Source organism: Apodemus sylvaticus, chromosome 2 (genome assembly GCF_947179515.1).
Source record: "Apodemus sylvaticus chromosome 2, mApoSyl1.1, whole genome shotgun sequence".
Taxonomy (NCBI): Eukaryota; Metazoa; Chordata; class Mammalia; order Rodentia; family Muridae; genus Apodemus; species Apodemus sylvaticus.
In genome coordinates, this window is record NC_067473.1 from 101,867,183 (window position 1) to 101,937,858 (window position 70,676).

General features: G+C 52.4%; 1 protein-coding gene across 2 annotated transcripts; it reads right to left on the reverse strand.

Annotated features, from left to right (window-relative positions):
• Window positions 1-18,302: 18,302 nt before the first annotated feature.
• Atoh8 (atonal bHLH transcription factor 8) lies at window positions 18,303-50,472 on the reverse strand. Of its 2 annotated transcripts, none has more exons than XM_052173912.1 (3): window positions 48,512-50,472; window positions 37,571-37,812; window positions 18,303-19,284 (listed from the first exon to the last, which is right to left on the reverse strand). In XM_052173912.1, the coding sequence occupies exons 1-3, from the start codon at window positions 49,280-49,282 to the stop codon at window positions 19,245-19,247; spliced, it is 1,053 nt and encodes a 350-aa protein (XP_052029872.1). In that variant the 5' UTR covers window positions 49,283-50,472; the 3' UTR covers window positions 18,303-19,244. The 2 variants fall into 2 exon arrangements, with proteins under 2 accessions (XP_052029872.1, XP_052029873.1); XM_052173913.1 differs by having other exon boundaries at window positions 37,621-37,812; window positions 48,512-50,130.
• Window positions 50,473-70,676: the final 20,204 nt, after the last annotated feature.

The following is a 70,676-nucleotide window of genomic DNA, read 5'->3' on the forward strand; positions in this document are numbered from 1 at the left end:
GCAGGAGACCCTCTAATTCCAGCACGAGCAACTTACCAGAAAGGCACTGAGATGCCTTGGGAGATGTCAGCCTTTGCCTGTGACTAAACACAGCCTCTTGGCAGGTCCTCATCATGGGGGACAATTAAGGGGGGAGGGAAAGAAAGGAGGGGCTGTCAGAGGAGCCACCCACATTCACTGATTGGGCCTGCTGGAGGTACCTGCCCCACCCCCCTCTCCAAGCAGGTCCCTCCTCCTGAGTTTGGAGGTAGGGATGGGGCACAGGGTGAGTGATGACCCCTGTGTCTCCCTGTCACTGTGCAAGCTGGCTTGGGTCCCTCCTCTGTTCTCCCACCTGGCATCCAGAGGGAATATTGTAACTGATCACCCAGGCTTTCCACCCGAGAAAACCCATTCTCGTACATGGCAGACACTGTTGTGTAAAAGACTGGGCCAGGGATGCAGCCATCCAGACGAGAAGCTAGGACAATGAGGATAACCTTGTCCTGGACCAGAGGGGTCGAGCTCAACAAGATGGGAGGGAAGATGTGGGGGAGGGAAGAGCCTTGGGAACTAGGAGGAGAAGGAGCCTGTTCAGAGAGGGTGGTGGGACAGGTACCCCCCAGCAGGCCCAGCTGTGGACATTTTGGGGCACTTGACAGGGATGAGGCTGTGGCAGTGGGGCAGGACTCGGGCGTGGGAGCTATGTGTCAGATCAGCAGCCCTGACCACTGCCCCTCTCCATTTACAGTTTCCCGGTGCCCAAACACATCTGGACTGTGAAGAAAGACTGCACAGGCGCAATTGTTTGATGGATGGCTCCCATTGATGGGTGGTGTTGGGTGAGTCTTGGGGATCCTAGTTTCTCTATACTGCTGTTAACAGATTCTCTCACCAGGCTGCTGTGAGGATTAACTGAGCTGTAAGCGGCTTTTGACACCATATTGGCTCGTAATGGTCAGTTCCTTATAAATAGCACCTCCTTTTAGTGAGCACTTGTTACACCCAGACTCCAGCCAGCTATTTCCCTACCTAGCTCATCTCAAACCTTCCCAGGAAACTCCCAAGTGGCTTGCCATTAAAAACAAACAAACAAACAAAACAAAATACAAAACCCTTTTATTTATTCTGTGTCAGTTTCACACACATATACCGTGTGTCTTGATCATGGCCCTGCCCACTCCCTGCCTCCCATGTTCATGTCCTCTTAATTCTTCTGTTATCAGCATTGTCCCCATCATCATCATCGTGGACCCACTGAGTTCAGTTAGTGCTGGGTGATGGCATACTGACAGGTCTGTTGTCTTGGTCTTGTGCTGGTAACCCCAACGGAACTGCAGTGAATTCCCAAGCATAGAGTCCTGTCCTGTCCAGAAGTCAGCAGTTGACAGCCTTCCTCCCCATCCTCAGACCCCCACAGGCTCCCTTCTTCGTCTGTAATGTTCTCTGAGCCTTGCGGGAGGAGGTTGACGTGATGGTCTTATTTAGGGACTGAGCCCTCAATAACCACTTAGCATCAGCACTTTGACTAATTCTAAGTGTCTGTATTAATTGTTACCCAGGGCAGAAGCTTCTCTGGCCAATGTTGAGAGTGGCTCTAATCTGTGGATACAAATATAAATATTTGGCTTAACATTTTGTCCCAGTGTTACAGATGGGCAGGTAGAGGCCCTTGCCCACAGTCACAGAGGGGCAAGGTGGTGAGTGGATTATTTCCTTCCCAGGTTCCAAGGACCCACTGGGAAACTGGGAAATGCAAGTCTCTGGCTGATGGCCCTGGAGGTTTGGAACAGGACGTGCAGGGATCAGGGCTCCCCATCCCAATCCGCTGGCTCATCAGCTCTGCTGACCCTCCCCTCACCCACATCCAGAGTCCTGGTTCTCTAGTTAGAAGCTGGGGTGGGGGAAGGAGCGCTTACACACAGCGCAAATGTGTCCCTCGCTGCCTGGATTCTCCTGGAACGCGGGCGCGCACAGACAGAAGTTGTGTACACAGGATTTTAGTATTTCCTCTCCGGCTCCAGCCCCAATTTGAGGGCCTGTAAAAGCTTGAACGGCGTCCAGTGCGGCGTGGTTTGCCTAAGCCAGGCTCCCGGCGCTGAGTCAAAGCCCACACAGGGACCAGGGCGCCTGGAGTGGGGTGGGGGGACCAAGCAAGGAGGGGCGGATGGCGGGAGGGAAGCTGCTGGGGGGATGGAAGCACGGAGAAAGGCGCCAGCTGCGGGGGCAAGGGGACGCGGGCGGGCGGGCGGGCGGGGAGGGGACTCCAGAGCGCCCACACGCAAACCGCCCAGCCTGCCAGGAGCTGGCTGATCTGGCTCAAAGCAAACCTCAGGGGCTGGGGCGCACTCCTGGGGAGAGGCGAAGGCGTAATTCCGTGACCCCTTTCCTCCCTCGGAGCCCGGGAAGCGTTCCCGTGCTCACTGGGACTGTATTGGAGGCTGGGGAGAGACAGCTCCTTGGAGCCAGGAGGCGGGTACTGAAGGCTCATCGGGCCTCTGACTTTTAAGCTCCTCAGCCCCCAGCTTGGAAACTCCTTATCCTTGAGCTGTGCGTGGTTTCCCAGCTCACTCACTCTGAGTGCTCTCCTCTGTAAACCCCGGAGGTGTGTCTCCCCCCATCTCGGCAGCTCTAGTTCCAGCATAAGGATGTGTGAGACAGGAGAGAGACACAGAAAAAAATGAATGGGTCTTGGGAAAGGTAAAGTTCTTCACCCCGGGACCCAGCCAGCGTGCGATGCCTGCTGACTGAGTCCAGAAACTGCAACCCTGTTGATAAGCCGAAGCTGTCCACAGAGGTTGGACTTGTCTTCTTGAATCCGTAGCAAACAGGAGTGTTCAAAGCACACATGATGAACACTTTGGGTAGTGGGTTGTGGCCTTAAAGTTACCAGGACCAGCATTCTTTTCCTCTCTAAATCTAAACATGCCTTATAAAACCTTACCTTGCAGATTCATTCGCAATCTCTTAAGACATGTAAGGAAACCATTCACTTATTAAACTTAATCTTTTTAATGGGCAGTGGTGTAGAATGTCAGAGGGATGAAACAGAGTCTTCTGTACTCCAAGGTCGCTAGGCACTCTCTGTGTAACTCCTAATCCTCCTGCCTGCACCTCCCAAGTGTTGCGATTACAGGGGGGCATGTGTCACCACACCCATCTTAAACTTTACTTAAGTTTTAAACTTTGCTTAATCTTTAAGGCTTGTGATAATTACATCCTTTGAACGGCATAATTTAGAAAACCACAGGATCATGCAAAATGCCACTGTGCTGGTACAGTAGTGTGAGTTCCTCTTGAAAATCTGCCCCCAAAAGTTGTAGGTGTGGACTCTCTTTTCCTAGTGGTCATTCAGTCTCCCCCACTCTCCGTCTCTGTCTCCCCTTCCCCTCCTATGCCCTTCTGCCTCTCCTCCTGTCTGTCTCCTCCTCCCCTACTCAGTGCTTAATGTTTTACCTCTTAACTCTACGTAATAACTCTGAATCACTCTGACTTGTCTTGAAGCACTTTTCTGGGGTGCAAGCAGGGACACCCCTCCTGCCTCCCCCACCCCCACTTAACTCATCACAGATCCTCAGGGTTGGAGGAGTGCTTCAGGCTGTTGGTGTTGGTGGTAAGCCAGGGCTGAGGGCAAGGGGTACCTGCTGCTGAGGGAGGGAAGGCTTGGCCCTTCTTGACTGGGTACGACAGGGCATTGCGGGAGCTCTGCATACACCATGCACCATACCTTCATGCTGCTGACACTCCAAACACTGTAGCCTGTGTACCCAGCCCAGGTCAGGCAGGGCCTGCCCCCACCCCCACCCCCACCCCCAGCAGAGGGGCTCTACATCTGCTCTGCTTCTTTGAAGTCCAGAAACTCTGAAAACCAAGGAGGTTTGCACATGTGTATGTGTGCATGTGTGCATGTGTGCATGTGTGCAGACATGTAATGTTGGGACAGAATCTGCTAAAGAGAGCTCACTGGTGATTTCAAGCGGCCCAGTTCAGTCGTAGTCCTACTGCCTGGGAACCTGCGCTGTGAACACTGGTTCTGACACCTCTGACATCAGGGCTGTCCCCAGGCAGGGATGAAACACGCCATCTCCTCACAATACATCACAGGACTTCTCTAGCTCTCCTTAGCAAAACCAAACTTTAAAACTTCTTGGTCCCAAAGGTTCCCGGTAGGAAGCTGTGAACAGGCAAAACTTATCCATGATTCTCGCGGCTCTGCTGGTGCTCTGCAGTCCCTGGTGGCCCTCAGCTCATGTGTGGAGACAGCCATGTTGGGAGCATGATGCGGGACTGAGGTGGTGCCTCCACACATGGATGGCTACGTACTAAACGGTCCTTAAAGCACACTCCTCTGGTGGGAAGCGGGCTGAAGGGGTTTTTGTTGCTATTGCCATATTTTTGAAATAATTAGAAATGCACAGGAAAGTACGACGTAATGTCCGGGGATGTCCCCAGCGTTTCCACTCCTGTCTGCCAACGCTGCTCTCAATGCTCTGTCATTGCTGCGTGTCCTAGCTCGATTTCTATTGCTGTGAGAAAGCCCGTGGCCAACGTGGGCAGGAAAGGGCTTATTTGGCTTAGAGTTCCCACTCGCAGCCTGTCACTGAGGGAAGTGAAGGCTAGACCACAAGGCAGGAACTGTAGCGGAGGCCATGGGGAAACACTGCCTACTAATTTGCTTCTCATGCCTTGTTCAATCTGTTTCCTGTATTACCCAGAACCAACTTCCCACAGGTGGCACTGCCCACAGCGGGCTGGGCCCTCCCACATCAATCACTAATCAAGAAAGTGACCCACAGACTTGCCTACAGGCAACTCGACAGGCGTTTTTCTCAATTGAGATTCCTTTTTCCCATGTGAACTGACCTTGTCAAGATAGCAATACATACATAGTAAGTAAGTAAGTAAATAAATAAGTAAATAAACAAAACTAACCAGCATACCATGGTACAGTATCAAAACTAGAAATGGACATTCTTACAATCTCGAGTGTATCTTTTTTTTTTAATATTTTATTTCCTATATTCTTTGTTTACATTCCAAATGATTTCCCCTTTCCTGGATACCCCCTCCCCATATGTCCCATAAACCTTCTTCTCTCCATCCATTCTCCAATCACCTCCCTCCTTTTTCTCTGTCCTTATATTCCCCTCCAATGCTAGATCGATCCTTTCCAGGATCAGGACCCTCTCCACACTTCTTCATGGGAGTCATTTGTTATGCAATTTGTGCGTTGGGTATCCAGGGCTTCTGGGCTAATTATATCCACTTATCAGAGATTGCATTCCATGTGTATTTTTTTGTGATTGGGTTACCTCACTTAGGATGATATTTTCCAGATCAAACCATTTGCTAAAAATTTGAGTGTATCTTGATTTTACAAGATATATATGCCTGTTCACCTCATTCTGTCTCTGTCCCTCTTTGTCTCTGTCTGTGTGTGCTCTTCATTTTCTGTCTCTGTCTGTCTATCTCTGTGTCTTTCTGTCTGTCTGTCTATCTCTGTGTCTGTCTGTCTGTCTGTCTGTCTCTCTCTCTCTGTGTATGTATGTGTGTGTAATTTTTTTTATATGTTCTCACTATGTAGTCCTGGCTGGCCTGGACTTGCTTGCTTAGGCTGACTTCAAACCTCAGAATCCTCCCAAGTACTATGATATAACTAGCTCTTAGCAATTCTAAAATATGTATAGGTTTGTCTTTGACCCCCTCCCCTTTTAACAGGGCCTTTTGCAGATTGTTTTCCATCTTTAGAATTGTGTGTATTCATGCGTGTGTTGACAAAGAGGAGGAAGGAAGGAGGGAGTGGGCAGGGGAGTCAGGTCACCATCACCAACTGGACCAGTCTCCCTCCAGGTTGGCAGTGGGATTCAGGAGCATGGGGTGATGCCCTGCTGTGTCTCCATGCCAAAAATGCAAGCTGACTTGGGTTCCTATTTGATTCTCTTCACTGGGATAGCTGGAGGCATACTGTCACCATTCACCCAGACTGTCCACCAGTACAAATCCACTTCCCTGAGTGGCAAGTACAGCATATCCCAGGAGAGTCCCTCTAATGCTAGACCAAGGAACATTGTGCTGGGAACTGTAGATATCAGCTGGAGGATCCAGAAAATAGGGTTCAGGAAAGAGGGAAGGCAATTCCAGGTCTCAAGTCTCATTGCTTTGACAAAACACAATGACTAAGGCAACTTATAAAACAAAGCATTTAATTTGGGGGCTCAAGGTTCTAGAAGATCAGAGTCCATGACCTGGTCACAGCAGAGAGCATGGCAGCAGGCAGGCAGGCTCAGTTGCTGGAGCAGCAGCTGAGGGTTTATATCTGATCTACAAGCAGGGGGCAGAAAGGGAGAGCCAAGAGGGAATACCACGGGCTTTTGAAACCTCAAGGCCACCGAGTATCACGCCTCCTTCAACACGGCCGTGCAGCCTAATCCTTCCCAAACAGTTCCAGCAGCTGCAGACCAAGCATCCACACATGTGAGCCTGCGGCAGCCGCAGCCACGCTCATTCAGTCTACTAGGAGCCTTCTAGCTCGCTTTCTACTGCTGTAAGAAAGACCATGACCAAGACAATTTGGGAAGGGGAGGGTTTTATTGTTCTTGTTTTGGGTTGTTTTTTTTCACCTCATAGATTATAGTCCATCTCGGAGGGAAGTCAGGGCAGGAAGGCAGAGGCAGGATCTGAAGCTGAAGTCATGACGGATCCCTGCTCACTGGCTTTCTCACCGTGGCTTGCTCAACCTGCTTTCTTACACCATCCAGGACCACCTGCCTAGGGGACTGCTCCCCACCCCCATCCATCTTTAATCAGAAAATGTCCTACAGGCTTGCTCACAGGCTAATATGATAGAGGCATTTTCTCAATTGAGGTTTTGCCTCCCAGATAACTCAGGGTGGTAGTTTGAATGATAAAGGCTTCCATAGTCTCATATATTTGAAGGCTTGGTCCCCAGGTGGTGGAACTGTTTGGAAAGAATTAGAAGTCATGGTCTTGTTGGAGAAGATGTGTCACTTTGAGATTTCAAAAGCCCCACACCAAGAAGTCCAGCCTCTCTCTCTCTCTCTCTCTCTCTCTCTCTCTCTCTCTCTCTCTCCCTCCCTCCCTCCCTCCCTCCCTCTCCTCTCCTCTCCTTCTCTCCCTCTCCCTCTCCCTCTCCCTCTGTCTGCCTGTGGATCAGAGCTCTCAGCTACTGTCCAGCTACAGTGCCATGCCTGTCTGTTTCCTACCATGAGGATCTTGTTCTAACCCTCTAAAACTATAAACAAGCCCCAAATCTTCCATAAGAGTTGTCTTGGCCATGGTCTTTTCACAGTAATAAAATAGTAACTAAGACACTCTAACTTGTATCCAGTTGAAACAAACAAACAAACAAAAACCCTACCAGGATAATGAGCATTTCTGAAACTGCTCCTTGGCAGAATGCTTAGGAAACTTCAGTCCTTGATGAAAATCCACTGACACACATCAGCTGTGCTAAGCAACAACCCACTGTGGAGAATGTGTGTCTCTGGATAAAATTTGGTTGTTATGAGAGAAACCCAAAGCTTCCCAAATTTTATTCCCATCAGAGCACACAGAGATGATGACAGCAATTGTACAGCTTACTGAGTTTGCTGGCTAGTTTCTATGTCAACTTGACACAAGCTAAGGTCATGCGGGCAGAAGGAATCTTAATTGAGAAAAGTCCTTCATAGGGTTGGCCCAGTAGGCATGTCAGTAGGGCATCTTCTTGAGCTGTGAAGTATGTGGGAGAGCCGAGATCACTGTGAGTGGTGCCATCTCTGGGACAGTGGTCCCGGGTGGTATAACAAGATGTGAGCTGTCAGTAAGCAGCAGTCCTCCACAGCCTCAGCCTCTGCTCCCGCCTTGAGTCCCTTCCCTGACTACCCTGGATGATGAACTATAAGCTATAAAATGAAGTTAGCCCATTCCTTCCCAAGTTGCTTTGGTCACAGTGTTTGATTACAGCAATAGAAGTGCTAACTAAGACACTGGAGTAAAGAACACACTATTAGAGTTGCTTAAAAACAAAAACAAAGAAAAACTCTATAATAGAAGGCTATTTCTGACAGTCTGGGAAGCTTAGGAGTCCCATTGAGAGCTGGAATGTAGTGCAGGGGTAGAGTACTTGGTTAGCATCCAGGAATCCCTGGGTTCAATCCCTAGTATCTTGAGAACAAAATGATGCCAGCATTATCAGGAGGAGGATGAGAAGGAGTAAATACAGGAAGAAGAAGAAGAAGAAGAAGAAGAAGAAGAAGAAGAAGAAGAAGAAGAAGAAGAAGAAGAAGAAGAAGAAGAAGAAGAAGAAGAAGAAGAAAGAGGAAGAAGAGGAAGAAGAGAAAGAAGAAGAAAGAGGAAGAAGAGGAAGAAGAGGAGGAAGAGGAGGAAGAGGAAGAAGAAGAAGAGGAAGAGGAAGAAGAAGGTTCTCCTCTCATCATCTAATCACATCATGTCAGTTTTAACACACAAATGTGGGAGAGACACAAACACAGACAAAAATATCTATAGTAAGCTGCTTGAGTGTAGACAACTAGCTCAGGGCTGAGGATATAGCTTCACACATCTGTAGCACACCAGAGAGGCTCAGCATTGGCTTTGAAGTGCTGCCTTAATTAATATGGAGGCTTACTTACCTTTCGTATAGAAATCTGACCTATTATTCTGCCCTGCTCTATGATGTCATCCAGGGTCCAGACCCCATCCGTGTTGTTGCTCCTCCATCCCCAGCATAATATCCTCATCTTTAAGAGGCAAGATGGCCCGCTGCAGCAACCATCCATCCAGAGGTCTAAGAGAAGGAATGGGCCACCTAGTCCTCCCAGAACATACACAGTTGTCCCATCAGATAAAACATTAGCAAAATGTACTTGTTAAAAACAATAAGCACTCTGTTTCTGTAGGTCAGGGATTTGGAAGCATCCAGGATGACAGTCTTTAGAACGCTTGGCTGGGATGTGAGGTTTACTTCTAAAGTGGCTTACTCAGGCCGAAAACCTCAATCCCTTGTACACGGGCCAGGCAATGAGACTGCTTCAGAGAGTTCATGACTTTCCACGTGGCTCTTTCCAGGTGATGGTAAGCTGCCACCATCATGATGCTATTCAACCTGCAGTTTTTATCCAACCATACTCTATGAGTAATCCCAAAACTACGGAGAGTCAGAAGTGTTTTTATCTCCGTGGTAGTCTGAATGAGAACGGCCCCCATAGGCTCTTCTGCTTGAGTGCTTGGTTCCTAGTGAATCAGGTGTAAGTTCTTAGCTACTGCTCAGCGCCATGCCTGCCTGCCTGCCTGCTGCCACGTTCCCCACCACGATGGTCATGGACTCTCCCTCTGAAACTGTAAGCAAGCCCTGAATCAAATGCTTCCTTTTATAAGTTACCTTGGCCATGGTGTCTTCCCACAGCTAGAACAGTGACTAAGACTGTCCTGGAGGGTAAGCCATACTCTACCTGACTCCTCGTCTACCTTCCCCCTTCCCCACCCTTCCAGCACAGCTGTATGTTTGCTTCTTCTGAGGCAACAGGTACAATCATGTCTCCTTTTCCCTCATATAGAACAGACTTTTAGCCAGGCCTGCACCATGCAATAGATAACTGTCCTAGATTCATTTCTGTGTCTATGAACCTGTCATCTCCAAGACATGCCAAGAGCAAGGGAGTCGGGAGGGCCAGGGCCATGACCTGGTTAGACAACACAGTAGCGAGGTATGAAATTACAGCTGGGAGCTGGAGAGATGGCTCAGAGGTTACGAGCACTTGCTGCTCTCTCAGAGAACTAGAGTTCAGTTCATAACAGCCATGTGAGGTGGCTCTCAGCCATCTGTGACTCCAGCTCTGGGGAATCTAACGTCTTCTTCTGGCCTCTGTGGGCAACTCTCCCCTCATCACATATATATATATAAAAGATAAGAATAAATTAAAAAGAAAGAAGAAATTGCTGCTGGGACCAGAGTTGGGGAGGGGCCATACTAGGACCATGAGAACTGAAGTAGAGGCTGGAGTATCGGCCAAAAAGCAGGGTGAGCCTGGTGGTCCCCAGGGGCACCGGGAAAGGCTTAATCTCTAAGGTCTGGGGGATAGGGAGTTTCCAGAAAGTTTCTCAGCCTCAGCGATGAAATCTAATGAAGATGTTGACTATATTCTCCTACTGGCCTGGGTGTAGTGTATTCAGTTGAGTATTTACTTACCATATGTGAATCTCTGAATTAGATTCTAAATATCAAATAAAGCACCAAACCCAGTACCCAGAAGGTTAAGACAGATCAGAAATTCAAGGTCAACTTTAGCTATATAGCAAGTTCAAGGTCAGCCTGGGATAGGAGAGACTCAGTCTCAAAAAAAAAAAAGAGGAAGTGATTGATTAGTGATGCCTGCCAGGGTATGGGAGGATGATGTGGTAGGTGAACAGCGCATAATGTCTGGAACCCTTCCTTTTTCCACAAATGATTCACCTTCATCTCCTCTTCCCCCACTTGGATGCCCCATATAGAAGAAAAACTTATCCCCAACTCCACCCTTCTCATTTTGGCTGACCCACTGCTAGACAATACACCAGGAGATTTTGTAAAGCAGTTGTAATCAAAAGGTCGGTCCGAACTGTAAATGCTTTTTCCACTTGGCAAGACAGCACACGGCTTTCCTATGATTGTTTCTTAATGTGATTTTTTTAAAGCAACACAATCCTATAATAGAGAACTAATAAAGAAGAAGAAAGCACGTTAGGGACGGAGAAGCAGCTCACTTGGTAGAATGAAGCCCTGGGTTTGATGGTTAGTCCCCATAAATGAGGTGTGATGGCACATGCCTGCACCTCAGGCTGGTGCTCAGGAAGCAGAGGTTGAGAGTTCAAGGCCATCCTTGGCTGCAAGGTAAGAACATGCTGAGCTATGTGAGAGCGTCGCGGAAACTAAAGTAAAACTTGGAAACACGTTGATTCCAAAGTCCATCAGGGAATGTGACAGGCAGTAGAAAATCAGGGGCATTCTCCTACTAGAACAAGAGTTCTGGAACTTTCCTTAAGTGTCAGAATTATCTATCATCTCATTTTAAAAGTCACCCCTCCCCTTCAAAGAGGCAGGCAAAAGCTATGACAGAAACAGAAGTTTAAGTGTTCGGTAAGCACAAGAGAATGTTCTATTACTCAGAAAAAGAAGAGTTGAAGCAACAAGGTGTTGCTCCCTTTCTCTGGAAGACTGGCAAAACTCCAAGTGTGATAAGGTCTAGATCCGGTGGGGGGAGGGGCATACATGGCTACAACCTCTTGGGAGACTCATCTGGGGCTGCTGCTGAACATTTAGCATGTTCTGTACCGACAATCACAGACCCACCCCACATCCATGTAAAACACGGGAACACGAAGACACGGGCACTTTCCTGAAGCATGCATTCATTGGTTCAGTGGCCATTCGTTCGTTAGGACGACGAGCCACGCACATTTGGATGCTAGGAAGACAGCAGAGAACAAAACAGTCACGAATCCTGACTCCAGACAAGGTTACCCAGTAGGAGGAGACAGCAGTGAATCATGGGAGTGGATGGGGGCAGGACTTAAGTGTGTGACAGAAAGCCTCCTGCAGAAAACTGTGTTAGGTACTTTTCTTGCTGCTATGAGAAAAGTAACTTAAGGGTCATAGTTTTAGCTCCAGCATCAACTTGATACTTATCTAGGGTCGCCAGGAAAGAGAAACTCAAATTAAAAAAAAAAAATGGCCTATGGGCATTTTTTGATTGCTAATTGTTATAGGATGGCCACGCGGGTATTACTATTCATAGATAGGTGGGGCTAGGCTGTGTAAGGAAGAAGGCTGATTGTGGCCCTGAAGCAAACCAGTAACCGGGGTTCTTAATGGTCTCCTGACCTGGCTTCTCTCCATGATGGATTGTTCCCTTTAATATGAAAGAAGCCATTTCTTCCCCAAGTTGCTCAAAAATCGGAGAGATATGGAGGCAGCTTCTCAGCCCACGTTCCAGCATCCCAGCCTCTGGGATCGGTGCTGCCACAGTCAAGGTGGAGCTTCTTCCGCAGTTAACCCTCCCAGGAGATGCTCTCAGAACCACACCCAGAGATGTGTCTCCTGTGTGACTCTAAAATCCATCTGGTTGACAAGATTCAACATCACAATAAGCACTTAATCAGAGATTAGTAGACGTGGGCACTAGCCAGTGGGACATCTGAGGCTGTCCTGTTAGGGCTTCTGTGGCTGGGATAACACACTATGACCATAAGCAACTTGAGGAGGAAAGAGTATATGCCAGATGGTAATTTCTGAGTCACACTCCATTGCTGAGGGATGTAAGAACCTGGAGGCAGGAGCCCATACAGAAGACATGGAGGATTGAGAAGACATGGAGGACTGCTGCTTGTTGCCCGTGACTCCCTCATCCTGCTCTCTTTTAGCTCCCGGTTCTCCAGCCCAGGTGTGTCATTGATCACAGTGAGTTGAGCTCTCCCACACCAATAATCAATCAAGAAAATGCACTGCAGACTTACCTACAGGCCAATCTGATGGACTTTCTCCATTGAGATTCCCTCTTCCATGACAAGTGACCATAAAATGACCAGCACAGAGCATCCGGACAGTAAGGACAGCTAAGCAAGAGCTTGAGGCAGGAGCTCAGCTGATAGAGCACTTGCCTAGCATGCACGAACACCACCTCTGTCAGGTCCTCGGCACCATGTAAACCAGGTGTGGTAGGAAAAGCCTGTAATCCTAGCACTTGGCAGGTAGAGGAAAGAGAACCAGAAACTCAAGGTCATCCTTGGATGTATATACAGAGTTCAGGGCCAGCCTGGGTTACAGGAGACTTTATCTTAAAACACACACACACACACACACACACACACACACACAGAAGGTGGGGTGATATTAGCATAGGATAAGTTCTGGGAGCAAATTGTCCAGAGCCTTGGGGGGTGGAGTCACAGTCAAGACTTTGCATGTAACCAGGCGGTGTCTGGGACGGGATGCAGAGCCAAGTTAAGGGAGGCTTTGGGGAGGAAATGTCTGATGAGGACTAAGGACTGTGCCCTGATCACCACCATCACACATCTGAGCATCAGAAGGCTGGGAGGCAGCAGATCTACAGAAGGACTTCCATCACAGTGGGCGGGCACAGTGGTCTTCCCTCCAGGAGGGAAGCCGAGAGGGCTCTGAGAGCAGGAGGGCAGCAGGTGACAGCCTTGAGCAGCTGCACACTGGCAGCTGTCTCTCTGGAACAATGGGATGCCCTGTGCTCCTCCCTTGCTTTCCAGAGGCCTCTCACCCAGGGCCAGGACAAAGCAGGTCCCTTTGTTAACTAAGTCCCCACCGAGGCTAACCAGTGCTCACTGACCAGGGCTCCAGCCTAGGGCGCAGCAAAGCAACTAGTCTAAGCACTGGCTCCTGGGAGCACGACTTGGAAGAGGAAGAAGGTCCCCCTGACTTAAGGGTGGGGCCGGAGGAAGGACATGGGCCTGGGAGGGGCTGGGGAGAGGCCAGGCCAGATGAGGCCAGCGTTGAGTGGAAAAGCAGACGGAGCAAAATGCCTCTTCCTTCCTTGCTGGGGTGCCTGGCAGGACAAGCATTAACTTGTGAGCTTAGGGTGAGGAGTCGGCAGATGCTACCTAGTGAGATAGATGAAGTAAGACTTTATCATTCTGTTTCCCCGAGGGAGAAACTGAGGCTCAGACAGGGGTCTAATTTACCCAGGGTCACCCAAACCACCAGGCTTCGGACACCCATGACATTCCGCAGTTGCTGACATCTACACACTTAGGGGCCTAGGCTGGGAGAGTGAGGCAGGACCCAGACAAGGTAAAAATGGTTCCAGATGGAGGAAGCGGGAAAGATGGCCTGGTCCTGCGGAGGGAGAGTGAGCACCTGGGGAGGGAAGCGCTGTGGTGAGAACAGGAGGAGCTGGAGTTAGGGGAGAAGCCTGGAGATCAGCCTCTGGCCCTGGGAAGAATGCGCTCCTCCCCTCCCCCACCCCCAGCCCCGGTCTCACCCCCTGAACAGCTTTGGGCTGAAGAAGAAGAACAATACTTCCTGTGTTTCCCTTTGCCGTGTTGAGCTGGTTTCCAGGAGTTCCTTCATTTCATGTCTAGAATATAACATACTCCATCCTTGGCCATGTTCCTCTGCAGAACAGCCAAGGCCAGGGGTGAGGTGTGCAGGATGCTATGGGCTCACCGGTGCCTCAGCCCCTGCCAGGGCAGAGCGCAGGGGGTAACTTTCGAGCACCGAGTCCCTCCCCACGCTGTGCGGAGAAAAGCCAGGTGCAGCCCAGTCTGCCCAGTCCCTCTGGCTGAGTCAGAAAGAGCCACACGAGTCAGTGGGCTGTGAAGGAGGAGAGGGTCTAGGAAGGCCAAGAGGGTGTGAAGGCCGAGGTCTTGCCCTGAACTCAAAGATCTGCCTGAATATGTCTCCTGTACTGGGATTAAAGGCATGTACCACCACTGCCTTAACAAGACTTCTTTTTCTCTCCTTCCACCAGGTGCAACTCAGGGATGGAGCCCAGGTCAGACTTGACCTGCTGGCCTGGGGGGCGCTCTTGGTTTTTGTTTTAACATCTCTGGATAGCCTCCCTGCCCCTCCCCTCCCTCCCTCCCTCCCTCCCTCCTTCCCTCCCTCTCTTCCTTCCTCCTCCTCTCTGTCTCTCTGTCTCTCTGTCTCTGTCTCTCTGTCTCTCTCTGTCTCTCTGTCTCTCTGTCTGTCTGTCTGTCTGTCTTTATCTTCTTCCTCTTCCCTCCTCCTCCTCTTCTTCTCTGCCCAAAAGCTAATCTCACAGGAGCAGACCAGGCTGCCTCTTGAGAAGTGGTGGCCTTTGACACCACGGCTTACCAGTTATGTGGGGAGTTTTAATCTGAGTCCAGAACAAGAAAAAGACATTTAAAAATCTGGATGGGACATCAATTAGCTTGGGGGAGGGGTGGGGCAGAGGTCATGAAGTCGCTGCCTGCTTGGGCTCGAGAGTCACCGGGGTCTGACTAGGATGAAGCCAGCCCCTCAGGATCCTGGAAGGACCTAGATTAGTCTCATGGCACTGGAGCCTTGTCTGGATGTCTTCTTATTTTCTAGAGGGCCATGGTGTCTTCCAAGGGACACTTATCCCTTTAGTCTCCATGTGTGCTCCCACAAAGGGCGAGGTGCCAACAGGGACAGTTCCTAGCACAGCTGTAGTAGTAGAACCCCGCAGGAGCTGCAAACTCCTGGCCAGATGCTTCCTTCCTACGGCTCTCGGCTCCTGGGTCTTGCCCCACAGGCCAAGGAAGGTAACCCTGAAAGATCACTCCAGAGCTGAGCTGCGGGGACCAGCAGCACCAGTGTCCCGCACGCAAGGCAAGTGCTCCACCCACTGAGCGGCATCCGCAGCCTCACAGTGGAATTTGTTTGTGAAAAGATTATCTGCTTCTATAAGCTTGGGGAGTGCTCTAACCACAGAGTCAAAGGTCTCTCCTGCCGGACTTTCAGAGCCTTAGCGAAGGGCTGTGATCCCAGGCGATTTGACCATTGAGTCCTATAGTCTTAAAAGGCCTACAGTGCTGCTTGCCAAATGCAGTATCTTGGCTTTATCCTACACCTGAACAGGCACTGAGATTTTTGAGAACCCGTACTCTTGACTTTTATCTTGAAAATGAGGAGCAGCATTATTATTCTGGGTGTTCAAAAGGAAACATGGAGATGCCTGCGTTTGGTGACCGGAGGTATCTCATGTGTGTCTCCTGAAACCCGGGCTCGCTCTAACTCACTACCCAGCCAAGGACGGCCCTGGACTTCTGCTCCGCCTTCCTCCCACACTGCGGAGATGGGATTATGAGCAGGAGCTCCCTCATCAGGGTTACGTGTTGCTGGGGTCTAACCCAGGCGTCATGCGTGCCGGACTAACACTCCAGCAGCTCAGCTCCCTCCAGACCCTTACTCCTCTATTACTGTTTCTAGAAAAGTATGTGTGGGGGCTTTAGAGGACTGGAATTTGGGCCCCAGCACCCATAAAATGTTGGGCGTGGTCTGGCAGGCCTTGAACACCAGCACTGAGTGGAGCAGACAGGAAGACATTAGGACTGAAAGTTCCAGGGATCATTGGGAGGCCTTGCAGTAAAGAAACAGAGCAGACAGTGGTATAGAACATGCAACACTCTCCTCAGGGCTCCCCATATACCTGCACACACATATATACTGTGTACACATATATATACACATGCACATACATGTACATATGTATTGTGCACACAAACATATACACACATGTACTTGAATGCACTGCTCCCAGTCTGTGCACATACATACACACACACACACACATGTGGTGCACATTCTATGCCTGTGTGTGTATGTAAGGGGAATTTTCTGGGAACTTCTGGTTGTAAGGCTGGAAATGCAATCCCAGAAGATGAAAGCATACTTACTGTCTGTGGGCCAGATGGCTTTGAAGATGGTTTAAGGCATGGTCTTGGCTGGTCCTGCATGCTGGGGAGGGGTATTCTTTGCCCTGTGCTTTCCTTCCCTCTGTCGTCCATCTGCTACCTCTGAACCAGTCCTTGGATACAGGGTACCCGGGGGTGAGAATGTTGTTGATCCTGAGAGAGCCTCAATCCTCCTGGAGGCAGGGGACTAGCCATGATAGCCACCCTCCTACCTCATGGCCCATCCATTTGTCAGCATACATTATAGTTCTGATGTTTTGGGTCTGGAACACCAGAATAAAGGAAAAGACACAATTTCAGCAGCAGCTGTAAGACAACCTAGGGTGAGTCAGAGCCCAGAAACGCGTCGTCAGGGGAATTACAGCTACTGGGAATACAATGAGAAAAGCTGCAAGGCAATGCTCTGCTCTGCTCCCGGTCTCTAAACTTTACCACAAACAGCAAAAACCAGCCGCTCTCCACATTGCTGCCTTGTATGGGTCCTGTTTCAGAAACACGGGTAGAGAAGGACTTGGCCAGGAGAGGAAGCTGAAGAAGAGGCCACAGGAAAGCTGATCCAAGAGACCAAGGCAGAGATTTCGGGATGTCGGTCCCCTGAGAATTGTCAGGGATCTGGGATTTGAGTGGGCTGTGCCTGCTTCCCTAGGACACAGGGTGGGGTGATGTTTTTATTTATATGTGAAAGGAGACTTGTATCCCGTGATAGAAGGGTGTGCACCTAGGTCATCCTGCTGCTTGAGTCCAACCGCTCAGCCCCAGGGTCTGGCTCAAGAGGACTAGAATTCCCAGAGGAGCCAGAGGCCCGGCGGCAGACGGTGTACAGAGTCAGAACTGAAAGGAACTGTTTCCAGTGTCGCAAGCACAGGGCTCCAGAAAAGGACCTTGTTCCGTGGGAAACCACAGAAAAAGAGACGGGTGTAATTGAGGAGGGAGGACTTTTAGTCTTGGGCTGAGACTCGGCACCCCAGCCAGAATGGGAGCCGTAGCCTGGGTAGAGGGTATAGACTTCAGAGATGTCGGAATAGCCTACAACATGCCTGCCCCTTTCCCCTTCTCCTCTTACAGGTTTATTTTCTTTTAAACTATGTCCTGTGTGTGGGTACGCGCGTGTGAGTCTGGATGCCCACAGAGGCCCCGGATTCCCTGGTTTTGAAGTTCCAGGCTCTTGTGAGTTGCCCAGTGGGATACTGAGAAGCTAACTTGGGTCCTCTGCAAGAAGGGCAAGTGCTCCCAATCAGTCATCTCTCCAAGCCCAGCAGGCCTGTCCTAACCTAAGCATTGCACCCTGTCTGTGGTCAGGACAACAGCCAAGTGCTTGTGATGTTCTCTTCTGCGGCTCCTAGGTGGCCCGAGCCATGGCTGTTACTCAGTGTCTGGTCCTCGAGCGGACTGTGACAAAGGGAGGCCCACTATCAGGACACCTCGGGTGCACATTACCCTCCCCCCATGCCTTCCCTAACACCCCAACAGTTCTTCCCTATTTCTTAGTGTATTTTCTTCGCCTCTCCCATCTCTATCCTAGAATGACCCACAAAATAAAGGAAAGTAACAAGGCCACCCAAAAACACTGTGCTGGGACTGGAAAGGACTTGAAGAGCTCAGGCTTGGAGCCAGGCCATCCTGATTCAAGGACTGTCTCTGCCGATGACTGACCCTGTCTCCTGGAAAATGACATTAATAGTGATCATGGTCTCACAAAACTTGTGGTGGGGGCTGAGTGAGGGGCGAAGCAGAGAGAGCTTCTCCCGTGACTGGGCCAGCCAGCCAGCCAGCCAGAGCACAGTCCAGCCAGAGGCCGTGGTGGGGATCCCTCACTAACAGAGTCTGAAGGACTCCCTCCTCTTCCTTCACAATCCCCAACTAATGACTGCCCAATGTCCCGCTCACCCCCAGTCGAGTCCATTCAACACACACGAGTCCTTTATATGTTGCAGCTTTTACTTCAATTTGAAGCAGATGGTTGCACACAGATGTGAACAGCTTTGGCCTCGGGAGCACAAGGAGCAGACCTTGGCTTTGAGCGTGCCCCTTCCCCCTCCCACACAGGCCCATTCCCTTGGCCCCCTCCTCCCTACGTCCTCCCGCCTGGCCTGTCCATGGGCAGCCGCCCTCCAGCAGAGTGCTAGCTTATGTGCTAGCCTGAACCTGGCCACTGGTGAGGAGCACCTGGTGGGACAGGATGTGGGAGCAAAGACCCTCAGGAAGATTTCCTTGGGGCATGTCCTTGGTGGGGTGTGGGGCAAATAGCTTCTTCAGTCTCCCCCTTTCCTCCTCTCTCAGGAGGCTTGGGGTCCAAGAAGAAGCCAGGACCCAAAGGATATTGGGAACAAGAGCCAGAGGCCTGGGCAGAGAATGGGAGGAGCCAGGGTTGCCCCCCCTCCTTCTGCCACCAGCCTGCTCGTCATGGCTCTAGGAAGCTCGTCTCGAAGACAACCAGCTGCTCAGGGCCCAGCACAGACAGAGCAGGCTTGGAGGGTTAAGTGCTTCTGAAAGTCACCAAATGCCCAGTCCTTGCATGAGTTCCTGGCTGAAGCACTAATCCATCTTTGGCTTGAGGTGGATTTGGTTGGGCAGCAATGGGGTGGTTTTGTGCCGTTGGGGCTTCATCCATAGTTTTCTTGGACAATCTCTGTAGAATCTTTGGCAATAGCCTGCCCCACCAGACAGAAGGCAAAATCTGAAGTAACCCTGGATGGCAGGAGACTGAAAGGGAGGCCGGCGGCCCTTGTCCTGGTCCTAAGTGGCCCTGAGAGATGGTTCATGGGCTGAGTAGCTGGTAGCATCTTTTAGAAGACAAGGAATGAGGCTGGTTGTCTACTGGTGATCTCAGCTTTCTCCTCAGGCCTGACAAGGAGAGAGACTCACAGTGGTGTCCACGGTCTAGCCTGTAGCAGGTCACTCCTGAAAAAAAAAGTAACAGCATTATCCCTGTTCATCCTGAAGTTGGATGCTAACACTCACAGGACATTCTCTCAATTGTCATGGCCTCCCACAATGGGACATTAGATTTATATTGCCCCGGCAATGTTTCATTCAAACCATAGGGCCAGATTTAGGCCCAAGACTAGCAATCCCCATAGAATACACTGTCTCTTTGTCCCCACTGAATTCTGAGGCCTTGAGGATGCCAAACACTTTTAACCCCAGGGACACTTGGTGATGATGTCATGAACCCCAGAATCACAACCCGGGGATATCAGAGTCAGCCCCCTGCTATGGGTGCTGGAATAGGGGAACAGCAGGGCTTCCCTGCAGGTTGGTTGGTTTCCATGGGAATAAATGTCTGTCCATCACTTTTACCATCTCAGTGCCCTGTTCAGACAAGAGCGTGTCATCACAAGTCCTGAGGCCTACAATAGCTGTGCCCTGTCACTCACCAACTGGGACCCCCTGACACAGTGACATCTTAGGTGCCCACCTCTGACAGATGACTCAGATGAAGGAAGTCTTTATTTTCTAAGCAGAAATCAGAATGGACCTGTAGAATCCTCACCCAGAAAACAACAGAATTCTGTGTTTCTGAACATCACAAGGTAGGGACACAGAGGGCCTGGAGTCCTACTGTTTTGCCTTCACTGAGGCACCTGTGGCATATTGAGGACCGTGAGTTAGTGGGTCAGGCCATCTCTAAGTCCCAAGCTTCCAAGAAGGGATGGGTGAGGAGGGCAAGCCAAGGACACACTGGGGAACCAGCCCTAGAGGATGGGGGTGGTCAGCGTGAGTGCAGAGACTCAGGAGGGACCCATGAATCCATGCAAAAAGTACTCCGAGACCTTGGTACAGCACCCCTCTTGGCTCTGCAAGACTCCTGAGCAAGCAGTTCCCGCTGATGCTAAAGCAAACCAGCTTTCAGACCCCGCCGACCTGCCAGGGCCCTTCTCACATTCCAAGGCTGGACCACTGCAGGCAAAGCAGGGAGCTAGTGCTTCACCCCGGCAACGTCAGGAGTTGAACCCAGATCAGCCCTGCTTCTTCCACTGACAGAAGCTGCTCCCGCTGAAGCCTGGCTTCGAACAGCAAGCGGCAAGGAGGCAAACCACGAGGCTGGAGGGCTGCTAACCACAGACCTTTGGATGTCTTGCCTCAGAGGCCCCAGGACACTGGCAGGAACATAGCCAAGATGTGGTCCAAGATCCAAAATAAGAGGTGGGAGCCAGGGTGGATACAGGGTCCAAGCAGGGTGAGCGAGCCGCACCATGGGGAGGAAGGCTGTGCCGCTAATAGTGGCTGAGCAGGGGGAAAGGAAAAGTGAGCGGCCAGCCGGCAGGGTCTTGATGTGGTAAATCCCAGGCTTACATTCTCCTGGCCCATTGTGCATGGCTGGCCCCCACAGAGATCTGCTTTGTGTTACTGAGTCTGAGAAGAAGGATTTTAAGAGGCAGAAGGAAAGCCCATGAGGACGGCCCAGGGTCTGTGGTCCACAGCACAGTTTACAGCCACGTCATCCCGCTGGCTGCATGGGCGGGCCCTGCTGTGGCTGGGGCTGGAGCTCCTTCCTCATCCAGTTTGACTATGGTCTGGAGAAGGAGTGGAAGGCTGGGACCATTCTCCTAGCCCACACTGTGAAGGTGGCCAGGGCAGTCTGGCTCTAGCTACAAACCCGGCTGGTTCTCAGACAGAGCTCGAGACTGATGCCCAGCTCCGGGTGTCCCCCAGACCAGCAAAGGAAGCTGAAGCTAGCTTTAGTGTCCAGCTGGGTTCTTCCTCTGGACCAATCAGCTGTGGCAGGGGGCAAGGAAGCAACCACAATCGCATATCGTTGCTTCTGGCACTTCCGGCATGCCGGGTGTGAGCGCTATGATCTGGTCAGTATGGCCGAATGGGTAAGATCATCATCACAAACAGAAGTCACCCTTCCACCTGTCTCCTCACCTGGGGTCACAACGCCAGCCCCACGGGGGTGAGGGGGTGGGGGGAGGGGGGTGGGGGATGGGGGGGCAGTGAATGACTCTGTTCACTGCTGCAGCCCAGCGCCCAGCATAACTCCAGCTGCCCTCTGTATAGACAGGGCGCAACCCATGAGTCCCAGGCCTCAGCTCACTGCAGCTCTCTCGTGCCACAGGCCGGCCCTCCACTCTCAGATGGAACTGGGGAACTGTGGAACTGTGGAACTGTGGCTGCCCGTTAGAGATGTTTCCCCCTGTAACCTTGAGCAACCTCAGCCGGTGGCTTGTCCCTTCGCTTGCTTCTCCCTGTCCCCTCTGCTGACCGTGCATCTCTGCCCTTAAGTCCTTTCCTCTCTTCTCCTATGTCATGCAGGGTAGTTGGACCACTTTGGGGACATTAAAAATTGACTAAGCCAGGGAGATGGCACAAAGATAAAAGGTGCTTGCCACCAGACCTGGTGACCAACCTAAGTCTGACCCTGAAACTACATGGTGGAAAGAATAGTGACGTTCACAGGTTGTCCTCTGACCTTCCCTTATGTGCCATTGCACACACGCGTGCATATGTGTGCACATGCATGCACACAAAATAAATAACACGTGCATATGTGTGCGTGCATGCACGCACACAAAATAAATAATTCCTATGTGTGAACATTTTGCCTGCATGCATGTTTGTGCACCGTATCCAGGCCTGGTGCTTACAGAGGCCAGAAGGAGGCACCATGTCACCTGGAACTGGAGTTGTAGACTGTTGTGAGTCACCATGTGGTGCTGACGCTAACCCAGGTCCTCTGTGGGAGATCCCGGTGCTCTTAACCACCCAGCTATCTCTCCCAGCTCCATCTCCCTCCTAAGTTCAAAAAAACTCATCGTCCACCTGCTATGTGTACTTTAACCTATGTAACCTTCCCCCCACTACTATTTCCTAATTGTCCATTTTTCTACATTTAGCAATCTGGATAGTCTTCAACAGGTGTGAAAAGAGACCCAGTGAGTTTGCAATGTGGACAGGGATCTTTTTTCTTTAATTGTTATATTCCAAAAAGAGCAGGCAGCTTTCAAGCATCTTTTAAAAACTGAAGTACAATAGAAAAGCAGAGAGGGGAGAGAATCCTACGAGAGCACGCTGGCGTTGTCCTTTAGCCTCCCATGTTGGCCGCCGCTGCTGCAGTCAGGTGAACTGCCAAGCTCTCCAACTAAGCCTCGCTTTCCTCATTTAAAGATGTTATTTGTTTGTGTGGGGGAGCAGGAGGTGCACCACAGGGCCCATGTGTCAGCCAGAAGACAACTTGCAGAAGCTGGTTTTCTCCTTCCTCCTAGAGTGGAACCCCAGGCCTAAGGCTTGGAAGCAACCCACCTCAGGATGCTGAGCTGTCTCCTGTCCCCCCATCTCCTCTATCTTTAGTGTGCGTGGGTGTGTACACACAGGCCAGCAGAAGTCAGGGAGTAACTGTTGCTCAGCCGGGACTTGCAGATTTGTTCTGAGTCCATGAGCTCCTGGCCTCCAAATATCCCAGGGAACTGCAAACAGGAAAGAGTCAACCCTTCTCAGCCACTCTGTCCTACCCGACCCGAACACCATGAAGCAGACAGAGAATTCAGGAACAGGAACATGACAGGGACATGATGGGAGTCTGCTGTTCCTCCTGGGTCCCAGCTTTGAGGATCCTCAGAGCTCCTGGGCGCCTTAGGGCAGGCATCAAAGCCATAGACAAAGCCTTTGTGAGTCTGAAAGCCAGGCTGGGGAGAATCTCTTCACTCAACCAGCTGTTGTGAGTTCCTATCACATAGCAGGTTGGTTGGTGACAGACACTGAGTTGGAGGCCCTGCCCTGCTTCCTGTCTCACCTCATGGGAGAGCTGTCAACCCTGTTCAGTCCCCAGGACTGTTCCCCAAAGAGAAAGACATCATCCTGGATTCTAGGCTAGCGTCTGTAACCCACAGGTCTCAGACCCTGAGACTGAGACTACTGGATACATCAGGGCAAACCCTTCATGTGCTGAAGAAAACCACTCAGGCCAAACCTCTAGACCAGAGAGGGGCACAGAGAGGGGCTTTCCCAGCAGTAACAATAAACAGCAACAGTCAATAAACAGTCACTAAATGCTGGAAGCTGAGGACAGGTGGCTGGCAGAACCCCTCCCTGTGCTGCTATGTCAAAGGTAGAGCTAAATCGCAGGCTACCCGAGCCAGCATTCATTGCTGCAGACTCTGGAGACTGATGGAAATATCCTATCCACGAGTGTGCAAACTCCAGCACCAACTGTGGCTTGTGTCTTCCCTGCCTCCACCCCTTACAGAATACAGAAGGTCTGTTCAGGTCCACTCTCTCAGCCCACCAGCTCCCACCTGGAAAGAATGAACTGCAAGCTCCCAGCTCCCAAAGCACTTAAGCCCCAGTCCCCGCCATCTTTCTGGGCTATTGATAGTGGGGTGGCTCACCCTCCCACCCCTCCCAAGGGGCACTGCCTAGGGCACCCTGATCTTCCCACGGTGGGGGGCAGGGAGCTGGTGGGGAAGTGAGGGATTGAGGCTCGGTGCTATTGCTTTAGAAAAGCGGCCACGTGCCAGGAACCCACCTCACCCCGTTGCTCACACCGACAGAGAACGAGCCTTGGCAAATATGTGTCCCTGTGTCCATTCAGCAGACGCAGACACAGAAGCCTGCACTGTCACCCTGTGCTCCTGGAGCTGCTGCGGACAGAGCCTGGGCCCTGACCGTCCTGACAAGCCAGTTTCTGCCATTTGCCATCTTTGAGTCAATTAACCAGTGGCAGTGACGAGCAGAAAGAGACTGATTAAAGGTGGCCACGGTGGGAAGAGAGATGAAGAGGTTCAGCAGGCCCCCAAAGGGTACTGGCATGAAGTTTAGGCTTAACAGAGAGGGCTGGGGGTGAGTGTAGCAGATCGGTCCTGTTTGATTTGTGGTCTAGTCATCATCGGTACCTCAGCTCCATTCTCCCTTGGAAACGTGGTCTGACAAGCTGTCAGAGCTGTGTGAAATGTCTTCCTGGAAGACAAGGCTCCAGGCTTTCCTTCTCCTGGCTGGGAGCTCGAGAGGCCTGGCACACCCAAAGCTAGGACCAGAGCCCACAAGGAGCCCCCAGGGCCTGCAGAGGACCGCCACGCCATGCTGACGCCTCTTCTCTGGCTGCCGATCTGTTTCTCAGAGCTCTGCCTGTGTCTCCCGAGCCAACTCTTTCTTGGCTTCTTCTATGTTTGTCTCTCTGTGTCTGTCAGTCTATCTGTCTTTCTTGGTATGGTGCCCTGTAAGGGCAGGGCTGGTCCAGGCAAAGCTATGGGCACAGTGGCTGCAGCTTCCCGGCTGTCTCCAGTCCTGCAGGCTCCCTCCCAGCAGCCCCCGGGGTTCAGGACTGTTCCCTGAAACTGGCTGGGCAGAGCCTCAGTCCTCAGTCTTCCCAAGTGGGCCTCACCCCACGGACACCCCATATGTGTATGCACACCCTAATCTCTTTCTCCCAGTGGGAGACAACTGGGGAATTCCAGTTTCTTAGGACTCCTGTTTTTATAGTCTGACAGATCAAGGGCGGGGCACGGTGTCTCCTTGGAGACAGCCATCCCTGTCAGGTCAGTTACTTCTCTTGCCTCATATCATGCTTCTAGGGTACAGCAGACCGGGCGGGTAGGCAGACCCTAACCCTGACCTACAGACAGCCATCTCTTCACTAGTGAGCAGGACGTCAGGTCCCTGAGTCATCTGCCTGAGATGACAATTACTGTGACTGTGCATCTCTCAACACTTCCCCTTCATAATCCTTCTAGCAAAGTGACATCAGGGGCAAGGAGGCGACACCAGATAAACCAATCCATGCTGGCCAGGAGCACTCTGCAAACATCTCAGTCTGTACCCAAAAGACAAGTCAGGGAGCCTGCTGTCTCAGAGCAGCACCAATGGAGCATGCATGGGTGCTTCTGTGTGTGCCTGTATATATGCACCAGTGTGTGTGTGCCCGTGCATGTGTATATGTGTGCTTCTGTGTGTGTGTGCCTGTGTGCGTGCCTTGTGTGTGTGCACCAGTATGTGTGTTCCTGTGTGTATGTGCCTGTGTGAGTGCACCAGTGTGTGTGCCTTTGTGTGTGTGCACCAGTGTGTGTGTGTTCCTGTGTGTATGTGCCTGTGTATGTGTGTGCTTCTCTGTGTGTGTGCCTGTGTGTATGTGTGCTTCTATGTGTGTGTGCCTGTGTATGTGCCTGTGTGTGTGCATCAGTGTGTGTGTTCCTGTGTGTATGTGCCTGTGTGTATGTGTGCTTCTATGTGTGTGTTCCTGTATGTGCCCGTGTGTATGTGTGTTTCTGTGTGTGTGTGTGTGTGCACCAGTATGTGTGTGCCTGTGTGTGCATGTGTGTCTGTGTGTGTTCCTGTGTGTATGTAACTATGTGTATGTGTTTGCCTGTGTGTGTGTGTGTGTTGTATGTGTGTTGCAGCTGGGAAAGGCCAGGATCCCAAAGCAACCCAAATAATCAAATGATTTCAACCAAAGCAGTTGGAGTCCCATGCAGGGGGGTTGTTTGGCGGGAGGGTTGCTTCCTTAATTATTTACTTTTTGAGACAGGATCTCACTAAGAGTCTGTGTTGGCCTCAGACTTGCTATATAGCAGAGAATGACACTGAACTTTTGTTTCTCCTGCCTCTATCTCCCAAATGCAGGCATGAGTCAAGACTCCTTTTTATGTGATGCTGGGGCGGGGGTCAAACTCAGAGTTTTATGCATGTTAGACAAGCACTCCCAACTAAACTATCCTGATCTCGAAAATACTGTTTTAACAAGGGATACCCTTTCTCTTGTCTTTTCTAATATCCTTAAGGCCACGCCTTAGCTAGAATCTGGAGCCACTGTGGGATGTGGGTACAGGTGGGGCCATCCCTCCTCAGAGCCTTTTATTCCCTGACACCCTTCAATCACACCATGAAAGGAGGTTCCAGCTTTTCAGCTAACTAAGGAAGGCAGAGAATGAGATGAGGGAAAGGACTCTGTCCTTCCTTTCACAGATGTCAGTGGGGGAGGGGAGACCCACCAGTGGGGGAGGGGAGACCCACCAGTGGTCAATACAACATAGAGGTAACGGTGCCAACCAGTGGCATTGGAAAGTCTGTGTTTGAATTCTGAGATCCATTCTACTACCTGTCCCTAAGCAAGTCAGTTGACGTCTTCCTGGGCGACTGGAGGGTAAGGATATGAGCATCACCGTCTGCACAGGTCTCCGGGTCCCCTCATGGGACCCTTTGCCCCAACACTAAACGGCCTCCACTTCTGGGCTCTTTGCCATTACTGTTCTACTTCTTCCCTGGCTGTGTGGTCCTGGTCACCTCTGTCCAAGCTCGCAGAGCTGGCCCTGCTGCAACAGGTTGTTTCTGCTTTGCTGCTTAGATCCCCGGCACCTGGGAGCCCAGGTCATAAGGTCTGCGTGACAGCAACTACGACAAACTCCAGTCCACGAGAGCCCCCCCTCGCATTGTCAGCTATCACTTTCGTGCCATTTAGCTCTGATTGCCAGGGTGGAGCCTCTGTCTGTTTTATTCACTGAAGTAATCCTAGAGATGAAATCAATGCACAACAGAGGGAGTCTGACACTTGCTTAGTCTTAAATAAAGTGCAGGGCTCTGTTGGTCATCTTCATCATTTTCTACATAGGAATCTAAAAAGGCTGAAGTAAAATTTCACGGGCTGGGAATACAACTCAGTTAGCAAGCACTTGCCTAGCGTGCTCGAAGCCCCAGTCCCATGCCCAGTGTGGCAGAAACTGGCTTTGCTGGGGCTGTCTGTAATCTCAGCTCTAGTGAGACAGAGACAGGAGGTCACACTCCACTAGACAGCAAGTTTGGAGCCATCTTGAGTTACATGGGTCAAAATGTACATATGTATACATAAAAATTAAAATTACTGTGTGCACACTGAGCACGGTACAAAGTGATCCACCTTTTGAAAATAACCCTCTGGTACCAACCCATGTCCTTTCTGTTCAGGCTGTTAGGAACCAGGAGGGCAGCAGAGAGGTGTGAAGTGTTGCTCCTGTGATGAGAGGGGGACTCCCAGAAGTGGCTGTCACCACCCCCAGGTGGGCTCTGAGTGGCTTGTTCCCTGTGGTGGCACTCACGTGCCCAGCTGCGTGTCTCTGTCCTCCCTGGCACCACGGAGCCATTTCTAAGGCTCATGAATGATGGGGGGGCTCATAAAGTCATCAACCAACAGCCTTCTGTTGGTATATCCCGCAGGAAACCTCCATCTGATCCTGACAGATGTGCCGCACACCTGGCATGGAGACACACGCACGCGTGCGTGCGCACACACACACACACACACACACACACACACGCAGCTATCAATAGAGAGCAAGTCGGACTTGAGTTTTCTTCCTGTATCAGCGTCAGGTTCTAAGAAAATATCCCAGTGGAGTCTGACACTTGGCTTCTTCTGGCTGCTTCCCCGTCTGACTTCATTTGAGAAAACCTTTTCATAGCCACTGTGCCGTCCGGCCCCCTAGCCCCTGGGCATCGGGGTATCTGCATCTGCCTGCTGAGGGCAAGTACCAGAGCTCAGGGCATGCACAAAAGCCTGTGTTGAAATGCAGGCTCCTGGCCCCAGAGCAAACATTGCTAGATGGTCCAGCAGAAGGGCGGTATCAAAGGGTCTGTGAAGGCCGTAGGTAAGACTTTGTGTCATCTCACGCCTGCAAATAATAGAAATCTCAAAGGGTGGTGGGATTTAAAAAATGATGTGAGAGGAGTTTGCAAACTGTAAACACCTATTACCTATAAGGACGTAGGCGGTCACTGGGGAGTTGGCCATCAATGTTCTGCTGACCCGAATGCTACCAGTTGAAAATGGGGTGGAGGCACCAGCTTTGTAAGGATGCAGTTACAGTTAAAGCAGCTAGGGAAGCAGTTTTCTGCCACTGTGGCCAGGCTTATGACACGGGTTGGCTCCACTATGAATAAAAATACCCTGTGACAACCGGAGTCAACTCTCCTGGGCTGGTCTACATGGGGACTGCTCTGTGGCCCTCCCAGTGGACAAGCCCTGATGTTTTCTGTCAGGTTCAAGGAAAACACCTCCTCAGGGAAGGAAGGAAGGATATATCTAGGACAGATTGCACTAAAGAACAGAAGCCTTCCTCCTGGTCTTGTTGAGAATGAAGAGCTTGAAACTATGAAACTATGGCAGCCACCGTGTAGTCATGGGGAGCAAAGGAAAGAACCCTGAATCCCCAGAGCAGGAGCAGGCTGTTCTACAGGACCCACGAAGAGCCTGGAGTAGGGTCCAGGAGGGCTTCCTGGAGGAACTGAGCCTTTCACAATGGGTCAAAGTAAGGCAGAGCTAGATCAGATGGCTGGGGACACAGTTACAGTAACCGAGCAAGCATGCGCACAGTCCTGGCCAGGAGCCCTGGGAACACTAGGATACAGGAACAGGTGGCAGCATCCCGGTCAACAGGGGTGGGGGAGGGGTCAGCAGGCTGTTCTGGTGAGTCTCAAAGTGTGGATGCTGAGGATTGAACCCCTGGCCTCTGGAAGATGAGCCACTGCTCTTAACCTCTGAAACCTCTCTCCAACCAAGCCTGAGACTCTTTGTTGGTTTGTTTGTTTGTTTCGAGACAGGGTTTCTCTGTGTAGCCCTGGCTGTCCTGGAACTCACTCTGTAGACCAGGCTGGCCTCGAACTCAGAAATCTGCCTGCCTCTGCCTCCCAGAGTGCTGGGATCATAGGCATGCGCCACCACCGCCTGGCCCAAGCCTGAGACTCTTGAACAAGACCTCATGGTCCCTAAAGCACCACTGAGACCCCGACACCCCAACCCCCTAGAAGCCACACAGGGAGGACCCAAGGGCTGGCGCCAAGCCCCTCTGGACATGAGATTAATGGCCCTGAAATTATGATAAAATAAACGTTTGGTTCTGCTCCGTCTGCCCAAGTGTAGATGGGTGGAAAGCGGCGGAAAGACAGGAAGAAAGGAGAAAGGGGTGAGGGCTTTGCAGACAGCACAGAAGAAACGCAGCGTGGTCTCCGAAGACCCAAATGGGAGGCTCGAGGGAAGCAAGGCACTGGCAGTCACTTGGTACTGCTACGTGAGGGGCCTGCTGGCTCTGAGGTCTGAAGGGACAGCAGGGGGTGGAGCCAACGACCGAGAAAGGCAGGGAACTGGGGAAGCAAGCCCCGCCCCTGCCCCGCCACCCGCCCCGCCCCCACCCCGGCCAACCCCTGCCAGGCAGGCTTGACCCCATTCCCCTTCCCTCTCAGGGGTGTCAGGAAGACAGGAATCCCGCTTCTCTCTCTTTAAATCCCAGCTGCCCCGCCCCAGGATCCCACAGCCCAGGACAGGCCACCTGGTGACTGCTCCCACAAGGTGCCCAGATTCTGAGCAGACATGTCCCAGAAGCTTTGGCGACAGTGGCGGCAGCCGGTTCTTTAAAAAGGCCTCACGTCATGCTGCAGTCAGCTGTGGGGGCCCAGGCACTGGGGTGTTTATGGCTCCCACTGTTCTCCCACTGAGCTCCTCTGTGCCGCCCCTCTGAGGAGCCAATGGACGTGTCTCTGTCTCTGTCCCTCTCTGTCTTCTGTCGGTCTCACCCCAGCCCCTGCAGACCCAGCGCTTGCTTGCTTCTGCTGCAAGCTGGGGTCAGGCCGGGTAACAATGGGATGACTTTCCAGCCCGATGCTACTATTTGGTTAGAACTCCAACAATGACAAGTTAGGACCAGAGCACACTTTTGGCGATGACCTCAGCAAGTACCGGTCAGGACCTGGACACGCTGATCCAGACAGACAGACAGACAGACAGACAGACAGAGACACACACACACACACACACACACACACACACACACACACGCATGCGGGTACATATGGGGACAAAAGTTAACATCAGACTATCTTCCTCACCCTGTACAATATTTCCTATCTTTTTTGAGACAGGGTTTCTCCTTGTTGTCATGTCATTGTCACATGCTGCCACACGCATGCTTCTTATGAGTCTGCTGGGGTGGGAACTCTGGTCCTCACCTTTGCATAGCAAGCACTTTACCTATTGCGCCATCTCCTTAGCTACTGTCTTCCCAGTGGACTCCCCGACCTTCATACTTGCCTGTCTCTTCCAGCCCAGAGGAAAACAGTCACTTCCCACTATTCCCAGGATTAACAGCTTTGAGAAAAAAAAAAAGTTGCCGGTATCCTAAGAACTAATTAGGTGGCCTTCAGGTACTCCCAAGAAGGAAGAAATGACACCTGGTGTCAGAAGAGGAAGAAACAACACTGAAGGCAAACAAGGGGGTGGGGGGGGGGAATAAAAACCAGAGATAAAAAGTCGAGAGCAAACAGCGGCGCCTGAGAAACACGAACTGCAGCCGCCAAGTTTTACGGCATCCAGCCCTGTTATTCATAAGCGAGTTTCCTCTCTCACAAAGAACCTTTTGCACGGTTTTCGCTGCTGCCTCCAAACCAGCTGCTCGCGCTGTTGTATCCTGAGTGATGATGAGGTTCTGAAAGGGCTTTCTGGGAACAGATGGCCAGGGGAGAGCTGGGGAATGTGCCAGCGGAGGGCCGGGCGAGCTGCCAAGGCCTGCGGTGACTGAGTTCTTGGGCTTCCAGCTCGCGTGCTTTCCCTGCCCTCTGCCCTCCGTGGCGCCAGCAGGCCTTCCCAGCGAGCGCTCGGAACATCTGGAGTCTGGGGTTGCCAGGAGGGGGGGCGGGCGGCCTGGGGGGGGGGGGGACCCGCTGTTCCTGCGGAGCTCCCATAGACTTGCAGGCAGGCCCGCCTCTCCCAGCAGCTAATCAAAACCACAGCACCGAATGGGAACCAGGCGGCGCTCCCAGCTGCAGCCGGAGGCCGCCAGGCGACTTAACCCGGTGTCAGGCCTCACTGGCGGCGCAGCCCTGGGGGTACTCGGAGCTGATGACACCCCCCCCCGCCCCCAAGTCCAGGCCCACCCCACTCCTTGCCACCACCAGCGGGCTATTGGCTCCCTGCAGCTAAATGGAACCTCCACGTGCTGCAGATGCCTATTTACATAAGGGCGCCAAGTGGCTATGGCACAGGACATAGTGTGCGGGCTGGGGGGTGGGGGGCGCTCCTGGGCAATCTTGGGGGAGAAAGAGCTTTTCAACCAAAGAAAGGAAACCTACTTCCTAGCCCTAAGGCACGTGGGTTTCTCTTGGCCTCAGTTTCCCTTCTGTGCAGGGAGCTTGGGGGGTGGGCAGGGACACTGCTTCCGACTCCAGGAGTATTACAGACAAGGGGTAGAGATGGTAGACACAGTGCCTGGTGCACAATGTACCTCACCATATGGTTGGTGTCTGTTGATGGCGGCCTGTTTATTGGCATTCTTCTGAGCCAAATGTTGCCTAGATTTCTTGATATAGATCCACGCCCTTTGAAATCGAGGATTTATGGACTGGCTGCTTGCTGGCCTCGCTTTAAAGGACAGGGTCAGAGCTCCAGATTCAAGGGCTAGAGATTGGAGAATCCCCAACTTGAAGGAGCAGCATCTGTCCACCCTGGGTACCTTCCCTTTCCTGAGATGTTCCTTCCTAGGGTGGGATACGAACTTGCCACTTTGTAGCTGTACATTGGGAGATCCCCTTTCTGAGATAAGGGCAGCCCCTTCTGAAGCAGGGTTTTGTTTAATCCCTTCAGCAAGGCAGAAAGGAAGGTATGATGTCCCTGCTTTATGGGGAGAGTCCTGGGGACCAAAGAGGTTACCAGGGTCACCAAGAAAGAAGTAGGAATGCCAGGATTTAAAGCCTTGTCTGTCCCAAAGTCCTGTTTTGTTTACTTCACAGTTAATTGTGCCAGAGAAGGCAGCACCCACAAGAGGTGTAGAGCTCTGGAGGGGGGGTGTTCACCCCAACTCTACACAGCCACCCTTCCGAAGCATCCATTTCCTAAGCACAGCGAGTCCTTGCAACAGAGACGGATGTCATGTCTGAGCGTGCCGGGCAGGTGCTTTTTTTTTTTCTAGCTCAAGACTCTGAGTCTCTCTCTACTCACACCCAGCACTTCAGGGTGAAAGGCAGAGTTCTGATCCGCAGAGCTGGGGTAGCAGCACCCCAGCCTCTACCCTACCTCAGACCACCCAAGTAACATCCCAGGCCACGGAAAGGAAAGCCGGCCCGTGCTCACGCGGGAGGCTCCCCAGCTGACGGTCCCTACAACCCAGGCCTTGCCAGACGTGTGGCCTGACGGTGTCAAATGTGAGAGAAGAAACAGCAGCTGAGAGTGGGCTCCATGTTGGAACAGCTGGTGACAAACATCTATGTAATTGGAATGCCAGGAAAAATAAATTGCATCCATTTTTATGACTAGAAGGGAACTGGGTGGTGGTTTCCCACTCACCTCTCTTTTCCCAGCGTAAATGGACTCCACAGACTGTGAGAGCGAACGGCAGGTAACTCAGTGACTTAGCCTAGAGGGTGTGGACTTGAGAGCACACTGGCCTGCCTGAGCTCCACAAGGGAAGCCAGCAGTGCCAGCCCTCATAGAAGGGGACAGCCGTGCACAGCAGCAGTGACCACTTATGTGGCAGGCTGAGGTAGACAAAGGCAGGCCAGTGCCCTCAGTGGTGCTCAGGGCCGTGTGGGGCTGGGGGAGCACGACCCGGGCAGGGAGAGGCTCTTGAGACTCTGCAGTACACATTCAGGTTCTATGAACAGCCCACAACAGGATGGTCCAGCCCTCAGCCACCTAGTTAGGAAGCAGCTCTGGACAACCAACGCTCACACTAACTCTCCTGTCCTCCACACTGACAACCCCCCAAATCATCTGCTCTTGGTCTGTCCCCAGAATTGATATTACACAACTCTATTATTGAGACAGTCTTTCAAAGAACAGAGTCTGGTACCTCACCCGCTATCTCCTTAAAAAGTTTCCCCCTTCTCCCAGATGGCCATAAGCAGCAAAAGGATAAAGCTTTGCTTAAGAGGTCACGGACTCCAGGGCACCCCCACCCAAGAGGCTCCTCTCCACTTCCTTAGGCCTGCAGGCCACACAGGCAGGCTGCCACCCTGGCTTGTTCACTGGGGCCAGTGCTGCTGCTTATCCCGCCACCCACCTCACCCACTGCTGTGAGCGACTAAGGCCTCAAGGCCCATTCATTACCAAGACTCAAAGAACTCCATGGATGTCAGCAGGAGCCACTGTTACTGAGTTCCTTGTAATCTCTGGAAGAAAATGTTCTAGACTGGGGATACAGGCTCTCCTATTCCCACAGGATGAGGAAGACTCACAGAGACCAGTTATGAAGAAGCAGGTCTGTCCCCCTTCCTGTTCTCAGTCCTCCTTCTTCTAAGAGAAAAAGAGAACATCATAGAAACAGAACCTGCAGGAGTGTGGCACGGGGCCAGGTGCTTAGCTGCTCTCTCTCCAGCGCAGCAGACTGGGACAGCCCTCCCCAGAGCCTTTCCTCCCCCAGTCCTGTCTCTGCTGAAGGACCTCTGACAAGGCCCTCTGCACTGCTCTCGCTTATGCGTTGGGTAAAAACTGGATGCTAGACAGGAAGAATGGCTGTGATGGACAGAGTCTGAGGCCTGGGGAGTGAGCAAACTTCAGTGCTGATTCTGTTCTTAATGCAGACCTAAAGTGGCAGGGTGGCTCATGGGGTGGGTGGGTCAGGAGCCCTGGACTCAGGCTCTCAAACTGATGTCCTGAAGGAGGGTCACTCAGCCCCTCTCGGGGACATGAACTGTCACTAGTCACCTCGGCCAGGCCCACCTGCATCTCAGAGGCAGGGTAGACATCTGCTCACGGGCACAGCGGTCTTCATCCGCAGCCCCTCGGCCTCAGCCTCCTGCTGCTCCTCCTGGTGGTCTCCCATCACAACTGCTCATTCCACTTAAGGCTTTGGGAGTTGAGGGGGGGCTCACTCTGTAGCCAGAATTGGCTCGAAATTCTTGGCAATCTTTCTGCCTCAGCTCCCAGAGGGCTGAGGTAGGATTACAGGTATGAGCCACCTTGCTGGGCACTGTGCAAGCCTTTAGACATGAGCTGAGTCCGGTGGACTATGAGGTGACTCAGAAGGTAAAGGCCCTTGCCACCAAGCCCGATGAACTGAGTTTAATCCCCGGATCCTATGTGGGAGAAAAGGGAGAACCAACAAGTTGTCCTCTGATGATCTCCACGCGCATAGCACAGTCCCTCCCTGCCCCCACGAATTAATTTTCTCAACGCAAATGAGTGGTAATGGGATTTCAACATGTGCCCTCCAATTACATCCATTGGAAACTCAACTCCAAATCTCATGTGCCAATAATATGGAGGCAGCGACTTCTGGGAGCTAATTACATGACATGAGGTCATCAAGGTGGAGCCCTCGTGACAGTACTGGCTTTGTCCGTGGAAGAGAGACTTGAGCTAGCATGCTCGCTATCTGACTGGCTGGTGCCCTTGACCAGGCAAGATAGATAAAGCAAGAAAGACCTTAGCAGAAACCAACACTGGCCTGACTACTGGACTTCCCAGCTCCAGAAGAGCTAAATAAACCTCTGTCCTTCAGAAACTACCCAGCCTCTGGCACAGGGACAAAGGCAAAGGGAATCATGACTCTATCCCCTAAGGACATGAAAGGGCAAGCCCCCAGCCATGACCTGGCCTTGGGAGGAAGGGGCTGGGAGGTGGGCATAGCCTGAGATGGTCATCTCATTTTCCATAGAGGAACAGCAAGGGCCCTTGTGTTTCTGAGTTGCCCATAAGCCAAGCAGAGGGCATTCAGTCTGATGTCACTCAGAGCTTAGCAGATAGGGCTGTGCACCCTGCCCCAGGGCCTCCTGGAGGGAATGCTTGTAACGAGCACCAGGATGGGCCCCTCCAGACCCAGACCACTCCAGACCCAGAACGGGCAAAACAGATACCTGCATGGAAAGTTCTAGATCTTACCTCCTTGCACTCTCTAAGGCCTCACAGGGCTCTGTGCAAATCTTTCCAATCCTCCTGCCTGCCGAACAGACTCTGCTATATCCAGGGCTTCCCGGCGGCTTTCCTCTGATGGCTGGAGACTCCATGTGAGGAACAAGAATTCTCCCTTAGATTTTTGTCTTTTTTCACTCTGATTACTCTTGGCTTCCAAGTCCTCCAACCACAATGTCCTGTTGCTACTAGGTGGCAAGGACAGTGTGGCGAACTATTTTGTCTCTATACCCCCATGTCTGTCACAAAGAGGGTCCTGTACAGAGAGAGACTTGAAGATCCCCTTCCATCCCATGCCCAGTGACTCCTGTAGTGATTACATGCCCTCTAAGAGGTGCTGTATATACCCGCTGAGGCAGGAAGTGACTGTCCTTTGGAGCCTGCCAATGTCCCAGCCTGTGTAGCATGGCAGTGCTGAGCCCTGGGGCTGAAGCACAGCCTCTGTCCCCTCTTGCCACATGAGCTTTTCAAAGAGGCAGTTCTACACTTAAGAAGGAGTAGCCAGGCCTGGGAAAGACACCCTGGAGACCCAAGGGCCAAGGAGACTAGTGGGGAGGGGTCATTACTTTAAGTGGACAGGGCATATCTAAAGATGCGCTTCCTGGTCAGACCTTTGCAACCGGCCCCACCCCCACCCCACCCACCGCAGAGCAAAGGGAAGGCACCTTCCAACCAGTCACTAAGCAGGCAGGTCAGCCCTCTATTTTGTGACCCATGAACACAACATTTTATCTCTGAGGTGGCTCTGAGTGGGTGCCCCATTAGCTCCAGCTACCAAGGAAGCTTGACAAGCTAAGAAATGGTTCTCAACTGCTCGGTGACAGCCAGGGCTGTCAGATGACTCCATAATCGGCTTCCTCATCTACACCACAGGGAGGTCTCTACGGTTTCTTAGCCATGAGGTGATTTCACAGGGCTCCAAATGCTTGGCTCTGCGTGGCATCCTCGCTGTTGGCCTTTCTTCCCTGGTTCTCTGGCTGGGGCTGGAGCGTGCAGTCGGCTCCGGTCAAAGGACCAGCGGAAGGAGGGGCCTGGTGCTGCCTCCGAGTGGAGTGGGTTGGGATGTAGAGAGGTGGGGAGGGGAGAAAGGACGGTAAGGAGCCTGCCCAGGCTGCCTATCTGCTCCACCAAGGGACACACACCAACAGCCGAATCCAAGGGAGTTCACCAAGAGTTTAGCAACCTCCTTTGTCACAGAACAGCGGCATGGAGCCATCCATCACGCCTTCATTTACCCATGTCACTGGCCAAGCAGAAAAGTGGCCGGTGGCGCTTCCTCTCTCACCCATTTGCTGAGGGCCTCTCCTAATTGGCCCGCTAAATCACTCCCAGGAATGCGATGCACAATTAGGGCTGGTAGCGCCCCCTGAGGAGGGCCTCCCTGGATGGGGCCTCAGTGGCCTCCGGGAAATCAGGGCAAGCTATAGGTTCCCTGGGGGAGGGGCAGGCCAAAAGGATGGAAGCAGGGAAGGACACCAGAGTTCCCAGGACCTCTTGAGCATCTCAGACAGACTGCATCCCACTGTCTTCCTCCATGCCTTATGGGGGAGCAGATCCAGACAGCTACAGCACTTCAGCTAAGTCCTGGCCCCTGACTGGGAATCTGGAAGCATCAGCATGTACGAAACTATAGTTGTGCCTAACCCTTTTTCTCCTCCACAAATTTCCTTAAATATACCAGGCTTAACACAGGCCGTCTGCTCCACCCACCTCCAGTGATGTCCCTGCTTGTCTGCCTGGAGGCCTCTTAGCTTTCCTACTGGTCCCAGCCCAAATGCCACTTCCAACGAGATGTTCTGCCCAGCTCCCTTGGGAGGAAGAATTACTGTGACTCTTCCATCTGGCCTTCCCACACCCAGGAGAGGCCACACTATTCCACCCACTTGGCCGTACAGGATACCTTTCTGACCACCCTATCACTGCAAGGGAAGTTTCACACCCCTGCCCAACTTTCCCAGTGAATCTCTCCGTAAGGAATAAATGAATAGATATCATCCTCCTCCCTCATGTACAGCTTCATATGACACCCCACACAAAACCACATTCCCCAAACCCACAGAGAGCCTCTCCTGGCTACCACCTATTTGGGGAAATCTCTTCCTGACAGAACATCTGTCAGGGCCATGTGGATCATTTAGCCTCACATCACATAAGAACAGGAAGGACTTCAAAGACGGACGGACCATTTCCTCATTTAAGGAAAAAGCAAACCCAGACCTAGAGACTCCAGGATATCGAAGGTCACCCAGCAGTTTTCTGCTTTCCATCCCACCCATGATCCCTGGGATGTGAGGATTCCTGGATCTGAGGTGTCTACCGGAACATTCCAAGAGGCTGATCTCCCTGGTCTCCAGGGAATCCAGGATGCACGCAGGATGTCCCTACCTCACCGTCCCCAGCTCCCCTGAGGTTGCTGCCCCCGGGCAGGTGAATACCTTCCGCTTCTTGGCGCGTCCTTCTGCCTGCAGGGTGCGGGTGCAGCGCTGCACACACTCGGAGAAGCTGAGGTTGCTGTGGTCGGCACTGTAGTCCAGGTCGGCCAGCCGCGCCAGGGACAGGATGTAGTTACAGGCGATCCTCAGGATGGCCAGTTTGGACAGCTTCTGCCCATAGGAGTAGCACGGCACCTGAGAGTGGAGCGGGAGGGCGTCAGAGCAGCTCCAGGGCCTGCGTGCTGAGCATGACCCCTCAGTCCCCACCTCGCGGGCAGGGCGGTGGAGGCCGCCTGTCTACTGTGAGTCTGAGCACACCTGACCTTATGACCTCTGCTAATCAATCACCTGAGGTTTACACACCCACATTCAGCTCAGCTGCTCCCACACTCTAGGGTGTGTCCAAATTCCCATTTGACAGGAGGAGACAGTGAGGCCAGACTCACACCCAAGCACCAGCTGAAGTACCACAGACTTCCACCCTACAGCGTCTTCCCGATGCTGGGGGAGGGGCAGACATTCTTCCTGCCTCTGAGGCTTCTTTCATACAGTCATTCTTCAACACTTTGTTGGATACTTGAGGGCTCAACAATTAAAAAACTTTTTTTTTTTTTTAGATAGGGTCTCACTATGTAGTTCTGGCTGGGCTGAAACTCATGATGCAGACCAGGCTGGCCTTTAACTCAGAAACCTGCCTGCCTCTGCCTCTTGAGTGCTGGGATTAAAGGTGTGTGCTACCATGCCCTGCAAAAACTTGACTCCTTTGGGCCTGGTAGTATATACCTATAATCCTAGCCCTTGGGAGATAGAGGCAGGGAGGCTGGGGGGTGGGGGGTCAGGAATTCAAAATCAATCTTCACTTACACAGCAAGTTCAAACATACCTAAATTGTGACCCTGTCTCAAAACATTTTCAAAAGTAAATTTAAATTAAAACACAATGCCCAGTCAGGTGGTGGTGGCACATGCCTTTAATCCTAGCACTAGGGAGGTAGAGGCAGGCCGATCTCTGAGCCTGATGTCAGTCTGATCTACATATTGAGTCCCAGGACAACCAGTGCTACACAGAGAAACCCTGTCTCGGAAACAAGACCAAACCATGACCCCCCTAGCCCAATGTGGAGGTGCACACCTAGAATCACAGCATTTGGGGAGCTGAGGCAGGAGGACTACTATGAGTTGGAAGGCACCCTCGGACTACATAGTGAGTACCAGACCATCTAGGGCTACAGAACAAGATCCAGCCTGAAAACAGGCCAACAACTAAACAAACCCCAACTCTTGCCTTCAAAGAACTTAGACCCAAGAAGAATGGCGGAGCTGAGGTGATGGCTCTGTGGGAAAGACTGTCACGCAAGCCTCACAGTCAGAGGCCAAGACTGGGAATCCACGTACAGGTGGACGCAGAGAACAGAGTCTCCCCATCTGCCCTCTGTGCCCCTCACGTGTGCCGTAGCGCATGCCATGTGCACCCACACACTTAGCAATAAAGAACATTTTTAAAGATACCATACGTTCTCTTGGAGATGTTCAGGGGGGCGGCGCAGATCCCCAGACACAAAAACATGACCCTTTCTTCTTTCTTCACTTTCTCTATGCCTCTAGACCTGGACGGTTACTGCGGAGCATGGCACACAAGTGGGTGATAAATGCCAACAGCCCCAACCTGATTCGTTTGTCTGTCTGCGCTGGCAGCAGCTTACCACTCACTGACTGTGGGGGATGGGCAAGGCCTCTGACTTCTTAGTAAGGCCCTCCTACACATGCGCTGTGTGAGCCATCAGAGAGGTTAGACCACAGCACCGTGTAACTGAGTGCCGCGTTGTAACGTGGACGGAACTCCTCATAATCTCCCTGACACCTGTTAACCAACCAACCGACCTGTTCTTTCCCTGCACTCTTTGCCCAAACAGCTCAAATGTTCCTGCGGGTCAGCTCCAGTCCACGGCATCGGTCCGTATTGCCCCACCGAGTGCGGCGCCCTCACAGAACGGCTGCAGTAATATACTGGGCCAGGATCTCACTGAAGTCAATGTTTTGAACAATGGATGATTTTAACCCTGAAGGAACAGATGGTAAGGTTTGGGGCCATTCCTAGTTGTCACAACAGAGGAGCAGCAGGGTTTGGAAGGAGGTCTGGGGTACAGCTGAACATCACACCATGGGCAGGACCCTCAATGCTCTCCTCAGCAAAGAATTCCTGGATCCCAAAACTCAGTAATCCCGAGAGAATGAACATCCCTACAGGCAGCCCCAGGGCCGTGGAGCCTAAGTATTCATTACGTCATCCACTTTAAGCATCACTTCACCCAAGAATTTTCTCTGGTTTCTCACGCCTGCCCTATACCAAGGGAGCAACCTGTGCTTACCGGTGCTGTAATGGGTCTATCTGCCTCTAAGTCTCATTTTTGCTCACACCCTTAGTGTCCGGTATCCCCCATATGCTGGGGGAAGGCTCTCAGCTGCAGAGGATAGCCCATGTCTAGCCTGGAGCAGGTTTCAAAAGGGCTGGTTAAGTAAGGCCATGAGTGAAAGAACTCCAGAGTGTTTTGAATCTAGTTCCAAAAACATATTTTGGGCCCTGGAGAGATGGCACAGGAGCTAAGACAGCTTGTTGATCTTGCAGACAACCCACATTGTGTGTTCCCAGCAGCCAGACAGAGCAGCTTACAACTGCCTGTAACTCCAGACCCTGGACCCCACGGGACCCCAGGCCTCTGCTGGCCTCAGACACTGCACTAGTGCACAAGCCCACACTCAGACATGTATACACACAATTAAAAATAAACTGATAAGGGGTTAGAGAGACGGCCAGTGTTACGGGTACTTACTGGCTGTTCTTGCAGGGGACCTGGGCTTGGGTCCAAGCACTCACAGGCAGCTCAAAGCTACCTGTAACTCTAGTTCCAGGGGTCCAATGCTCTCTTTCAACCTCTTTGGATATGAGGCCCTCACATGATATGCAGACATATATGCAGGCATGACGCTCATATCCATACAATAAATAAATATTTTATGAGAGGATAAAAGAAGAAAAACTGGGTTGAGAGATAGTTTAATCAGTATGTCTTGCAAAACAGAGGACCTGAGTTCAATCCCCAGAACACGGGTTAAAAGTATCCAGCATGGAAGCGTCCAACAGTCTCAGCACCGGGAAGACAGAATCAGCGCTGTGGAGCATGTTAGCTGGCCTGCCGAGACGACTTGATCAGCTCCAGATCAATGAGAGGAGAGAACCTTAACACACACACACACACACACACACAGAGAGAGAGAGCACAAGAGAGGTGCAGTTTTGAACACAAACTCCATTTCTCTGAGGATGAACAAACAATACACTTACCTTTGTCTCCTGGATTCACTGCCTGGCTCGGACTCTGCCCAGCAGATGTACAAGTGAATGACATACTCATGCTGAGCTTTGTACACTGGGCACAAGACTGACCTCACAAGACTGAGTAGTGGGGACTCAGTTGACGACATAGGCATTGTGCACAGCAAGCCTAGCAGAGGTCAGTAAAATGATGACATTCAGTATTGCAGAAGGTTCCAAGACAGGCTCCAGAGAGGGTGAGAAACCCGGGCACAGTAGCTAAGTGCCCCCCATCCTGGGCACAGTAGCTAAGTGTCCCTCATCCTGGGCACAGTAGCTAAGTGCCCCTCATCCTGGGCACAGTAGCTAAGTGCCCCTCATCCTGAGCACAGTAGCTAAGTGCCCCCCATCCTGGGCATAGTAGCTAAGTGCCCCCTATCCTGGGCACAGTAGCTAAGTGGCCCCCATCCTGGGCACAGTAGTTAAGTGCCCCCCATCCTGGGCACAGTAGCCAAGTGCCCCCCATCCTGGGCACAGTAGCCAAGTGCCCCCCATCCTGGGCACAGTAGCCAAGTGCCCCCCATCCTGGGCACAGTAGCTAAGTGCCCCCCATCCTGGGCACAGTAGCTAAGTGCCCCTCATCCTGGGCACAGTAGCTAAGTGCCCCTCATCCTGGGCACAGTAGCTAAGCACCACTCACTCTACATTAGCCAGGACTCTAGAAAACCAAGACACAGGGGCGGGAAAGTCAACAGAGCAAGCTAACTCTCCTGAACCTCCAGCTCCCACCTACATGCCCATGCCCATCCCCCCCTCAATGCTACAGCACCAAACCCATCCAAGAAAAGCTGGCAGAACAATGCTATTCACCTGTTTCCAGTCAGAGTCCAGAAAACCCTGTTATCAGTTTGAACAAATAAACAAGCTCTGGGCCAGGGATGGTCTCAGGGTCAGCCCCAGTACCTCTCTGCCTGCCTTGACCCAGGAGGTGGTGTCTGCCTGCTGTGTGGGGGAATCTGGGAATGCAGGACTATGTCACTTAGAGATTACTCTGGAAATCTCCCTTCAACAGACAGCTCTGCACCTGGGCCCCCAAACAGCTGGGCTTCTAGGAGGACATGAGAGTCTGAGAAAGGTCTGTGTGCTGGGCCCAGAATGGCAGGTGAAGCCAAGGCCAACCCAGGCGCATCATGCCAGGTTCTGGGGCAGTCTGTCCTAGATTCGTCACTTTGCGCCACTGCTTGGGTCAAGCTCTAGGTCAAACCCAAAGAAAACCATGGACTGACCTCTTGGCCGTGGACTGAGCCCTTGGCTTTCTGGCACGACCAGCAGGCTTTCATGGATTATCCTATCTGAGATCTACCTCAAGTAAAGACGAACGTCTCATATGCACATGAGGAAAGCAGGTGAGCGGCGGCGTTCCGAGTCTCAGATCGGTCAGCTGAGACCTGGCTGGAGCCAGCAGCTCATCTGCCTGATGTCCGAGGAAGGCACATTCAACAGGACATTCTGCTACCAGGGTGGACACGTGGGGCAACGCTGGCTCTTTCAAGTGGCTTGTCCCGTCTCCTCTCCTACCCCGAGGTTGGCTCTCTGTGAGGCTCCTTCCAGAGTCTCCTAGTGACAGGGCCAGAGATAAAACTCAGCTGGCAGAGTGCTTGCCGAGCATACCTCGAAACCCTGGGTTTGGTCCCCAGCATTGCACGAACCAGGAGTAGTGGGACACACTTGTCATCCCAGCACATGAGAGAGAGAAGCAGGAGCACCAGAAGTTTGAAGTTATCCTCAGCTATGTACTGAGTGTGAGTCTTGACTACATTAGACCCTGCCACAAACATAAAGCATGCATACCACTCCCAACAAACAACAACAAAACCCATAAGCCAACTTCCACGCACTCCTCATGCCCACGCAACCTTTGGCCCCCAACAGCCCAGCATGGAGACTCCCTGGCCTGGCTGCCACCACAAAGTTCCAAGCCCTTGCAGTAGCATGATTTAGAGCAAATCCCTTCATCACTCTGAGCCTCTGTTGCCTCCTTGAGAAGGTAGAAACAGCAACACGTGTGTTCCTCACAGAGTCTTGAGGACATTTATTGATGTTGCAAAAGGTCCCCAACAGCTGCCTTCTTCAAAGTCCTATGGGCAGAGGCACGAGCTATACCCATGTCTTCAGCAGAGCACTGAGGAAAAGCAATGACATTCACTCCTCAGAGATGCACTTGACTCCCAGCTGTGCAGTCTCCCTATTCCTCCACTCCTCCAGCTGCAGAGAGATGTGCTAGGTTTTCTTCCTCCCTTCCTCCCTCCCTCCTTCCCTTCCTTCCTTCCTTCCCCCCCACCCCCAAGTGCTGAGACGAAGCCATATGCCACCACTGCCCAGCCTGCTGGGTTTTCAAATCATGGCTCCACCAGAGCCAGTCACAAGCCCTATCCATACCCCATCCGACTACCTGCACAGGACCCTACCTTGTCAAAGGACTGGAGTTGAAGTAGATATGGCCACCTCCCTACCTATATTTTCCAGCTTCTGAAATAGTAAAGGGACCTCCCTCAGATTCATCCTTAAGGACCAGCTTAAAGGACTAGCTAAAGACATGTGTCCGTGCACAAACGTCTTTGTGGGTAGGTATACGTGCATACGTCCCAGCACGCACGCGAAGGCTAGACATTGGTATCAGCTGTCTTCCCCCATCACTCTCCATCTTGATTTTTTGAAACATGTTCTCTCCTGAGCCAGGAGCTCCCAGCTAGGTTGGCAGGTTAACTGGTTATAAAGCCCCAGAGATCCTTGTGTTTCTATCTCCCTGGTGCTGGGATGACAGATGTTTGCCAATGTTCCCGACTTTTTACGTGAGCAGTGGGAGTTGAACTCAGATCTCTGTGTTTGTTCGGCAAGTGTTTTTCTGATGGAGCGAGCGACTTCCCTTGCTCCTGGATTTTAAACTCCACAAAGGATCAGCTTTGGGCATTTTTACAAGCGCCTCTGGGCCCCCCAAACATTCCACCCCTCCTCTACTGCCCGAGCTAGACCCTCCCTTGGCTCCAGCACACACTGGCTGGGCAGCCTGAGGGCCTGGCTGTCCTTTGGACATCTTCCCAACTTTAAGGAGAACTGTGGCCTTACAGGACCTGTTTCTTCACCAGAAACGTGGGCATCCAAACAGCTGCTTCTCAGAATGGGATCACAGTGGACAAGTGTGAGGAGAAAACACAACAAAAACAAAATCAAGAACCTAGCAGAACATTCAGGAACGCCCTCAGGGCCTTTTGCCCTCTAACGGTCCATGGGAGGCAGTCCTCGGAGACCCCCAGGCCCACAGAGCTACAGGCACATGATGTCCCTGCACACAGTGGTAGTCTAGACTGCTGCTATATGAAGCTATCCTCTCATGTCATCCTGTGGGACAGGACTCCTGGCATGAAGCCAACTCCTCTGGACTGGTCAACATCCCTTTCAGGTCTACTTAGAAAGGATTTTAAAATTCAAACTGTCTACAAAGTGAAAGAGGACACACCAGACCCGGCCATTCTCCCCTAGGGCCTGACAGATCTGGGGACAGAACCTGGCCACTTTTTGTAAGTGACAAGTAGCCCTACAAGCTTGCAACCAAAGATATATATGTATCATGTTGTCATAAGAATCTCAATAAACAGCCTCTCTTGGAACCTGGGGGTAGGGTAGGATCCTGTCACCCTTGCCAGCTGTGGTGCTTCCAGAGTGAGTAGGCTTGCCAGCCACTGCCTGGGGGAGGGGCACACAGACACTGCTGGACCCCTGTCTCTTTCACCTCAGAGGATCTGGGAGCAGAAGACAAGCTAAGACCACCATACCTTCTGGGATCACTGACTTAATCTAGTAATGACCCCTGGAGACCCTCAAGGCACACTGGGGGAAGGTGGCCAGGAGCCCACTTGCTCAATGCCTCCTTCTTGGGGAGAGGCAGCTGCCAAGGGGTCATCACCGTCTGCTGATGCCACTCCTCCGTGGACATCAAGGGGCTTTGAGGAAGAGGACAAAGCCACCCACCGGCTAGGCATCCCAAAGGTGGCCACAGCCTGGAGGGTCCTGCCAGGGAACTGAGTCCCGGAGCTCAGGCCCTCCCGTCCTCTGCCCGGTACAGCTGGCCTTTCCTGTGGGCCCTCCCACCTGGCAGGGAGCAGCCTGCACGTGGCCAGCCCAGCTGCACACACATGGTCCTCACATGAGGCAGCAAGGAGGGCTCGGGTGCAGCTGGGCTGGTGGCAAGTGCTGAGGTCTGACCATCTGCCCTGCACCCCCCATCCCCGGACTTGAGGGAAGGACTCTCTCCCACCTGCACCTCTGCCAGCAGGCACACAGCCCTCTCCCATTTCTTCCTGGTTGGGAGGAGAGTAGATTGCACCGACGGGCAAGCAGGGGTCCGACCCGTTTCCTGGTGCTGCGGTGGTGGTGGTGGTGGTGGTGGTAAATAAGCCAAGACGCAAAGCTGTCAAGCGCTGGCCGCTGGGAAGACTCACTAACCCTGATTCATCCCAGGCTTTGCGGTGACCACACAGCTCTGCAACTGCACAATGCCACGAATGCATTGTCAAGACCCGAGAGTGCCGACACATGGACACAGCGCAGCACAGAGCCTGCGGGGCCACCGGGAGCACAGCGAGATCTCAGCCAGTTCACATGAGCTTCCCGAGACCCCGAAACCACCTTGTATGAACCGGGGCACGGGGGAGTGATGACCTATTTCACAAAGCCAGCTAGAACACAGGAGGTTCTAAGCGCAGAGTCTGGTGCGTTCTGTGATTATCATCAGAATGACTAAATGGCTGGCTAGATGGCTCAGGGGGTGCCTGCCGCCAAGCCCAATGGCCTGAGTTCGATCCCCAAGACCCACATGGTAGAAGGAGAGAACCAACTTCTCAAGCTGTCCTCTGACCTCTACTCACACACTGTGGCACACTTTCTCTCTCTCTCTCTCTCTCTCTCTCTCTCTCTCTCTCTCTCTCTCTTAAAATATAATCTTAAAATTCCAAATGAGCTGGGTGTGGTGGTACATGCCTTTAATTTCAGTATTCAGGATGCAGATGCAAAAGCAAGCAGATTTCTATAAATTCCAGGCTAGCCTAGTCTACATGACAAGTTAGTTTCAGGCCAACAAAGAGTACATAGACCCTGTCCAAAAACCGGGGGTATATAATAAACGCATCCACACTGCCTTGTCTTGTAGAGCCCTGCTCAGTCCCCAGGCCCCTGAAGACATACACTTGAGAATTCTTCTTCCTTACCGCCCCTGCCTGCTCTTTGTACAAAAGGCCCGCACGTATGTGAGATAAGGGATAACATCATGACATAACCATAGCAGCCAAGGCCCAAAGAGGACTGCCCACGGCCACACAGGAAGCCCGGGAGGCTGAGGTCCAGGACAGGAGGACACTCCTCTGCTGGGAGTGTCTGGTGGTGGGGACATGGTGGAGACAGTCTCAACCCTTCTCTAGATTTCTGTCCTTCTCAGTCAACAAGAAGGTGCCCAATGAGGGGCCAGCATCCCTTCTAGGGAAAGGACAGAACGGTTAGAGCTAGGGAAAAAAAAAACAAAACAGGAGGGTGTGTGTGTGTGCACGCGTGTGTACGTGTGTGCGTGTTCTTTGGGTAAATGTATTGAACATATGTACAGACATTTAACTACAGGTGTGTGCACACAAAGTCTCTGTGAAAATGCTTCGGCTAACCTTCTGCAGGACACATTGAATGTGATGCTTCTGTGCAGAACTTCCCCCACACACAGCAGGGTCGCAAGGAGACCTATAAAAACAGCTTCATCTCTGAAAGTCACAAGGGCACCACCCAGTGGGAAGACTGTAGCCACAGAAACTTTCCAAGAGCTGCTCACTACAAGATGATCTTGGGTGAGTCTCTTACCTTCCCCTGGCCTCAGTATTGCTTACTATAAAATGGGTCTATGCAATCCTGACATTATGATTAAATAGGAGTCCTTGTTGAAAGTCACAAAAGGCACAGTACAGGAGAGACATGGGCAAACACAGGCATGAATGCTCGCCCTGGGAAAAGTTGAAGGAGAGGCTGGAGGCAGAGAAAAGGAGCTGAGAGGAAGGTTTGGGGCATGTGACTCCCTCCCCCAGTTCAGGAGCAAAGCAGACAGAGAGGCAGCTCCCTGCCCTCTGTTATCTGTCCTGAGACAGGGACTGCAAGCTACCCCACAGGCTGCCGCTGCCCAGGCATGCAGGCACAGGGCAGCAGCTGGCCCAGGGTGAAATGGATGGCTCCACAGCCCAGGGGACAGCTGATGTATCTGCAGGCAGTGACAGCCACCCCGCCTCCACCCTGACTCCACCCCACCTCCACAGCCACACACTTCTCCCAAACCCAGGTTCAAAAGCCATTAGGGTCACTTTCCTAGGGGTTCCACATCCAATTCACGGGTAGACTATATTTCCCATGCCTGACTTTACCCATAGAAGGGCATCTGAGAGAAAAAGAAAAAGGTTTTCCCGAAATGGTTTGCTACTGGCTAAACCCCAGAGAGGTTGAGTAACTTTCCTGCAGACAAACAGCTAATCAGTGACAGAACAAACAAACAAAACTTTCATCCATTAAAGAAGTAACATCCACCCACTCCAACCCCTTATATGACCTGGATGAGAGGGCCCATCCACACCCTTTTCAGATCTTACTCTTCTCTAAGAAAGTGAGAAACTTGAGCGTTTTGGGGGAGCACCAAGTTATCTTAAGTGGAACTGTCAACTGCCCCCTCTGCCATAGTAATTCTCCAGTTAAGTATTCTTTAGCTTCCCCAACAGATGCTGTCAGGTGAGGGCAGTCTGCCCCCAGTCCCTAAAGAGAAGGCCCCTGGCTTATCCAGAGCTAAGCTCTGTTGACCCCACCCCCCCCCACCCCACCCCCCCCACCCCCGGCCCCCAGAGACTCCTCAGCAGTCTCCTGGGCGGAGGTGACTGGTGTGAAGAGGAAGGGCAGTGGTGGGCAGGATCTCCTGGGAAAGTTCCGAAGCTGTCCCTGGAAGAACCACAGCCTTGTAGCCCGGGTCATAACGGACTCCAGGAACCAGGTAAGGACTGCAGAGACCCTAGGAGCAAGCTGAGTGACCCTGGAAACAGGAGCTGACAAGTTCCCCACCCACCCCCACTGCCCTCTGCATTCCAGGACCCCCGGGAGCGTACCTCTGTAGTGTTGTGTGCCTCGGTGCCACCAACAGGGGCCAAGACCCCAAGCATGCCAAGTGCACAGAGCGGAAAGGTCGCGCTCTGCTCCCATGCCCTGCCAGGGGGCGAGTCCCACATTCCCCTCTGTATTCCCCACCAAGCCCAAGGGACCAGAAGATAAATACTCGCTGCCATACATGTCAACTACAAGACCTGAGGTCAGACGCGCAGTTACTCCTGGGGAACAGGGGCGCGTCTAGGCCAGAGATTCCTAGCTTTTGCCCACTTTGCAAACTAAGAGTTGCAACAATGATAACTCTGATCTGCCTGTCTAGTGCGATTCCTTTTATCCTAACTCCGATCCTGGGGCCACCCACCCACCCACCCACTCCTGCCACTGTAGCCCGGCGGCGGTTAGTGGGTACCTGCTTCCTCAGCGCCTCGAAGGCTGCGCTGATGGTGTGCACCCGCGTCCGCTCCCTGGCGTTGGCCAGGAGCCTCCGGGTCTGCTGCAGGGCTTTGATCTCCGTGGAGGCGGCGGTCGCTTCGCCTGGCCGTTTCCTAGGCGACGCGGAAGAATCCGGGTGGTTATTGTAAATTACGTGTGAAATTGACGAGTAGGAACTTTCCCCCAGGCGCGTGGGGGGCGCAGGGCGCACAGGGGACTCTGGTGGCGCCGCTGTGGGTGCGAGAGGCGCGGACGGCGTGGGACGCGCGGGAGGGGCGCACAGCAAGATGCGGGGACGCAGAGCCTGCTCGCGGAATGGCTGCGCCTCGGGGTCCCCGGGTGCCAAGCTCTGGGACACGGGAGGCGGCGGTGGCGTGGGTAGTCCCGGTCCCACTGTGCCCAGAGCGAAACCGCGTTTGCGCGCGTCTGAGACGTCAGGCGCTCGGATGCCCCGGAATTCCCTGGCTGTGTCTGTGCCTCCACCTGGAGGAACCGCAGGCGCCACTGAGGCTGGTACTGGGGTCGCGATCGGGAACGGTTGTGTCCTGTCCCGGAGCCCGTTGGTGGCGGCGGTGGCGCTGGCTGTGGCGCCGAGCTCCGGAGCTTCCAAGTCCAATCGGAAAGTTTTATAGCCATTCGCGCGCCGCACCGGCTCCTTGCCTTTCCGCTTGAGCTTCTTGATGCCGTTCAGCTCTTTCACGCACACGGTCTTCCACGGCCCGTCCTCGAGGACCGGGATGTGCTTCATGGCTGGCGCGGACGGCGTGAGGCAGGGGCGTGGGACTGCCCGGGACGCGTGCCCGCAGCGATCGCTCTGCACGCCGCGCGCCTGGCTGTGCCCGGTGGCCGCCGCACTCAGCGCCGCCTTGTCGCCGCGCTCTCTCCTCCTACCCTCCCTCCCCGGGTCCCTCCCTCGCACCCCCCACTCCCGGGGCAGCTGCGCCTCCGGCTCCGTGAAGCCTCGGAGGCTGCCGGTTCCCCGGGAGAGCTCAGAGTGTCATCTGAAGTCGCTGCTGCCCTGCCAGCATTTCTGCAGAACGCCCGCTGCGCTCCATCTGTGTTTGTTTAGCCTCAGTTTACACAGAAGCCCGGTTCGCAAGATCACTCAGCGCCGCCCGCCCGGAGAGGAGGCAGCTCCCGCCGCCGCCGCCGCCGCTGCCGCCTCCCGAGCCCAGGCCGCCCGAGCCGCGAGCGCCTTTAAAGAAACAGGAAGCATTTTTCAAAACAGCTGGGCTGAGGGCCGCCTCCTTTGTCCGCGTGCTCTTGGCCTCCCCCCACCCCCATGCCTTCTGCCGGAACCTGCCTCCTCCTGCTCGCCCTCTCCACCCCCTACCCAAGTTGGGGGCGCGCCTCCTCTCCCCAAAGACAGTCTGCACTCTCCACTGCTGTCCTGAGCACGTGGCCACTGACCGCGGTGGCCCTTCATCGCCCAGCCTTGTTGACCTGGGGGGGTGACGCAGCACCGACCTTCCCCACCCAGAACCTTCCTCTCTACCTCCCACCCGAGCTGTCCAACAGAGGGAGAAATCCCAGAGCTTCTGGGAGGGACAGACAAGTGGGAGAGAAGAACCACTGAGTGGCTGGTCATTGTCATCCAACTGCAAGGCCTTCTCCCTTCTCCCCTCTATTTGCTGGAGCAGAGGTCTACGGAACAGAAGAGAACACCGCACATTTGGAAACCGAGGCACCAGAGAACACGGGAGGTAGAGAAGGGCTGGTTTAACAGATGGAACATTGGTGAAGATCTTAAGTCATCTCACCCGAGACGGCCTGCTAAACCCAGATTTACTCATCTATGTAATGAGGGATCTGGAGGCCCCCCGATGCTTGTCACAGCCTGGTTGTGAAAGCGGCCCCACCGGAGGTCATCAGAAGCTGAGGTAGTAATCAGCCAGGGCAGGCAGGGCAGCTCCTCCAGCAGTCAAAATTCCTCGGTCCCGGCGTGGCGCCCTATACTGAGGACCTTGGCTTTAGTCCTACCCGCTCCTCTGCACCTCGGGCTCTTTGTGCCCAGGGGAGGGGTCATAGCCACGCCTTCCCCCGAACCTGATGTCAAGGGTAAGAGACTGAGCCCACTCTCCACACCCTCAGGCCTCCATTGCACTGGAAATCCTACTAGAAAGAAGAGGCCAACCGGGAGGCCCTGCCGGGTTCTCACTGAGCCTCCCTCCAGCCGTCTTCCTTGAAGCATGAAGGATGAACTGAGATCGCACAGGGCACTTGAATGGTGACCGGGACACACTGGTGTAGTGAAACTATATCTCAGGACTTAGCCAGAGTTGGGCAGAGTCGCAGGCTGGGTTGCCCATGGCAGTTAGGAGTGAGTTTAAAAACCTCCGCTCGAGCAGCTGTCAACTCCTAACAACACGGAAGCTGAATCCCAGGCCTTGTCTAATGGCTCCCGAAAGAAGGGAAAGACCACTGTAATTCCTCGGGATGGAAGGAAAGAGCAGAGATAGGCATGACATCTGTTGGGTAGACACCCCGCCACCCCCACCACCTCGCTCCCTCTGGGCAACTTGAGGATCTGAACTTGGCAGACCCGGGGTGGAAGGGTGTTCTGAGGAACAGAAGAGAAATGGAAGTAGCTGACTGATGGGAAGAGTGCCCGTGACTGCCATTCTCAGCCTACCAGGCCACAGATTTCAGGCCAAGGCCAGATGAACTCAAACCTGTCCTCTCCCGGTACTCTCCGTTCTCCGATCCTTCCTTGAGAAGCTGGACAGAAACCAGCTGGGCAGCGCCCCCTGGTGGTGCAAAGCGTAGGAGACTCACAACATCACTGACTTCTCTCAAGGAACTGAGCTAGTGTGGACCACATGATTGACCCTATAAAGACCTCATTAAGGCCCGCATTAAGGCCGGGCTTGGTGGCATACGCCTTTAATCCCAGCACTTGGGAGGCAGAGGCAGGCGGATTTCTGAGTTCGAGGCCAGCCTGGTCTACAGAGTGAGTTCTGGGACAGCCAGGGCTATACAGAGAAACCCTGTCTCTAAAAACCAAAAAGAAAAAAAGATGGCCTTAAGAATTTCACAGTGCCATGTAGGTGCTGGGATAAAAGGGCTCTGGTTCTCATAGCAGCTCCAGCAGAGAAACCCTCCAAGAAAATCTACTCCTTTAGTAACCCCCCCCCAAGACAGTTTTCTGAGCATAACGGTGCCTTTAAAAGCTTCCATAGCCTCTGAATGGCCGTTCCACGGCACAGGGGTGAAGCTGGAAAAGGAAGGGGGAAGGGAAGGCCACTGCTTAGAACTAATCCACGGGAAAGACACGCTAGGCAGCCAGGCGCTGATAATCACCGCTACATAGGGAGTGACCACATACGATTATTAATCTTTCATCTTTATGAGAATTCGGGGAGGCAAACCCACAAGAAAACCAAGACTTCTGATAGAAGAAAGTAGCCAGCAGAAGGTGGGGGGAGAGAAAAGTTGTTTGGATCCATACCAACCGAGTCTGAAGCCTGAGTTTGAACTATTCTGCTCCCTCTGCCTCGAGAGCCCAGCAACTCGTTAGCACATGGAGACGAGGGACTAGGTTTGTTTGTTTGTTTGTTTGTTTGTTTTGACTGCTGGCTGTCCCTGCTTCTTTTAGCCTGAGAAGCTGAAGCCACAGGTCTCAGCGCAGCCTGATGCCTGCTGAGGTCCTTCCAGATGACAGACTCCTTGGACAGCCCAGAGTCTCAGGCCCATCGAGCCTGAATCATGCTGGCCACACACTAGTGTCTTCTCTTTGCTGCCGAGCAGAGCCTGCCCAATGGGTCCTTGGTACTCAAGCACAGCCCGTGAAGACTGGTCAGCTCTTCAGGGTGGAGCTGTGAGCTCTGTCTTCTTGGCCAGATGAGAAGGAACCTTAATACTTGCTGCACGAAGCCCCGCGTGCCTAAACATGGGGTCTATTTCTGGCCGGTCAGATTGTCCCAAAGTGCCTCTGCCCCGGGAGAGAGATCTGGGAAGAGTAAGAGTTAGGCAGGTGCAAACAGAATTCAGGGGGAACATTGCCCTTTGCAACTCTGCTCCCAGCAGCCCTGCATAGGACCAGCTGGAGGGAGAAGAGAGAACAGGGTTACCCTGGGTCCACGAAAGCCCCCCTCTGCCAACACTGTGCCTATGAGCCCACAGGACACTGGATCCAGGGATGAGATATCTTCCCTCCTTCCTGCAGCCCAGTGACTGTCCCAGCTATGGAAAACCAAGAGTCTTGGGCAGGACAGAGAGAATAGGGCTCTGCAGGAAGGGAAGGAGCCTCTCTGAGATCCTGTGGTTTAGCTTTGCTCTATGTTCTGCCCTTAGTGGAACAGTCTCACAGACACAGAACAGGGCCGTGTCTGTGGGGCGGGGTAGGGTGGAGGGCTTACTCCTGACTCTGAAGTTCAGAGCAGAAGGAAAGTCAGGAGGAACAGGAGGAGGAGGGTGCAGTTCAGTAGTTCTGTAGTAGAATGCCTGCTTAGCATCCGCCAGGCTCTGGGTTTGATCCCTAGCATAAGGGGAGGGGGAGGGGAAGAGGGGACGCCATTAGTGTGTGGGATGCTTGGTGTCTGCTCTGTGCAAATCTTCCCAGTAACTTCACTAACTCAGATATGTTAAGGGCTTCCTTCCCTCTGTGTATTCCTAGAGAGTCTGAGCTGCCCAAAAGTGATTCTTTTAGCTAATGGAGCCTTGGAAGCGGAGGTGTGCTCGTCAGCTTGAGAGGCTGGGGATATATCTGTGAGTAGAGAAAAAAACCTGACCTCAATAAACTGCCATTCTAGTACAAAGAGACAGTGTCCTGGAAGAAAGCTAGGTCTAACCTTGAGCAAGATGACAGGAAAGGTTTAAGGAGTGTGTGGGGGCTGGAGAGATGGCTCAGAGAGGTTAAGAGCAATGACTGCTCTTCTGAAGGTCCTGAGTTCAAATCCCAGCAACCACATGGTGGCTCACAACCACCTGTAAAAGAGATCTGATGCCCTCTTTTGGGGTGTCTGAAGACAGCTACAGTGTACTTACATATAATAAATAAATCTTAAAAAAAAAAAAAGAAGTGGAGTGTGGTGGGATAGCTCTGGGGTGCTTCTTGGAAGAAGGGATGTTTGAACCAGGGAGGAGGTAGGGTTTGCCTGGAGGACCCCCCCACCCCCGCTTGCTCCCCCTCTCCCTGAGCTCTTCTGTCCCTGACCACAGAGGTCTCCTCTCTCCATCCATTTGCAACTGGAGCCCTTTTGAGAGAGTCACCTCCTCCCGTGTGTGCTTTTCTTGTACAACAAATTTCATGGTGCTTGCCCCCCTCCGCCCCCCTTCACCAGCAAGAAGCAGCAGATAGGAGCACTGCCTGGTAAACAGCCCCACAGGACAGGGTGCAGCCCCAACAACTGAGGAGCACTGCCTGGTAAACAGCCCCACAGGACAGGGTGCAGCCCCAACAACTGAGCTCTGCTAGGAAAGGCTGGGATGACTTTCGCCATCTCTGCCCAGAGCTGGCACGCTGTCAGCCAAGAAGCCCTCTGGCAGAGGAGAGCAGCCAAGTCTCCAGGCCCCCAGTTTCCCTTGCATGCCCTGCCCCCATCCTCCCCCCACCGCACTGTTAACGATAACGTGTGGGGCTCACTCTGCACTCCTCTTTCTAGGGGTCAACAAGGGGGAGATGCTCTTGCTGCCTGTTTACTTTTGGGGCTCTGTTTCAACCCAGTGATAGAATCTATCACGGTCACCTAATGTAGCCAAGAGGAATACCAGACATCTATGTTTGTGTTATTTTGTGCATCCTAGCATCCACATCGTGTGGTCCAGCACCTCCTGTAATTCCAGTCCCTGGGGACCCGAGGCCCTCCTTCTTCTGCTCTCCTCGGTACCTGCACACACATAGTGCATAGACACTCGTGGGCATACGCACATGCAGGCAAAATAGTAAACACTTTTAAAGGAAGAAAGGAAACACATGGACGATAATTCAGGGCTGGGATTGGCTGGCTCAGTTAATGGAGCGCTTGCCTAGCATACACAAAGCCCCAAGTTCCATCCCAGTACTGCACAAACTGGGCTCGAAGGCGCACACCTGTCATCCCAGCAGTCAGGTGGATGAAGGAGAGACAAAACCACAAAGCCATTCTCGGCTGCACGGAAATACGCGAGACCTGTCACAGAAATGGGAGAAAGGAGGCTGGACAGATGGCTCAGCCGTTAAGCGGTCCCAGTGATGCAGAGGAGCTGAGTTCAAGTCTCAGCACCGCCAGTGTTTAGGGAATCTGACAACCTCTGAGGACACTGCACTCCTGCACACATGTACACACAGTTTAAATGTTTTAAAATAGGGACTAGAGATGGCTCAGAGGTTAGAAGCACTTGCTGCTCTTGAAGAGTCCTGGATTCCTAGGTGACCCATGACCGACCATCAGTAGGTCCAGTTCCAGAAGACCAAACACCCTCTCCTGACATCATGGGCACCAGACACACACACACACACACACACACACACACACCACATACAAACACTTGGAGGGAAACACTCATACAGATCAAATAAATCTAAAACATAATTTTTTAAATAAAGTCTTTTGTTTAATTTTTTTAACGAAAGAAAATTTTAGTTCAAATTCAGGAGTTTGGGACACTGTTTCCCTAGGCTTCACTCAAGCTCCTGGGCTCTGAGAGGCTTCCTCTTCCCAAGACTGGTTTGTACCCAGGACTGGCCCCCGCAGCAATTCATCTGTAAAGGGAGAAGCAGCAGGAGGATGTAGAGCCACAGCCCTCAAACTGCGGAGCTCCAGCAAACGAGGGTTTGTGCTCACCCTCCTCCCCCCTGCCACAGAGTGCAGCACCGGGGAAGAGCAGAGTCTCTGAAGCCCCAGCAGTGTCCTTGCCTCCCGGCAGGGAAGACTCAGGACCCAGGGAAACAGGGAGAATCAGCCAGGGAGGGAGGCAGGCAGATGGGGAGGCAGCTAGTGGCTGCCCAAGGCTGTGAGCCTCAGGACCCAGTTGTCAACAGCCTGACAGTCTATGCTTTGGCCACTATCCTCCCGGGGTTGTTACCAGTCCCCACAGCTGTGCTCAAGGACTGGCTGGGAAACCCGTGTGATAACCGCTTCTTTTTCATCTTCTTGCTTAAGGAAAACAACTTTCAATTCCCCGTGGAGTGCATTCCTTCATTGTGAAGTCTTCCCTAACCCATCTCCCCCCAGTCCCTTAGAAAGAAAGGGGGAGGGTGCTTGGCTGCTTCTTCAGTGAGGCTTCTAAAAAAGTCTCTGCGGATGGCGGCAGTCGGAGAACATGAGGGGGCAGAAGAGAGCTGACGTAATCTACATTTATTAGCAGTGAGGAAAATTAATAAAGGCGTACCAGAGCAAGGCCCACTCTGTAGACCTGGGAAGCCCCAGGGACAGCTGGAGATCTGGGGGTCTCCACACTGGCTGAGTCTTCAAAATACCTAATCAGTTGCGATCCCCACGGATGAAGAAAGGCATGACCATGGCCACCACCTACTGTCCCAAGGACAAATGCTTTTTATCACGCATGCCAGATCTAATTGATTGGTAGGGGTGCCCTGAAGTTCAGTGCTGAAAGGGATTCTGAGGTTTCTGAGTCCCTTGAGGTAGAGCAGCTGAAATTGATTAGCAGATGAATGCCATGGGTAAAGGCTGAGGAGCCTCGGGGTTCACGCCATGTGCTGGCCTCGCCTGCTGCAGTCTGACCTGCCCACTTTATTGATGAGAAGACTGAGTCCCAAAGCTCAACAACAGATCCCCCATCACCACCATCCCCAGTCTTCTCAGGAAGCTGCTTTGTGTAAGTGTCACCCTGTCCTGATCTCAGTACCACAGATGTCAGATCCAAGGGCTGTCTCCAAGAAGCAAAAACAGCCACTGGCTTGAGCGAGCTAGGAGAGCTGCCTGGTTCCTGAAAATGATTGGTTGATCCAGTTAGCTCCCTGAACTGACCAGTCTGCTCAGCGAATGCACGTGATGTGGCGATGTGGCGGGCCGTCACAGTCGACCTGAGACTAGCGGTCACTTGGTCAGAACAGGACCTGTGGGTGAGATTACTAAATATTTGGCCCAGGACAATAAAATCCCCAAGTAGTCGATGGAGTTGTCCAATGAGATGAATCACTGCCCGGCGTATCCGGGTTGAGCAGGCCTAGCCGCTCTCCCCAGGACCTTGCCTCTTTTGTACCATCTCCTCACGCCCTGCCAGCCCAGCTCACGCCCTTCTCTCCCGAGCCTGGCTTCCCTTGGCTGAGAGGCCTTCTGTGGTGTGCTGGGTACTTCAGACAAGCCTTCCTGGCCCTGCCACACCTGCCGATCAGTTCTGCTACCCAAAGTCTGCCACAGTACAAACACCAGCCTGGCCACTTCCCATTAAAGCCAGGGACCCTGAGGCTGGAGAGGGGAAAGAGCTCACCTGATGTCACATGGGGGCGACAGATCGGCCCTGGGTCAGAACCTCCCACAGAGTATGAACCCCACTTTCATTCACTCCTCAAACAGAGCAAGTGAGGGAGCCCAGGGAAGGTGGTCCTGAGCAAGGGTCTGGGTGGTCAAGAACTCGGCACACGAAGGGAGCCTGCTGAGGGTGTGGGGTGGGGCACTGGACAGAAGCCAGGCCATAGGTGAGAACCCGTGTGATAGAAAATGTAGACGGAGTGCCCAGAGGTCCAGCCACCACCTCCTGGGACCCATCTCTCATCTCCAGACAACTTGTCCCACGCCTGTCGGAAGTGCAGCCACACCCTTAGGCCCTCAACATCCCTCATTCTAAGCTGAGGTGCTGGAGAGGAAGTAGCTCCTGCCTAAGAAACATAAAAAAAAAAAAAAAAAAAAAAAAAAAAAAAACGGCACTCAGTGCTGTGAGGAGAGCTCAGGCTACGGGAGACAGCCCTGAATCACCCCTTACAACCTAGCCAATGCGCCTCCGAAAGATGGCTGACCGTCACAGGGGTGTGGTAAGAAGTAGGTCAGGGCTGGGGATGCACTGCAACTCAGTTGGTGGCCTGCGAATGTTAAGTCTTGGGGTCAGTCACAGCACTGTACAACTGGGTATGGCAGTGCACTGCTGCAAACCCAGCACTGAAGAGGTGGAGGCAGGAGGATTAGAAGTTTAAAGCCCCAACCAAAGAGTACACGAGGAGGAACCCATGGCTCCAGCTGCATATGAAGGAGAGGATGGCCTTTTCAGACATCAATGAGAGGAGAGGCCATTGGTCCTATGAAAGCCCAGTGCCCCAGTGTAGGGAAATGCCAGGTCAAGAAAGTTGGGGGCGGCGGTGGCGCACGCCTGTAATCCCAGCACTCTGGGACACAGAGGCAGGCAGATTTCTGAGTTCGAGGCCAGCCTGGTCTACAGAGTGAGTTCCGGGAAACCCTGTCTCCAAAAAACCAAATCCAAAAAAAGAAAAAAAGAAAAAGAAAGTGTGGGGGGGATGGGATGGGGGTTCGGAGGGATAACAAGGAAAGGGGATACCATTCGAAATGTAAATTAAGCAAATTAAAAAAAAATAGATCAAGAAGAAGAAGAAGAAGAACAACAACAACAACAACAACAAGTTTAAAGCCATCCTCAGCTACATATGGAGTATGAGGCTAGCCCGGGTGGGTACAGGCTACCAGGTATCACAAAAGGAGAAAAAAAGGGATTAAAGGGATTATTCATAAAAAAGGCTTGGCACATGGTAACCACTAGCAGGCAATCAAAAGATTCTTTCCTTATAGTGCAATGCTGGGGGGGGGGCGTTACCTCCCACACCTCCTCCAGGAGGCCCCCCCTGAACACCTGAGTCCATCCACACACCCTGCTCGGAGGGGGGGGGGGGGGGGCTTCCAAGAAAAGTTGCCTGTGCCTATGCTGGGAGCCTTCTTTCTCCGTCACAGGTCCCCTCCCCCACCAGTGTGCCCCTCCACCTTTGCGCCAAGGACTCAGTGGGACAGAAGGACATGGCCAACAGGATCTGGCCCCTCAACCCGCTCCACCCACCCCCTCTGGCTTTCCAGCCCCTTGTCTTCTTGTTCCTAGTGCTTCTGTCTCCACGGTTCTGGGGCTCTGTTTGCATGAAGGGGAAAAAGTCTTCATGCACACACACAGCCCAGAAAGCATCCAGTTGCTCCCGGGCCGCCTGCCAGCCATTGAGTGACCTGCAGCTTCCTCCCCAAATCACATTCCACTGGCACCGATCTTGCCCCGCCTGACGCCAGCCTCCGAACTCGCCCCCAGAGCAAACATTTCCAGTTGGCAGCCTGGCCTTGTTTTTCTGAGGCCCTAATTCAGTCTCCCTTGTAGAAAACAGAAAACAAAATGCGTGGGACCAAAAACTGCAACAAAATAAACTTTTAGAGTTAGGGGGTTGGGGGGGGTGTCGAGGACTTTGCTCCAAGGCAGACAGAAAAATATAAGTTTCAGGGGGCGCAAAGAATTTTAAGAAGCAACCCTCATGCTCCCCAACACCCCGCCTCTCGTGCTGGCTTGTAGGCTGAGACCAATTCATTCAGGCTGCTGCTAAAGACAACTCTGTTCTCATTCATAGCCAAGCTGGGAGGACAGAAGAGAAAGAGGAGGGGAGACTGGAGACTGTGAGGAGAGGGTGGTGGGGCTTCAACACTGGTGTTTGTTCCAAAGGGGAAATTACAGGAAGAAAAATAAACACAGCCAGGCAGATTTGAAGGCCAGTGCATGCAGCATCAGGACGCTACAGGGAGGGACAGGGTGTGTGCGCGCATGTGCGAGCGTGTATACATGCCTGTGGGCACCCTTGGGTCTGCCGTCTCAAAATAAGGGCTGCTCAGTGGAAAGATGTCATAAGCCAGGCTTGGGCAGACAGGGGATGGGCCAGCCAGGGAGGGCCGAGCCTGGCGCCCAGGCCTGCTCACCAGGTCAGGCAAAGGTCAGGTGTCAGAGCAAGGGAGTGCCTTCAAGGCCTGTTAGCCAAGGGCCAGGGCGTGTGGGGACAGAATTCTGAAGGTCAGTCTGCCTTGGGGTCCCACCTCAGGGAAGAGAGGGCTTCCCAGCTTCACTGATGGACTTGGCCTGGGGACTTTGTGCTTAGGTGGGTTTAGGGGATATGACCTTGGAGCTAAAAGGCAGGGTATAGGATAAATGACACCCTTGTCTGTACAAGGACAGAGAGGAGAGAGAGGTGGTCAGCAGGCAGCAGAATGAAGACAGACAGACTCAGGTGCCATCAACACACAGATGAGCCCAACAGCCAAAAGTATTATGGTCTGGAACTGGAGTGCTGGGGCAGCCTAGACTGGGAGGCGGGGCTCAAGCTAGAAAGCTTGACACACGCTCGGAATCCCGGACACCCGAGAAGCTGAGTGGTCCAGACAGCTGGAAGACTGTAAGGGCGGGAAGAGAGTCACACGGGGGCCCAGGTAGCTTCTCTGACCTTCGCTATGGTGCAAGCCCCCCACTCAGAGAGGATCCTGGCGTCTGATGGAGAACCAGCAAGATGAATGAGGTCTCAGGGTGAGGGGCTTGACAGAGTTCAAACTGGCTGGCAGTAGGGACGGAGTGGTGACAGACAGGGTTGCTGGAACAGAAATTCACTCGCAGAAAACAAGAGAGAAAAGCTAATGTTTCCCGGACGGAGAGCATGACAGGGCCACCTGGAATGTCATCACGTGTGTCTCCCTGCCACTCATCAGCCTGCTAGACTGTACCTCATCTGACCGGCTCCTGAGAAGGAGGACCTCAGGCTAGCCTGCACGGTTCTTTCTCTAGAGCAATTCCTCCTCTAGAAGAGGTTGGTAGGTTCTTTGGCCCTTGGCCCTTCTCCAGTGTTCCCCAGACCTTAGGAACCTGAGGACTTGACTCTCTCCTCTTCACAGTCTTCAAGCAAAGGATATTTTTACCCAAATTCAAGACATGTCTTATACTAAAGAAGTGAGTCTCTAGTAGCCCAGAGAAACAGAGGGGGAGGCTTTGGGATAACTCTGAGAAGTTGGTCACCTAGTTTTCAAGTTCACTGTCTTGTTGGGAGCCCCTAAGGACTATGTTTGTAAAATGTGCCCTTCTAGCTACTTTGTCGGGTCTTAGGATGACTTGCCTCTCTAGACAGCCTCTAACACTTCTTAAAACACGTTGTATATGTGTGTGCACACAAACACGTTGTATATGTGTGTGCACACGCATGTGAGCCTGTGGAGGTAGGAAGCCAATGCTGGTCTGTTCCTCTCCACTCTAATTTTTTTTTACTTTTTAAAAATTAGATATTTGCTTTATTTACATTTCAGATGTTATCCCCTTTCCTCATTTCCCCTCTAAAAACCCCCTATCCCATCCCCCTTCCCCTGCTCACCAACCTCCCCACCCCCTTTCCTGACCTGGCATTCCCCTACACTGGGGCATCCAGCCTTCACAGGACCAATGGCCTCTCCTCTCATGATGTCTGACAAGGCCATCCTCTGCTACATATGTGGCTGGAGCCATGGGTCCCTCCATGTGTGCTCTTTGGTTGGTGGTTTAGTCTCTGGGAGTTCTGGGGTTACTGGTTGGTTCATACCGTCGTTCCTCCTGTGGGGCTGCAAACCTCTACAGCTCCTTGGGTCCTTTCTCTGGCTTTCATTGGGGACCCTGCGCTCAGTTCATTGGTTGACTGTGAGTCATGGCATTTTTTTAAGACAATTGTCTCTCTCGGAAACAGGAGCTCACTGACTTAGCCTGGCTAACCCGCCAGCCAGTCCCAGGCACCTGCCTATGTCTGCCTCCCCAGCGAGCCACTGGAACTGGTCTTTTGCTGCTGCCCCGCCTCATGGTTTCTGAGAATTTGAACTCTCCGTGTCTCTGCAGCAGCTATGTCATCAGCTGGGCCCATGTCCCAGCTCCCAACTGCCTCTGCATTGGCATTTTGAACTCAAGGATTTTCAATATGCAAATAGTTGCATTTGTCCAGTGGGACCTCCTCCAGGTTGGCACCCAAGTCCCTCCAGGCCTCTGGTGGTGTGTGACACCTTTCTTGCTTCCTAGCACATGATGTGTGGGTTTATCTTATACACTGACCTGGAAATAGGCAATACTCTGGGAAGTTTATTTCTTCCCGTGGGGAAGATACTTAAAGAGACCACAATTGGGGCATTACAACTTCTCTCTGTGTTTTCTCTGTTTCTTGGTTTTCCCCAAGAAGAACTTGAGTTCAGGGCATAATACAGCTAAGCAGGACTGTGCTAGATCCAAGGCTGTCTCAGTCTTGAGGTAAGCTTTGCCTGGTTGAAGCTTCTTTCTTCCTTCTCCCCTTCCTAGAGACTGACATCAGCCCCAGGGTTGGCTGCCATGCGCCACCTCTTTGGATAATGTGTAATGTGAGGGGCTCGGTCATTAAATTATAAATCTTAGAGGGTAAGCTTTGAGGCCAAAGTTCTTCCAACAGCACCATGACAGTATTTTTTAATATTATATTTTTTATTATAAAAATTTTATTTTATGTGTGTAAATGTTTTGCCTGTATGTATGTGTTTGCACATTTCTGGTGCTCATCAGAAGAGGGGTTCAGATCCCCAATCAACCCCAGGTCCTCTGCAAATAAATGGTCTTACATTGAACCATCTCTTCAGCCCTGTGTGTGTGCATACGAACAAGCCTCTGTGTGTGTGTGTGTGTGTGTGTGTGTGTGTGTCCCCACTTGTGCCAGAGCATGTTTCTGGGGCTCAGAGGACAGTTTGCTGGGTGTAGTTCTCTCCTTCCAACATATGGGTCCTGGGAATCAAACTCTGATCATCAGACAAGGCAGGAAGTGCTTTTTACCTGCTAAGCCTACAATGTGTTAAATGTAGTATGTCAGGCAAACTTCTAGGCACACAGAAAGCACCAGGAGATGATGCAGATCCATGCTGTTACCTGTCTGAAGACATCTTTGTGCTTGTGAAGTTTCTGGCTGTCTTCCTCCGAATCCTGTCTTTGTGATATCCTTGATACCCACTTTGCTATAAAACAGAGTCAGGGCTATGTGTAGCAACAGTGCCTGTAACTGAAGCACAGTGGCTAAGGCAGCAGGGCTGTGAGTTCCCCAGACCCCTGTGCAGTCCCTCCCCTTCCCCTCCCCCTCCCCTCCCCCACCCCTCCCCCACCCCTCTTCTTCCCTCCCCTGCTGCTTTCTCTGCCTATTTTTGTGGTCATCTGCATCCTCTCTTTCCCCTGAACTCTAGGACAGTTTGGTCTTTTCATGTGTATCTTCCTTTGGTTTCTGCTCCCACCGCACTTTCGCTCGCTCCACAGTGTCCCGTGGGCGGGCTGAGCTCTGCTGTGCAGCCCAGCCTCTGACAGCCTCGTTCTTCAGGGCAGATGCTCCCAGGCCTCTCAGTAGCCACTGTGCTGGAATTACAGTTAGAGAGGCAAAGGAAGACCCTGGGCGCTTGCTTCATGCAACAACGTGGTTTATCCAGCAGCCACCTGAGCTGCCTTTCTGTGCTAAGTGTGGATCGCAAAAGAGCTCTGGTGACGGTGACGGGGACCAGTAAGGGGCGGTGTTACATGATACAAACCTTAGCACCTGCTCCGGGGTGTGGGACTCCAGGGTGTGGCCAGCCTGGCCGCCAGGAAGATGCTAGATGCAAACATACCCTAGACCCCCTACGCAGTCCCAGAGCAACAGATACGGGACGCATTTGGTTAAGCATTAGATCATTGTTAACCTCTCTTTCGTGAGATGCTAAACATCTGGCCAAAACAAGAGCAGTGTAACGGAACATCTGGATACTCACTCTGCACAGCGTGGAACAGCTGCACGCTTGGCAGCATCTGCATGAGTAACTGATGGGGGTCTCGTCTGTGTGCTTAACAGCACATTCATGCTTTCCTCGGCCTTGTAACCCAAAACCAGGCCCAAACTGGTTTAAATTTTAAAAGGGAAATGCTTAGCTTACTGGGCTGAGGAGCTCCAGGACAAGGTTGGCTCTGGGTAGGTGTTAATCGAGCAGCTGAGTGGAGTCCCTGTGGACTCTTAGTTTCTTTGTTGTCTGCTCTGACCGTTAACCTTTCCCCCACCCCTCGCCCCAGACAAGGTCCCCTGGGTGGTCCCACAAGGCCACCAGAAGCCTGTTCACATCAGAAAAGCAGGATCAGGATTACCTTTGCATAAGGCTCAAGATCTATTCTGATTGGACAGGACCGGGCCACACAATCCCTGAGGAGCCAATTCCTGTCATCAGAGGGTAGTGGAGGCTGGATTAGTTGTCTATTCCCCTTGAGAAACAAGCATCTTCAGAGTTTCACAATCAAGCAGGAGAGTGACCAGGAAAGGCAGCCCTGTGGGGCACAAGGGCGGGACCAAGAGGAGGCATGTGAGGGACAAAGGGCACAATTAAAAAACACTTTGCCTATTCGAGGCCATGAGCTGACTCTGCCCTTATTATTCTTAAATTTTAAATTTTTATTTGGCTGTGTAGATGGTTCGTGGTCAGGCATGTGGCACACAGTACACGTGGAAGGGTCAGATGACAACTCTCAAGAGTTGGCTCTCTGTCCACATAGGGAACCTGGGGATTGAACTCAGGTCACCTGGCTTGGTAACAAGTGCTGTATCCACTAAAGCATCTTGCAGGCCTGACCCTGGCTGTCTACACTCCTGAGTGGGTGCCTCCTGCTGCTGCACCATTGGCTTCCTTGTGAGCCGGCCCTGACTACACAGCACACTACACGACACTTGCTGACTTGAACAAGAAGCATTTGTTGTGGCTGGGCAGTGGTGGCACACACCCTTAATCCCAGCACTTGGGAGGCAGAGGCAGGTAGATTTCTGAGTTCGAGCCCAGCCTGGGCCACAGAGTGAGTTCCAGGACAGCCAGGGCTACACAGAGAAACCCTGTCTCAAAAACAAAAACAAAACAAAACAAAAAAATACAAAGAAGCATTTGTTGTGTGGAGGTTCCTGTAAGCCAAGGATCTGAGAGTGCTTTTGCTGGGGGAACTGGCTTGGGGTCTGTCCTGATGTGAAGTCCAGATGTCAGTGGGGCCTTCAGTTATCTGAAGGCTTCAATGGGCTGGAAAAATCTATTTCCAAAATGGCTATTGGCAGACGGTCCTGGTCCCATCCTAAAGAGCTACTGATACGCATGCCTCATGCCATTGTAGATGACTCCCCCGGAGCAAACAGTATGTTAAGGAAGGCAGAAGTTGCCCTTTCTGCCTCTTAAAAGTCCCACCCTATCACTCTGCTACTGTCAATCAGGAATGAGTCACTAGAGCCAGGTGTAACCCACCTGCTGGAAGAAAGGCCAAGGAATTCGTAGACCTGAGGTACCACATGAGGAAATTACAAAATGGGCAAAGCACTATAGTTGCCCTGAGGACGTGAGTGCATACACGTAATCCTAGCACCTGGGAAACGGAACAATCCCAAGTTCAAAGCCAGACTGGGCTACATAGTAAGAACCTGCTTCAGAATGGGGAGTGGGGAGGGCTGGGACGGGGCTGGAGCTCATTTAGTTGTAGAAGGCATGACCAGCTTGTGAGGGGCTCTGTGGTCACCTCTCCAGAACTGCAAAGCAAAGCGCTCAAATATGTGAATTATGGCTTCTTCTACTTCTTTTACTGTCTAAGGCCCAGATAACACATTTTGATTCTTTGTTTGAGATTTATTTATTTTTATCTTAACCATATGGGTGTTTTGCCTGTATATATGTCTGTCCATGCCTAGTACCCAGGGAGACTAGAAGAGGACCTCTTGTACTAGAATTATAAACAGTTGCGATCCACCATAGGGGTACTGGGAATTGAACCCAGGTCCTCTAGAAGAACAGTCAGCATTCTTAACCAATAAGGCACATCTCCAGCCCGTTTTCATTTCATGAGCCAACTATTTGGCTGGTATTGACTGAGAAAATGTTGTGATTGATCATTAATGTCTGCCCTCAGTCAAGCCAACAGCCATTGTTCCTTAGTTCTTTGATAACGGAATTTGCCCTTGCTCAGGATCCAGCCTTAATGTGCTCAGAGAAAGTGTGTCAGTCCTAGGTGATGCTTCTTGACCCGACTAAACCTTCCATGCCATGGGAGAGGGTAGGCCTCCTTACCTGTGGTGACTTAGGGATGAAGATGCATCGAATCGAGCCAAGTTAAGAGAGTTCTGGTGGAAATGTTCTGGGAAAGGATTGCCCTCCAGATAAAATAAAAACGGTGAGAATACCTCCTTTGAAAGCAATTTGGGGCAGGCATGGCAGCATATGCAGGTAATAGCACTCAAGGCAGAAGCAGCATCCTTCCTGCTAAAAGAAAGAGAGGGAGAGAGGGGGGGGGGAAAGGAGAGGGAGGGGGGAAGGGAGAGGGAGAGGGAGGGAGGGAAGGAAGGAGGGAGGGAGGGAGGGAGGGAGGGAGGGAGGGAGGGAGGGAGGAGGAAGGAAGGAGGAGGGAGGGAGGGAGGGAGGGAGGGAGAAGGAAACTGGAAGTTGGCTTAGTCAGTTAACTGTTTGTCATTCAAGCTCAGGGACCTGAGTTGAGTACCCCCTGAAGACTCAAGCATGGTGGTGTGCACCCGGAGTCTCAGCACTGAAGTGGAAGGGGCAGGAGGTGCGTGCTGACCAGCCAAGCTAGCTTAATTTGCAAGTTGTAGATATGATGACACAGCCCATCTCAAAAAATTAGGTGAGGGGTTTGGAGAGACGGCTCAGCACTGGCTGCTCTTCCAGAGGACCTGGGTTCAATTCCTAGCTCCCACACGGTGGCTCACAACCATCTGTAACTTAAGGTCCAGGGGATCTGACACCCCTTTCTGGTCTCTAAGGAGACACAGACACACATGCAGACAAAACACTCACACCCATAATAAAGTTAAAACAAATTAAATCAAAACTAAAAAATAAGGTAGAGAGTGATTGAAGACTCCTGAGGCTGAGCTTCTTCTCTGTGCACCAGCACACACGTGTGCACCCACGCACGGCGACACACACACGTGAACACACATGGGGACACATACATGTGTACCCAAGCACGGGGACACACCTGTGCACCCACGTGCAGGGACACACATGTGCACCTATGTACGGGGACACAAACACGTGCACACACACACACACACAGGGACACATATGAGCACACACACAGACACTCACAACATGTAGATCTAAAGGGCTGGTAAGCTGGCTTATTGGGCAAAAGGGCTTGCTATGCAGGCTTGGCAGCCCTGGGATCCCTGGGATCAGGATGAGAGAAGAGAATTGACTCCCAAAGATTCTCTTCTGACCCCCCCCACCGCTGCATTGCCCGCACCACGCACACATACTGATATTTGAAATAAAAATTAATAAGAAAGGAGGAAACATTTGAAATAAAGCAAATATCTAATAAATAATTTTAAAAAGGAAGAAGAAAATGGAAGCAGCTTTGGAAGGGCATTGTTCTCGGTGGTCGGACTTCCACCCGACATCTAAAAGAGAGTCCTGAGAATCCGGGGAGGTAGATCGGGAGCCCACACAACTGCAGAGGAGATACTGGAGCCGCCAGGCCTGGGTCTCATCCTCGGGACTTGTTTCTGAGAGAAAGCAGACGCTCTGGTTCGACGCTCTGGCTGGGTTTTCTATAGTGTGAAGCCGACAGCGATCTGATTGCTACATGGAACAGTGCTGTATGGTGCAGGCACCTCTACTACCTCGAAGACCGCCCCACAAGGTTCTTGTTTGGGCGCCAAAAATACATCGTTCTGTTGACATCACATCCCAGCCAGGCTCAGGAGCCCTCCTCAGCCTGAGAGGCAGTCAAACCTTGACCTCGGTCTTCATTTTTTTTATTTTATTTATATAGCTAGTTCCTGAGCATGTGAGTGTGTGTATGAGAGTGTGAGTGTGTGTGTGAGAGTGTGTGTGAGTGTGTGTGAGTGTGTGCGTGTGTGAGTGTGTGTATGTGAGAGTGCATGTGTGAGTGTGTGTGAGTGTGTGCGTGTGAGTGCATGAGAGTGTGTGTGTGAGTGCGCGTGTGTGTGTATGTGTGTGAGTGTGTGTGTGTGTGTGTGTATGTGAGAGAGAGAGAGAGAGTGTGTGTGTGTGTGCATGCGCGTGTGCTACTCAAGCAGATCTTTGTGAGTTCAAGGCTGGCTAGGTCTAAAGTGAACTCTAGTTCAGTTAGGGGCCAAAGTGAGACTCTGTCTAAAAACAAAACCAGAAGAAACAAAAGGCTGGAGAAGCTGCATTAGAAACGGTCAAAAGTCAAAGAGTGTGGGTTTTCACACTCACGCTGGACCTCACTACTGCTATTAGATGGTTAAAACTGTCTCATTTGAGCCATTCTCATCTTGGGGTCTAGGGCTGGAGAGATGGTTCAGCGGGTAAGAACACTGAGTTCAATTCCCTGCAACCACATGGTGGCTCACGGCCATCTGTAATGCAATCTGGTGCCCTCTGCTGGTGTGTCTGAAAAGAGCAACACTGTACTCACAAAATAAATCTTATCTTGGGGTCTGGAGTCAGCTGTAGCCCAACCCTATCTCCCACTCTGCACCTTCCCCTTCACTCCCCTCTCCTGTTGTCTGGTTCCTTTTCTGCCTTCTCCTCCTGATTCTCAGATTGTCCACCTCTTACCTCTGCCTACTCTGCAGCTCCCTGACCCTTTGCTACAGTGGCAGGTGGCAAGACTAGTCTGCTGAGGGCACAGGTAGGCCTCCTGCTCGCCAGCCTGTGTGGACATGTCCCTACCCCAAGACCTCTGCCCTGCCAGGGACGTGTCTCCACCTACAGGAGTCCCAGGCCAGATTCAGCTGTGTGCCCTGACGGTGCCCTCTTCCCTGGGAGGGAGCGGAGAGCCAGCCAAAGTGCTAACCCATGGCGGCCTGTCCTGTGACTGATGCCAGTGCCCAACTATGCCTATGGCTCTGCGGTGACTGTGGAGATGCCTGGAATTGGGTGCTACCCTAGGCTGAAGACCATCTGGCTGTGTCCTCTGGCTTCCTCAGAAGAGAACACTCGAGAATGTCTGGGCAGCTGAGGCCTGGGCTGGGAGCTGACCCTTCAGCCTCAGTTCCAAGGTGCCCACGTGGCAAGAGACAGGCAAAGAGGGTCATCCCACAAACCACAGTGCAGGCCGCCATGACTTGCCCCCCTCCTAACTCCCTGCCAGCCTTCTGTCCCTGGTCAGCTCTCACAGTGACAGATGGTGCCTTGAAGCCAAGCCCTGGGCTGTAGCCTGGGTCCATGTCAGCTGTGGCGGGTTCCCCTTTCATCCTCCGGCCTAGGCTGGGGGCAGCCCCAGCTCTTCACCCGGCTCAACAGGGCTTAGCAGGCCTGGCTGAACTGCAGAAAGCCACCCGGCAGAGTGGCAGCAGCCCTTTGGAAATGGAGGCCTGGCTGAGAGAAGAGAGATGACAAGACTCTGAGCTGAGGAGGAGAACACCAAGCAGCCATACTGGGTCTCTCTTCCAACTAGCAGCACCGATGAGACTGGACTCCGGGCCTTGGGGACAGATGAAGGGCACTTGTTCACAACCGGCATGGTCTCAAAGCCAGTCTGGGTGCCTAGAAGGCCTCTATTGTGACCACCCCTTGATTCTAGATACCGTTCCCACCCCACCCCCACCCTCAGCAAACCAAGGTCCTTGGGCTGGGCTAGCTGGGGGGTGGGGGGAGCACGGCCTCTGCCGGCGGCTGGGAAGGAAGCACGCACAGCCTGCGCAGTGTCGGCTACGGTGATGTCACGTCAGAATTCTCCAAAGGCTTTCCATCTGGAGTCAACTCCACCCTCACAGCTGTTCCCAGCATGGTGGTCATTGCCAGCCTTGGGCTGGATCGAGTGACTGTCCCTCTGGGAGCCAAGCCTGGGACAGGCTTAGGGTGAACAGATTCAAAGACAACTTTTCTCACAGAAGAAGCTTAAGGCAGAGGCCCACTGAGAGGTGGGACGGTACTTGTGGGGTGAAAGAAAAACATGGGAGAAGTTGCTTCCCTCCCTCCTGCCCTGCCTCTGTCTCTGCCTGCCAGCCCCCGCCTCATCCCCGACTCTTTGCTATGACTTCTGTGTCTTTAAGCCTTCCCTATCATGAATGTCCTCTGTCCACCTGGTAAATGCCATTCAGCCTTCAAGAAGCCAGCTCAGATGTCCCTGACACTGGCCTCATGTTCTGCCTCTCTCCTCACGAACAGATTCATTAAAGCCCCCAGCAGCTCTGCGCACAGGCATGGTGTGCCCACTGCTGTGCTGGCAGATGGCCTCGGGGCCACCTGTCTTTCAACCCTGCCAGGCAGCAGGGGCTCAAGGGCAGAGCCCAGGAATGGCTTGTCTTCCTTAGACATGTGACCCTCCAGAGCCTGTCCTTAGGGGTTACAGACAGGTATGTCACACTCACCCTGGTGACATGTTTGTCCTTGCTGAGGGAATGCATTTACATAGACCTTTATTTGGCAAGAGATATAGCTTCTTGGTAGAGCTCTGCTCGGCATGCATTGATCCCTAGGTGTTGGGTCTCTAGTAAAGCATAAAACTTGGCAGCACTTGGGAGGTAGATGAAGGAGAATCAGAACTTCAAGGCCACCCTTGGTTATATAGCTTGTTCAAGATCAACCCTTGCTACAAGAGACTCTATCTGAAAAAAAGCAAACAAACAAACAAACATATTTTTTGAGAAGACGTCTATTCATCATAGTCTCTCTGTAACTCTCAATCCATTAGAACTTCTCACAAGGTCCTGGAATCATGTGAAGTTGATCTTAATTATAGAGGGAGAGATATAAAAATATTAAAAATTAAACTGTTCTTGTGAAGCCAAAAGTACCTGGATAGTTTCTGCCCCCAGGAAGCCAGGGAAAAAAGTAAGACCAGGGAACCCCCAGTCTGGGTGCTCTCTCACTGGCACAATGCCAGGTAAAGTGCCTTATCAGTAGAGCCAAAGTCTATGCTTTGGTTCCCCAAGAAGATCTATAGTAATAAAATTTGTGATTGTTGAGGGGGGGGGGAGGACAGGTGACCAAGTGATTGACAAGAAAATATAGCACAGCAGTGAGCTAGGGTCACATTATGCCCAGTTCCAGAAAACCAGTGTTGGCAAAAAGGGCCTGGAGGAGTTCTGTGAAATCGTCACCCGTGAGCAAAGGTGAAACCAGCCCATGCCAGGGGTTGAGGAACGCTTGCGATGTGCCCATAGGGCTGTTTTGAAGCGTTCTGGTGGGACCGGGGAGATGGCTCAGCAGATGAGCACTTGGTGTTCTTCCAGAGGACTTGGGTTCAATACCCAGCAGCCCCATGGCGGCTTACAACTGGCAGCTCTA

Excerpts from the sequence above, each read along its gene's own strand:
- Atoh8 (XM_052173912.1), bottom strand. The coding sequence starts at position 49,282 with ATGAAGCACATCCCGGTCCTCGAGGACGGGCCGTGGAAGACCGTGTGC. Across the intron at positions 37,813-48,511 it reads TCGAGGCGCTGAGGAAGCAG|GTGCCGTGCTACTCCTATGG; the intron begins GTACCCACTAAC and ends CTCCACTCTCAG. Across the intron at positions 19,285-37,570 it reads GGGGAGCTGGGGACGGTGAG|GAGTGACCTGCTACAGGCTA; the intron begins GTAGGGACATCC and ends TTTTTTTTTCAG.